This window comes from Aethalodelphis obliquidens, unplaced genomic scaffold (genome assembly GCF_003676395.1).
Source record: "Aethalodelphis obliquidens isolate GAN/ISIS:26980383/991018 unplaced genomic scaffold, ASM367639v1 scaffold145, whole genome shotgun sequence".
Lineage (NCBI taxonomy): Eukaryota > Metazoa > Chordata > Mammalia > Artiodactyla > Delphinidae > Aethalodelphis > Aethalodelphis obliquidens.
The window spans coordinates 210,207-282,295 of record NW_020838089.1 but is presented as its reverse complement, the minus strand read 5'-3'; the positions used below and the strand labels follow the sequence as shown (position 1 = coordinate 282,295).

The window sequence follows — 72,089 nt, the reverse complement described above, 5'->3', positions numbered from 1 at the left end:
AAGTGATGAAGGAGAGAAAACTACAACCAAGATTACTCTACCCAGCAAGGATCTCATTCAGATTTGATGGAGAAATTAAAACCTTTACAGAAAGCAAAAGCTGAGAGAATTCAGCACCACCAAACCAGCTTTACAACAAATGCTAAAGGAACTTCTCTAGGCAAGAAACACAAGAGAAGGAAAAGACCTACAATAACGAACCCAAAACAATTAAGAAAATGGGAATAGGAACGTACATATAGATAATTACCTTAAATGTAAATGGACAAAATGCTCCCACCAAAGGACACAGACTGGCTGAATGGATAAAAAACAAGACTCAATATATGCTGTCGAGAAGAGACCCACTTCAGACCCAGAGACACATACAGACTGAGAGTAAGGGGATGGAAACAGATATTCCATGCAAATGGAAACCAAAAGAAAGCTGGAGTAGCAATTCTCATATCAGACAAAATAGACTTTAAAACAAAGACTATTACAAGAGACAAAGAAGGACACTACATTATGATCAAGGGATCAATCCAAGAAGAAGATATAACAATTGTAAATATTTATGCACCCAACGTAGGAGCACCTCAATACATAAGGCAAATACTAACAGCCATAACAGGAGAAATCGACAGTAATACATTCATAGTAGGGGACTTTAACACCCCACTTTCACCCATGGACAGATCATCCAAAATGAAAATAAATAAGGAAACACAAGCTTTTAATGATACATTAAACAAGATGGACTTAATTGATACTTATAGGATACTCCATCCAAAAACAATAGAATACACATTTTTCTCAAGTGCTTATGGAACATTTTCCATGATAGATCATATCTTGGGTAACAAATCAAGCCTTGGTAAATTTAAGAAAATTGATATCATATCAAGTATCTTTTCCGACAACAACGCCAAGAGACTAGATATCAATTGCAGGAAAAGATCTTTAAAAATACAAACACATGGAGGCTAAACAATACATTACTTAATAACGAAGTGATCACTGAAGAAATCAAAGAGGAAATAAAAAAATACCTAGAAACAAATGACAATGGAGACACGATGACCCAAAACCTATGGGATGCAGCAAAAGCAGTTCTAAGAGGGAAGTCTATAGCAATACATTCCTACCTTAAGAAACAGGAAACATCTCAAATAAACAACCTAACCTTGCACCTAAAGCAATTAGAGAAAGAAAAACAGAAAAAGCCCAAAGTTAGGAGAAAGGAAGAAATCATAAAGATCAGATCGGAAATAAATGAAAAAGTAATGAAGGAAATGATAGCAAAGATCAATAAAATTAAAAGCTGGTTCTTTGAGAAGATAAACAAAATTGATGAACCATTAGCCACACTCATCAAGAAAAAAAGGGACAAGACTCAAATCAATAGAATTAGAAATGAAAAAGGAGAAGTAACAACTGACACTGCAGAAATACAAAAGATCATGAGAGATTACTACAAGCAACTCTATGCCAATAAAATGGACAACCCGGAAGAAATGGACAAATTCTTCGAAATGCACAACCTGCCAAGACTGAATCAGGAAGAAATAGAAAATATGAACAGACCAATCACAAGCACTGAAATTGAAACTGTGATTAAAAATCTTCCAACAAACAAAAGCCCAGGACCAGATGGCTTCACAGGCGAATTCTATCAAACATTTAGAGAAGAGCTAACACCTATCCTTCTCAAACTCTTCCAAAATATAGCAGAGGGAGGAACACTCCCAAACCTCATTCTACGAGGCCACCATCAGCCTGATACCAAAACCAGACAAGAATGTCACAAAGAAAGAAAACTTCAGGCCAATATCAGTTATGAACATAGATGCAAAAATCCTCAACAAAATACTACCAAACAGAATCCAACAGCACGTTAAAAGGATCATACACCATGATCAAGTGAGGTTTATTCCAGGAATGCAAGGATTCTTCAATATACGCAAATCACTCAATGTGATACTCCATATTAACCAACTGAAGGAGAAAAACCATATGGCCATCTCAATAGATGCAGAGAAAGCTTTCGACAAAATTCAACACCCATTTAAGATAACCCTCCAGAAAGTAGGCATAGAGGGAACTTTCCTCAGCATAATAAAGACCATATATGACAAACCCACAGCCAGCATCGTCTTCAATGGTGAAAAAGAAAGCATTTCCACTAAGATCAGGAACAAGACAAGGTTGCCCACTCTCACCACTCTTATTCAACATAGTTTTGGAAGTTTTAGCCACAGCAATCAGAGAAGTAAAGGAAATAAAAGGAATCCAAATCAGAAAAGAAGAAGTAAAGCTGTCACTGTTTTCAGATGACATGATACTCTACATAGAGAATCCTAAAGATGCTACCAGAAAACTGCGAGAGCTAATCAATGAATTTGGTGAGGTAGCAGGATACAAAATTAATGCACAGAAATCTCTGGCATTCCTATACACTAATGATGAAAAATCTGAAAGTGAAATCAAGAAAACACTCCCATTTACCATTGCAGCAAGAAGAATAAAATATCTAGGAATAAACCTACCTAAGGAGACAAAAGACCTGTATGCAGAAAATTATAAGACACTGACGAAAGAAATTAAAGATGATACAAAGAGATGGAGAGATATACCATGTTCTTGGATTGGAAGAATCAACATTGTGAAAATGACTCTACTACCCAAAGCAATCTACAGATTCAATGCAATCCGTATCAAACTACCACTGGCATTTTTCACAGAGCTAGAACCAAAATTTTCACAATTTGTATGGAATCACAAAAGACCCTGAAAAGCCAAAGCAATCTTGAGAACGAAAAACGGGGCTGGAGGAATCAGGCTCCCTGATTTCACACTATACTACAGAGCTACAGTAATCAAGACAGTATGGTACTGGCACAAAAACAGAAATAGAGATCAATGAAGCAGGATAGAGAGCCCGGAGATAAACCCACGCACATATGGTCACCTTATCTTTGATAAAGGAGGCAGGAATATACAGTGGCGAAAGGACAGCCTCTTCAATAAGTGGTGTTTGGAAAACTGGACAGGTACATGTAAAAGTATGAGATTAGAATCGTCCCTAACACCATACACAAAAATAAGCTCAAATGGATTAAAGACCTAAATGTAAGGCCAGAAAGTATCAAACTCTTAGAGGAAAACATAGGCAGAATACTCTATGACATAAATCACAGTAAGATCCTTTTTGACCCACCTCCTCAAGAAATGGAAATAAAAACAAAAATAAACAAATGGGACCTAATGAAACTGCAAAGCTTGTGCTCAGCAAAGGAAACCATAAACAAGACCAAAAGACAACCCTCAGAATGGGAGAAAATAATTTGTAAATGAAGCAACTGACAAAGGATTAATCTCCAAAATTTATAAGCACCTCATGCAGCTCAATAACAAAAAAACAAACAACCCAATCCAAAAATGGGCAGGGGACCTAAATAGACATTTCTCCAAAGAAGATATACAGACTGCCAACAAACACATGAAAGAATGCTCAACATCATTAATCATTAGAGAAATGCAAATCAAAAGTAGAATGAGATATCATCTCACACTGGTCAGAATGGCCATCATCAAAAAATCTAGAAACAATAAATGCTGGAGAGGGTGTGGAGAAAAGGGAACACTCTTGCACTGTTGGTGGGAATGTGAATTGGTACAGCCACTGTGGAGAACAGTATGGAGGTTCCTTAGAAAACTACAAATAGAACTACCATATGACCCAGCAATCCCACTACCGGGCATATACCCTGAGAAAACCATAATTCAAAAAGAGTCATGTACCAAAATGTTAATTGCAGCTCTATCTACAATAGCCCGGAGATGGAAACAACCTAAGTGTCCATCATCAGATGAATGGATAAAGAAGATGTGGCACATATATACAGTGGAATATTACACAGCCATAAAAGGAAACGAAATTGGGTTATTTGTAGTGAGGTGGATGGACCTAGAGTCTGTCATACAGAGTGAAGTAAGTCAGAAAGAGAGAGACAAATACCGTATGCTAACACATACATATGGAATATAGGGGAAAAAATGCCATGAAGAACCTAGGGGTAAGACGGGAATAAAGACACAGACCTACTAGAGAATGGAGTTGAGGATATGGGGAGGGGGAACGGTAAGCTGTGACAAAGTGAGAGACTGTCGTAGACATATATATACTACCGAACGTAAAATAGATAGCTAGTGGGAAGCAGCCACATAGCATAGGGAAATCAGCTCGGTTTTTTGTGACCGCCTGGATGGGTGCGATAGGGAGGGTGGAAGGGAGGGAGACGCAAGAGGGAGGAGATATGGGAACATATGCATATGTATAACTGATTCACTTTGTTATAGAGCAGAAACTAAGGCACTGTTTTAAAGCAATTATACTCCAATAGAGATGTAAAAAAAAAAAAACTCTAAATAAAAATTAAAGTTTTAAAAATTGTTCAAGCAACCTATTTAAATTTAGGAAAAATAAAACTAATAATCAAAAACCAGAGAGAGCAAACAGAAAACAAATAATAAAGTGGCTGACTTAAAATGTAACATATCGATAATTACATTAAATGTAATCTGAAGTAAATGTGAATGGTCTAAATACACCAATTAAAACACCAAGATTGGCATAGTGGATTGAAAAACATGATCCAACTATATGCTTCTTTTAAGAAGTTAACTTCAAATATAATAACAAATGCAGGTTGAAAGTAAGTGATGGAAAAAGATACATCATATGAACACTAATCAAAGGAAAGCAGAAGTGGCTAAATTAACATCAGATAAAGTTGACTTCAGAGGGGAGAAAATTCTGAGACATAAAGGGATATTGCATTATTATAAGAGGCTAAATCTACCAAAAGACATAGCCATCCTAAATGTGTGCACACCAAACAACAGATAGACAAAATATTTGAAGTGAAAGCTGATAGAACTGAAAGGAGAAATAGACAAATCCACAATTAAAGTTGGAGACCTCAACAACCCTCTCTTGAGAATTGATAGAATAATGAGACAGAAAATTGGGGAGGATATAGAAGAACTCAACAACACTAACAAGCAACAGGGTCTAATTGAATTTTATAGAACACTTCACCTAACAATAGCAGAATACACATTCTTTTCAGGTGCCTATGGAATATTTAACAAGATATATCATAAATCAAACCTCAACAAATTTCAAGAAATTCAAATTATACAGAGTGTGTTCGCTGGCCATAATGGAATCAAACTAGAAATAAATGATAGAAAAAAATAACAGTATGGTCTCCAAACACTTGAAAACTACAAAACACACTTCTAAATAACCAGTGGGTCAAAGTTGAAGTCTCAGGGGCAATTTTAAAATTTTTAGCTGAATGAAAATGAAAACTCAACATATCAAAATTTGTGGGCCTCAGCTAAAGCAGCACCAAGAAGGAATTTATAGTACTAAATGCATAAGTTAGAAAAAACAAAAATGTCTCAAATTAATAGTCCAAGCTCTTACTTCAAGAATCTAGAAAAAAGAATAGCAAAATAAACCAAAATCAGAATAAGGAAGAAAATAATAAAGAGCAGAAATTAAAGAAATTGAAGTGAGAATAATAAAGTGAATGAAACAAACACCTGATTCTTTGAAAAGATGAAATTGACAAACCTCCAGCAAGACTGTTAAAGAAAAAAAAAGAAAAGACACAAGTTACCAGAATCATGGATAAAAGAAGATGTTACCATAGACCGTACAGGCTTTAAAAAAAAAAAGAGAGATAATCAGAGAATAACTACAAGCAACTCTACACACATCAGTTGACTACTTAGACAACATTGACCAATTTTTGGAGAAATACAATCTACAACTCAACCAATGTGAAATAGATAATTTAAATAGCCATCTAACTATTGAGGCAATTTAACTTGTAATTTAACAACTCTCCCAAAAGATCCAGGCCCACATGATACCACTGAAAAATTCAATGTTTAAAGAAAAATTAACATCAATTCTACAAATCTCTATCCAGAAAATAAAAGAGGAGGGAATACTTCCCAATTCATTGTGTGAAGCAAGTGACAATATTAACCTAATACCAAAACCAGACAAAGGAAAGAGAGAAAGAGAGAAAGGAAGGAAGGAAGGAAGGAAGGAGGGAAGGAAGGAAAGGAAGGGAGGGAGGTCCATATGTAAAACATCTCACACCATAGATCTTCAGAAATGAGCAAGGAGCAGTATATTTGTGGGAGTGGGCTAACGGAAGGGTTGAGAAAATGGTGATGAGGCTACTTTTTCCTTTAATTGATTCATTTATCAGGTAATTATGAAAGTATCACTGTATATTCTGTAAAAGTTTAAATAACAGACAAGCATAAATCATGAAATGTGAAAATGTCTGTAGGTGAATCTTTAATATAGATACTAAATAAATCTCTTAAACTTTTAATAGGTTGTGGAAAGCTATAACCCAAAGTAGTGTTTAGACTATATTAATTGGCTCTCTTTCAACTGAAATTTTAAAAATACAGTAGCTGATGCCAGTGGCATTAGGAGAACATCTGGATTGCCTGATATACACAGGAGCTTTTAAAAGCTCTTATTTCCTCACATATTTGTTTGTCCCAACTTCATCCTTCCTGGGCTTTTCAGTCTGTCTATTCCTTGTCCTGACTGTTGTTCTTTTTTCCAGGCTGCTGCAGTCAGTACTTTTACCTTTGAATGTTATATTATTTTGCTAGGACTTTCATAACAAAATACCACAGACTGGGTGGCTTAAAAAACAGGAATTATTTTTTTCACAGTTCTGGAAGCTAGAAGTCTAAGATCAAGGTGTTGGCAGGCTTGATTTCTCCTGAGGCCTCTCTTCTTGGCTTGCAGATGGCTGTCTCCTCATTCTGTCCTCACATGATCTTTACTCTGTGTGCACATATCTTTGGTGTCTCTTTGTGTGTCCAAATTTTGTCTTCTCATAATGACGCCAGTCAGATTGGTTTAGGGCCCATCCTAAATGCCACATTTTAACTTACTCACCTCTTTAAAGACCCTATTTCCAAATACAGTCACATTCTGAAGTAGGGGTTGTTAGGACTTTGAACATATGAATTTTGAGGTGACACAATTCAGTTCATAGCACTCCACCCTCTAGATACCCAAATTTCATGTCCTTCTCACATGCAAATTACATTTACCCCTATCTCAACAGACTAAAAGTCTTAATCCATCTCAGTTTCAACTCTAAGTCCCACATCTCATCTAAATATCATCTAAATCAAGTGTAGGGGAGACTCGAGAGATGATTGATCTTGAAGCAAAATTCCTTTCCAGCTGTGAAACTGTGAAACCAGATTAAGTAATCTGCTTCCAAAATATAATAGTGAGATAGGCATAGGATAGACAGTCCCATTCCAAAAAGAAGAAATTTGAAAGAGGAAAGGGGTCATGGTTCATAAGCGAGTCTGAAACCTAGGCAGAAAATTCCATTAGATTTTAAGGGTCAAGAATAATCCTCTTTGGCTCAATGCTCTGTCCTCCAGGCTCATAGGGTTGGAAGCTCTACTTTCTGGGCCCACTGGGGTAACAGCGCCACTCCTGAGGCTCCAGGCCTGGCTTGCTGAAACCAAGGAGACAGCCCCATCTTTGGGGTCATTTCTACCTTTTCTTGAAGGATAACACATGTTCACAGTTGAATGTATCTGTTGGCCTGTCCTGTAGAATCCCAGAGGTCCAACAGTCTTCCTTCACTTTGTCCCATCTCTGTCTTCTTCAGTCGAAGCTGGCAGTGTTTCTGCTGGTATAATCCCATCTCTGTTCCAGGCTTCTGCTGAGATGGCTGATTAGACCATGAGTCATACCCATAATCTCTTTATGGAGTGACTGTCTAATCACATACTTGGTGTTCTCTCCAGAGCATGCTTTCTCATTTTTTGCAATATGGATAGACTGAGAATTCCTCAAATATTTAAGTTCTGATGCCTTTTTGCTTAATTTCTTCTTCAATTTTTCTCTCTCTCACACATTTTGCTATAAGCAGCAAAGAGAAACTGGGCAATGCCATCAACGTTTTGCTTAAAATCTCCTCTGCTAAATATCTAAATTTGTCACTTACAATTTCTACTTTCCACAAAACACTAGAACACAATTTGGCCAAGTTCTTTGCCACTTTGTAACAAGAATCACCTTTCCTTCAGTTTCCTATAACATGTTCTTTTTTTCTTTCTAAGTTCTCATCAGAATCTCCTTTAATGTCCACTTTTCTACCAACAGTCTCTTCATGGCAAACTAGACTTTTTCTGACATACACTTCAAAACTCTTCCAGCCTCTATCCATTCTCAGATACAAAGCCACTTCCACATTTTCAGGCATTTGTTAAAGCAGTACCTCTCTTCTCAGTACCAAAATCCATATTAGTGTTCTCCAGAGAAACAGAACCAACAGGATGCTTATTTATTTTAAGGAACTGAGTCACACAATTGTGGAGGTTTGGCAAGTAAAAATATGGAAGGAATTCCCTGGCAGTCCAATGGTTAGGACTCTGAGCTTCCACTACAGGGGCCACAGGTTTGATCCCTGGTCAGGGAACTAAGATCCCACAAGCCAAGCAGCACGGCCAAAAAAAAAAAAAAAAAATCAAAGGAAGAGGTCAGTCAGTTCTTCAACTGATTGGATGAGGCCCACCCACATTATGGAGGGTTATGTGCCTTACTCAAAGTTCACTGATTTCAATGTCAAATTCATCCAAATGATGGAAGAAATTTTCACATATTGAGGTATGGGGAAGTCATTCTAGCTTATACATGGTGTAACTTAAACTTTATGCTAACCAGAACAGCCTGTTTTGTGGCCTATTAAACATACATTGTAGGGACTTCCCTGATGGTCCAGTGGTTAAGAGTTCACCTTCCCATGCAGGGGGTACAGCTTCGATCTCTGGTCAGGGAGCTAAGATCCCACATGCCTCATGGTCAAAAAAACAAAAACAAAACAGAAGCAATATTGTAACAAATTCAATATAGTCTTTTAAATAAAATGGTCCATGGACTTCCCTGGTGGTGCAGTGGTTAAGAATCCTCCTGCCAATGCAGGGGACACGGGTTCGATCCCTGGTCCAGGAAGATCCCACATGCCACGGAGCAACTAAGCCCATGCACCACAACTACTGAGCCTGCGCTCTAGCGGCCGCGAGCCACAACTACTGAGCCTGAGTGCCTGAACTACTGAAGCCCGTGCACCTAGAGCCTGTGCTCTGCAACAAGAGAAGCCACCGCAATGAGAAGCCCGTGCACCACAACAAAGACCCTGCTCACTACAACTAGAGAAAGCCCATGAGCAGCAACAAAGACCCAATGCAGCCAAAAAAAAAAAAAGTTCACATCAAAAAATCTTTAAAAAAATACATTGTACATCTGCTTTAACCATTAAAGAACAGGGTGTTTTGTCCAGAAGTAAAGAATGCCCATTTGGAAGATAGAGATAAATGCTTCCTTTTCTGGGACATCAATGTTAGTATTCCTTCAGTGATAAGGCTCCTTTCCCAGACACCAATGCCATACTGACTTACTGTGTATGTGCTCATCCGTCTTTTTTGTAATCTTGAAGAAATGTACCTCTGTCATGTTTGATGTTCTTTGTTCTGACAAGACATAAAACTGTGCTGAAAACCATGCTTCGCTGAAGCAGTTCCTCAGAGCTATCTGAGAGGCTGTCTCCTGGGCAATAGTCCTCAGTTTGGCTCGAATAAAACTCCCCTCTATTATTACAGTTTAGTTTATAGATTATTTCCATCAACACAAAAAGCACCTTCATAGAAACATCCAGAGTAATGTTTGACCAAATGTCTTAGAACCATGGCCCAGCCAAGTTGACCCATAAAATAAACCGTCACGAATGCTGTCAGCAAATGCTGCCTGGGAAGTCACTTCAGCCCTGGGAATTCTCCAAGTCAAGAAAACAAAGGGAAGCCCCTGAGGTGGTCTGTCACAGAGCTGCCATACTAGTCAAAGCATACAACCACTATTCTTTGAGAATAAGGTCTGTACTATTTTCTCTGGCACTTAGCAACCTACACCAGGAATCTTCATGGTTGCTGCTGATCTGGGGAATAGGGATGGTAAGAGAATTATTTTAAATGCCATAGCTCTCTCTTACTAAAATGTCACAGCTTCTTTCTTCATTAAACTTTCTCCTGGTTGTAAGATTTTGACTAGATTCTAGAGTTCCGTGAAAGTTGAGTCTGACAGTCTTTGCCAGCTTAGTTGCTTTTGTAGATGAACAGGGCCCTGGAGTTTGCTACTGTACCATTTTGAGTGACATCACTCCCCTAAATTAAACCACTTTCATGGACCCCTGAAAGTATCATGGGACCTAGGCATTGGTCACTGAGGTCACTGATAACTTCTCCAAGAAAGCAGTTCAACACCACACCCTTATCCCTCCCCCAACTTGCCACACCACCAATTTAAATGATTTACCCAGTATTGACTAAAATTTTAATTTTTGATGTGTGCAGCTAATTTTAATAAATAATTCATCTATTTATTTTGGAAAGATCATCGTAATTTGGTATCTTAGTGAATATTCTTACGATATATAGTTTGAATTCCTACCCTCCAGCTTTAAACGCAAAATGGACTTCTGCAAAAGAATGTACCAATTCTAAAAATGCTTACAATTCAATTGAACTCATCTTGTACTTCCTGTGGAAAAAAATGCTACTTTTTTTTTACATGTTCAGAAAAGAGAATTTGCCATTTTTGTGGCCAATTAACACTCTATTTGCTCTACTCTGGTTCTTCTTTCCCCTCTCCTTTCACCAGTACACCAGATGGGCTTTTTAAAAAGAGGGGAAGTGATATTGTAACACCAATAATGTTATACCAACAGTATTCTGGAAGAAAAGTTAATTTGAGGACCATCGAACTCCCCTTTGGACTATTCATTCAACCAGGTATGAGCCCAACAATCATATCATGCTTCAGTTAATATTTACCATTTTATTCAAATCTCAATAAAAAGCAACCATTAAATGCCTTGCCTAAGTGCAGATAAATCACCATCTAAATTTATTTGCTTTTTGATAGGATTAACACATCAAGGGAATACTATAGCCTATTTTTCCTATTCCTAATGACTCCATGTTTGGATTTTGATGGTATTTCTACAAGGTCACACAGCAACTTGATGGTACAACTGAGACCAGAATCCTGGGATTTAGATTCCCAGGCTACGACTCTTTATACTATACCATGATGATGCTCAAATGCTTACAGGAGGTGTTTACCATAAAACATAAAAAAAAGGAGCACCAGAGTAAAAAGCATAATCAAGATGAAACAAGTTAAAGGTAATGCCTGGGCTTCCCTAGCAGTACAGTGGTTAAGAATCTGCCTGCCAATGCAGGGGACACGGGTTCGAGCCCTGGTCCAGGAAGATCCCACATGCCGTGGAGCAACTAAGCCCATGCGCCACAACTACTGAGCCTGCACTCTAGAGCCCATGAGCCACAACTACTGAGCCCACGTGCCACAACTACTGAAGCCCACAGGCTTAGAGCCTGTGCTCTGCAACAAGAGAAGCCACCGCAAGGAGAAGCCTGCACACTGCAACAAAGAGTAGCCCCCACTCGCCACAACTAGAGAAAGCCGCACGCAGCAACGAAGACCCAATGCAGTCAAAAATAAATAATAAATAAATTTTAAATAAATAAATAAATAAAGGTAATGCCCCCTCCTCACAGTCCTCTCCCACTTATAAATTCTTCCTTTTTCAGTTTCAAGTATTTAGCTGGTCATATTTTTCTAACTTAAAACTGAGCTCAACTCTGAATATCAGCTTTTCCTAAGCTAGATGTAGGATAAATGAAACTATTAAAACTTTACAGTGTGATCTCCCCAGAGGTGCAAACTGTTTAATTATTTCCCCTCTCACTCCCAAAGTAAGATAATATCCAGCTGGGAAATGATCATTTACATAAAACAATACGTAGAAATTAAAACACTTTAATATAATATAAACATTTCCAGAATATAGACTGATTTTTATCAGTACTTTTTTAGAGCTCTTTAAAACCATATATCATCTTAGTTTACTATAGACTGTTTCATTTTCCACTTTCAGAAATAGAAAATACAAAAATACACTGCAAATTAGATTTAACAAACAAACAAAAAATCAGTCTAAATCGCTTCACATGTTTTCCTTGGAGAAAACCAAGAAACATAAACAAACACACAATAACAACAATAAAATACCACCAACACTAACACAAACCCAAAGAAGGGATGGATTCTGTAATGCCTGGTGATTCATTTAAAATAAATTATCTCCCACAGGTAAGTAATTCACTATCACAGCAATTTGTAGAAGCAGAGACAGCCTCATTAAGGGAAATTACTTTATACATAGGAAACATGTAATTTTTCTTTCAATTTAATAAATGAGGAAAAATAACTTGAGGAAAAGGCATATTGAATACTCTTATTTCACTTGGCTTTTGTTAGCAGTTAAAGTAACTGTCCACTTAGGAAAATTCAATAACATGAATTTAACAAAACCAAACTCTTCAACTTATTTCTTCAATTCAACCTAAGTGAACAAAACTGAAAAGTTCAAAATCCAAGAGAAGACTCATCCTAAAGCACTGACACCTTTGTCTTTTCTTCAACAGGCTTCCTTTTCTCTTATGTTCTTAGGTTCTTCTTAGGTTCTTCTTTCTCAGAGACTAGGTTTAGGCTTGTCTTTTCTTTCAATTCAATTTCAATTTTTACACACAAAAAACTAAGCTTTCCTGAACTGACACTGACTGTATTCACCTCTCCTTTTCTTCATTGGATGTTCCTGTCTTTGTCTAAATTCCCCTATTCTTAACCGATTTCTCATTGGGTAAACAAAGCTAAAAGTTCAAAATCCAAGAATAGACTCATCCCAAAGCATTTCCTCTTCTGTCTTTTCTTCAACAGATTTCTTTTTCTCTTTCTTGTGCTTATGTTCTTCCTTCTCAGAGGGAACACCATGTCTTTTTTTCTTTTTTCGATGCTTAAGCTTTCCTGAACTGACTTTATCTCCCTCTCTTTTCCTTTTCTGGATGCTCTTGTCCTTGTCTAGATCTGTATCCCCATAACTCTTTTTCCTTTTATGCTTCGACTGCTCCTTCTCTGGCTTTTCTTCACCTTCCTCCAGGTGCCTTCTCTTCTGATGTTTCCGTGTATGACTTGCTTCATGGTCACTGGTATTGTTTTCTGAGGAGAGGTGCTTGTAAACTTCAGATTCTACACTGTATGGGCCAGAATTATTTTCCTGTTGACTAAGGCTCAGGGGTACTGGTTTTTCTGGGAAATAGTCTCTGGTGGGTTGACAGTAGGTCATAGAGTCTAATCTCTGTTTGCTGTCATGAGTTGGTAAGCAATGAGGTAACTGCTTTTCCGCTGCCTGTGAAATACTATATGATACTGGGTAATTCTGGAAAGTCTCAAATGGGAGCCTCTGCTCAAACATTCTATGTCTGGGTCTGGAATCAACCATTTCTCTGTATTTATGGGTTTCCACAGAGCTCTTGCTTATATTTCTGAAACAAGTCTTTGGCTCTAGTCCTCTGGCTTTCTGCACTTTGATATAATCCTCAAGTTCATCTTGGAAAGAGTCATATGACCTCTTTGAATGAGCTGGTAACGAGTGATGTAATTGGCTTCCCACTGGTGAAGTACCGTATGGTCGCTGGGAGTTCTGAGAAGTCTCAAATGAAAATCTTTGCTCACACATTCTTGGTCTGGGTCCAGAATCAACTTCTCTGTACCCATGGGTTTCCACAGAGCTGTTGCTTATCTTTCTGAAACAAGTCTTTGGATCTAGTCCTCTGGCTTTCTGCACTTTGATATAATCTTCCAGTTCATCTTGGAAAGAGTCATATGTGTTCTTTGAGTGAGCTGGTAAGCAATGAGGTAACTGGTTTTCCACTGTTTGTGAAATATTGTATGGTCCTGGGTATGTCCAGAAAGTCTCACATGGGAGTATTTGTTCAAACATTCTATGTCTGGATCTGGAATCAACTGCTTCTCTGTACCTGCAGGCTTCCAAAGAAGTCTCTTCCATCTTTCTGAAATAAGTCTTTGGTTCTGGTCCTCTGGTTTTCTGTACTTTGATGTAATCTGTACTTTCATCTTGGTAAGAGTCTGGTGGCTTCTTCGGATTCTTCACTAGATTGGTAACAATGGATTCTCTGCAAACAAGAGAGTAGAAAGTTCTTGTTACTAGATTATTTTATTTGGAATGTTTGCTTTGCTTTCAAAAATATTAGTTTGAAAAAACAAATACAACAGAGGCCCAAACAAAATTTTAAAACCTACCTCAATATAAAAGCTAAAAATTGTGAATTTTGTATGTCAAAGAGAAGCAGCAGGGATAGTCAGATATCTCCTAAGCACCTCACAATGTTTTACACATAAAAAAATTTTCAGGCCTGGGATGAATGGAAATATGGGTACAAAGAAGCAGACATATTTGACACTGCTATAGTACTTAAAAATATAAGGCATGTTGGGATGTGTGGGAAAGGACCAATAATATTTAATGCCCTAAAGATGGTCTGATCTGAATGTCACATTGCTTTAAAAAATTTTTGATTATTAGTTCCCTGTACAGATCTATAAATGTGACAGCTATTTATTCTGGAACCCTGAGAACGGACTTGAGGTTATGGGGAGGGGGAAGGGTGAGCTGTGACAGGGCGAGAGAGAGTCATGGACATATACACACTAACAAACGTAGTAAGGTAGATAGCTAGTGGGAAGCAGCCGCATGGCACAGGGATATTGGCTTGGTGCTTTGTGACAGCCTGGAGGGGTGGGATAGGGAGGGTGGGAGGGAGGGAGACGCAAGAGGGAAGACATATGGGAACATATGTTTATGTATGACTGATTCACTTTGTTATAAAGCAGAAACTAACACACCATTGTAAAGCAATTATACCCCAATAAAGATGTTAAAAAAAAAAAAGAGTCTAAATGAAGGTTAATTTGGTCAGTGAGACAACTTAGCTACTTAGTATTCAGACTCAATAATATAAATATTTTCCACTAAAATAATGTAACCGAAATAGTATGCTTTGATTTTAAAAGCAACAACAAAAAATATACAATAGTTAAGTGCCCCACTGTCCCACTACCTGACTTATCCGATCCCCAATTGTCCACTCAATCCTCTCCTCCTTAAAATAACAAAACAGATTGGAATAAATGTGTATTGAGCTCCTACTATGTGCCAGTCAGGCACCTTGCACATATTTTTATATTTCATTATAACCACTTTATGTCAGAGCTGTCCAAAGTTACATATGTGGCAGAAAGATAGATCTGGTATTCCAATTCAGTTCTGTCTAACAACAAGACCTTCTTTCTTAACCACTATACCTCATTGGAAGGATGATGACTGGATCACTGAATCTCTGGAACTAGCCAACCTTCCAGGGATTACAGGGATTATTTGAATTTATATGGTTAGCCTGAGAATGATCCTTTAGCATCTTTCCAAAGAAGGACAATGCTGTCTGGTCAGGAGGAGTGCCAGTTAGCCAGCTCTGTCAGTTACTATCATGGCTAGAGAACTCCCTGGGAGATGGAACTAACATACAATATGTTACAAATATCACCAACCATACCCAGGATCAACTCTTAGGGAAATAAATGCCTAGAAAGTTTGTAAAGTACATGCAAAGGTACTTGACAGAAGCCCTGGTCTTTGGTATCACAGGAGCATTTTGGCAAGAAATACTTACTTAATTTGATGTTCACTTCCTTGCATATGGGACCGGAACATTTCTAAAGATGTAAAGGTGATATTACAAATATGACAAACATAGGTTTTCATACTAAATGCTGAAAAAACAGAGAGTTCAAGTTAATAAGGTCAATAGGAATACACTTCGAATCACATAGCTGGACAGGAATTTACTAGAGATCATCTACTTGAGCCTTCCCAGTTTAAAGCTAAGGCCCAGAGAGGTCAAATGACTTGGTCAAAGTCACACAGCATTAGTAACAAAGATAGCCTCTCAGAGCCCATGTCTCTTAATTTAAAGTCCAAAATTTTTCACACTACACCACACTGCCTCTCTAGCCTTGGCCTCTTTCCTAAGAAACTGCTATCTGCCTGTTTATTGTTGCTACATGAAAGTACAACAGACACTTCAAATCTAGCATGCCCAATCAATCTTTGCCTCTTAATCCCTCAACCAACCTCTTTTTTGTTTGCCCCTAATTCTCTTTCTACCCAACTAAAACTTGAAACATCCCAAAATATTAAAAACAAATAAAAGAAAATTCTTACTCTCTTACCTGAAATCACTGTAGTGCATTACTTTACCAAAAGTTATTTCTACAGACAGATTTTAGAAATGAGAGAGGTTCAGTGAGCCCCACTCTCAGGATAAATTCTGAAAGCAAAATTCTAAAACAAAACTGCTAGTTACCACTTCATAAGAGTCAAGAACTATAGAATAGATATACTAGCTACCTCTCTATTCTGATTCATAGGTAGAACAGGAAGCAGGTGACAGATTAAGTTTTATTTTCTTAATCTTATCACCTTCCACTTTCTCTTTGGTCTGAAGAAGCAAATTAATAAATTTCATAAGCTAAATATAAAAACAATCCCACCCTAAGGAAGAGGCAATAAACTGATGGCTGCAGAGATTTTTAGGGTCAGGGAAGACCATCTTCTTTTAAATCAAACAGCAACTTAATCATTTAAAGGCCACTAAATTAATTATTACTAAGTGTATTGGCCTTGTCTAAGCAAAGATTATTCACAGAAACAGGAGATTATTGTCAAGTAGAAAGAAAGAAATTGACTTTAAAGAACATGAGGACTACGTTCACTATTGACATATACTCTGTGGTGGGCCCAGGAGAGCTCAGCCAGTTATGTCAAAGTCTAAATAAATAATTCTTCAAAACTATCCTCTCTTCCTGTGCTCTGATTTTGTGCTTGCCAAGTCACTTCTGATTATAATTTGGTTTCCCATATTACTGATACAAAAAAGAGGATACCCTAGATGATAGATATTTTTTTAAAAAACCTCAGAACTGGAAATATATATTTCTCCTCCTACCATAAATCAATACCAGAATGACAGTGTATTAAACTACAATGTTTCCCAGCCTTCTCTGGCAAGAATCACCTGGAGGTCTCGAGAGGAAGGCCTCCCACTAGCAGCCGTGAGGCTGTTCTTGAGGAAGGCTGATTCCAGCACAGTCATGGCTGCAGCTAGAAGGATTCCTGGACCAAGCCACCATGGTGTAGCAGCATTCTTTGAAAAACAACGACTGAGCCAGTGACCGTGTGGATGAAAGGCTCTTGGTGCTGCAGCAAGGAGTCAGTGCTGTGCCTCTGAGGCGGGAGAGCCAACTTCAGGAAACTGGTCAACAAGAGACCTCCCAACTCCATATAATATCAAACGGCAAAAATCTCCCAGAGATCTCCATCTCAATGCCAGCACCCAGCTTCACTCAACGACCAGCAAGCTACAGTGCTGGACACCCTATGCCAAACAACTAGCAAAACAGGAACACAACCCCACCCATTAGCAGAGAGGCTGCCTAAAATCATAGTAAGTCCACAGACACCCCAAAACACACCACCAGACGTGGACCTGCCCACCAGAGAGACAAGATCCAGCCTCATCCACCAGAACACAGGCACTAGTCCCCTCCACCAGGAAGCCAACACAACCCACTGAACCAATCTTAGCCACTGGGGACAGACACCAAAAACAATGGTAATTACGAACCTGCAGCCTGCAAAAAGGAGACCCCAAACACAGTAAGATAAGCAAAATGAGAAGACAGATACAATAATATATATTAATATATATAATATTTGTATTATATTTGAGAACAGTATGGAGGTTCCTTAAAATACTACAAATAGAACTACCATATGACCCAGCAATCCCAGTACTGGGCATATACCCTGAGAAAACCATAATTCAAAAAGAGTCATGTACCAAAATGTTCATTGTAGCTCTATTTACAATAGCCCGGAGATGGAAACAACCTAAGTGCCCATCATCGGATGAATGGATAAAGAAGATGTGGCACTTATATACAATGGAATATTATTCAGCCATAAAAAGAAATGAAATTGAGCTATTTGTAATGAGGTGGATAGACCTAGAGTCTGTCATACAGAGTGAAGTAAGTCAGAAAGAGAAAGACAAATACCATATGCTAACACATATATATGGAATTTAAGAAAAAAATGTCATGAAGAACCTAGGGGTAAGACAGGAATAAAGACACAGACCTACTAGAGTACGGACTTGAGGATATGGGGAGGTGGAAGGGTGATCTGTGACAAAGCGAGAGAGAGGCATGGACATATATACACTACCAAACGTAAGGTAGATAGCTAGTGGGAAGCAGTCGCATAGCACAGGGAGATCAGCTTGGTGCTTTGTGACCGCCTGGAGGGGTGGGATAGGGAGGGTGGGAGGGAGGGAGACGCAAGAGGGAAGAGATATGGGAACATAAGTATATGTGTAACTGATTCACTTTGTTATAAAGCAGAAACTAAGACACCACTGCAAAGCAATTACACTCCAATAAAGATGTTAAAAAAAAAAAGAATCACCTGGAGTGTGAGTTTAAAATACAGATCCCTAGACTCCCTCCTCTGGAGAATATGATTCACTGGGACAGGGATTGTGTATTTTAACAGTACCCCAGCTAGTTATTGTCAGAGGATGTGTGGAGAAAACCACTAAGGGAATACCTTTCCAGTTCCTTGGTTATTTTTCTGCATCTTCCAATTTTGTTTTTGGTTTGCGGAGTCCCTGATTTGGGGCTGATCACCTCTGAAGACTCTGGACTTCCTGCAAAGCTGAGGACTAAATCCAGGACTCTGCATGCTCATAACAACCCTTTTCAGGAAATTATTACTAACCTTATTTCACAGGTGGGAAAATTAAGGCTCATATTCACTTGGCCAATACCATGTATTTTGAGGGCACCCAAGTTATGCAAGATAAGCAGGAATCCTGGTTTCCTCTAGACTAGTGGTTCTTAAGGTTAGTTACACATTGGAACCTTGTGGAGAACTCTAAAAATATTCATGTTACAGCTCCACATAAGACTAATTTAATCAGAATCTCTAGGGGTAGAACCAGGCTTTCTTACTTTTTGAAAGCACTCTAGATGATTTTTCTGTGCAGACACTGTTGAGCACCACTGCCTAGATTATCAAGTCAATGATCTTCAGTATGATTATAAACTCAGATTATATTTCAGAGGTTTTACATATTTGTTTAGTGCTTATAGAGTATATTGTATATAATGTTCTCCTCAGTTCCTCCTTGGTTTCTTCACAAGTTATACCAGAAGATTATAATATAGGCAATATAGTAGTTTAGAGCAGCTGCAGGTCACATATGAAAGATCCAGAGGCAGTTCTGGAACTATGGTCTGCTTTCTATTACCTTAGCCTTTGTCTTTTTCACACACTGATATTCTTTATCTTTTTCTAGGATATAGACATCTCAGAAAATAATATATAAAAATGGTGTAAACCCTTTCTGTGAAGACATGAAGTCTATTTATTGGCCCCAAGATCAAAATTCCTGGTCTGATCCTACTGAAACCTGCCTCTACTATGCTCCTTACACTGTCCATTCTCCTATCTGAGTCTGCTCCTTGGGCCTGTCAAACTTTGCTCCCCTCAGCCCTGCTAGGATTCCGTTTCTGACTTCACCCAGAAACTCAAGCTTCTTTGCAACCTGTAACTTTCAGAATCATCCATAAGCTAACACTTGTGGAGCCCACTTTTCTCCTAATCACAGCCGTATCTCATAACTCCCTGGACTAAGGTCTTTGTTTTCAAAGGATAGATTGAGGAACTGCATATCTTTATAGTCTAACATTTTGGTTCTCAATCTTGGCTCTGTATCATAACCTCTTGGGGAGTTAAAAAAGAGAAAACAAAACACTAATGTGTGGGTCCCAGGGATTCTAATTTAATTGATTTTAGCGATGGCCTGTGCATTGGGATTTCTAAAAGCTGCCTGCATGATTCTAGTATGTAGTCAAGAATGAGAACCATTGATCTAGTATCTTAAATGGGGAAAATCAACTGAGAGCTACATGCAAGCAAAAATGCAACTTAATGTGGCATTTAGCTTATGAAGAAAAACAGAAAATGTCCAGTTTACATGTTTTTAAATTACAGCAGGAAAACAAAATATTTCAAGAAAACTAACATTTGTTGATGACCTATTCTGTGATGGGTACTGTATATACTGCTTCATTTCATCCTCTTTCAATCCTGTGAAGTAGTCTTATTTTCATTTTATACCTGAGGAATCTGAGGTGCAACTGGGCAACTGACTTCAAACATTTCTCCAAATCTATGTTTATCCCACTACACAACACTGCCTTTCAATAAACAATTATCAAATATTGAGAAAAACCATATACTCATTCCCATATAAAGCACTGAGAAGGATATTGCAGAATAAAATACAATCCCTTGTCTCAAGGGGGCCAATTCAGTTAAGGGACTATAATTAATGCAACTGTCAATGAACAGTAATACCTATGAAAAATCAGAGGAAGGGGAGAATATCAAGAGCTAGAGAAGCGAGGGAAGTTGTGATGGACTTTGGAGGAAAAGAAGGATTTGAATTGTAAGGAAAGCAGTTAGGGAATTCCAGGGGATGAAAACAATATCAGGTATGGAAGAGACAGAAATGAGCATGATGTGCTGAATTCAAATAATCTGTTCAACCAACACTAAACACCTCTGTGGCACCAAGCATCATGCTAGATGCTAGAGGTACAAGATTAATAAATTGGGCAGGTTGCTCACAAATCCAAGTGAGAAACAGACACATGAACAGAGGATTTCAATCTCATTTGGTAAAAGGTAAGACAAGTATGCTTAAGAGGTATGGGAATTCAATGAAGCAGAGGCACTTAGTACAATATGGGAGCCTGAAGAGGGCTACTGGAAGAGATGATGCCTTAGTTAAACTTGGAAAAATGAAAAATAGTTAACGGTTAAAAGAGTTGAGAAGAGTACTGTAGGCAGAGGAAATAGCATGAAAAGAACACAGAAGTGTTTACAGTAACTAGTTAAAATTTGGAATTGTTGCAGAATAAAATATAAGGGGATGAGATGGGAGAGGCAAAAGTACATCACATCAAAGAGACTTTTATATTATGCTAAGGAGCCTAGATTTTTATTCTGTGGGCTGGGAAACCTTGAAGTGGTTTAAGTAGTAAGTAACATGGTCAGCTGTGTGTTTTAGAGAAATCTCTCCTCTAACTGCAATATGGAGGGTAATTTTAAGAGGAGCAAGCCTGGAAGTAAGGAGACCACAGTTACATAAAGCAAGAGATGAGGAGGGCATGGGCTAGAAAGGTCACAGTAGGGGTAGAGAGAAGCAGGGATATTGGTGAAATACTTACCATTAAAACAGACAAAATTTAATGACTGAGTGAATGTGGGAGATAAGGGAGAAGGAGGAATCTAGAGAAGTCTAAAATACCTCTCAGCATAGTTTGGTGACTGAGTGGGTGGTGATCCTAACTGAAATTGGAACTTCATAAGGAAGCACTATTTTAGGAGGTGGGAGAATAAGCATTGGTGAGTTTGAATTTGGACACACAGAGTCTGATATATCTGTGAGATTTTCATGTAAAGGTGTCCAATAGGCAGTTAGATATGGGAATTTGAAAGGCAGAAGATAGGTTAATTTTGGAGAAGTCAGGGGATGGGGGTTAGTTAAGACAATCAGAGTGGGTGAGATGTCCTGAGGATAATGTATGGGTGGGCATAGCAACACCAACATAATGATAAAAACCCTGGAGAGCACCACTCTTTAAACTAGATGGTAGAGGAGGAGGGGGACCATGAAAAATCAAGAAGTAAAGGACAAAGTTGTAAGGATGAACAGGAGAGACTGATGTCAAAGGAGGAAAGTTTAGTGAATGGAGTAAAGATGGCCATTGGATTTAGAAATTTAGAAGTCACAATAACCCCGTGAGGGACAGTTTCAGTGGAACGGTACAGTGGTGGTGTGGAGGGCTGGGGGAATGTGTGTCAACAAATGGTAATGAGTTGAGGAGTGAATATCAGTAAAGACAGTTAAGAGTATATTTGAAAAACAAAAACAACAACACAACCAAAAAAAACCTGGCAAAGAAGAGAAGGGGAAAGTGTAGTAGTTAAAGGGAAACTCAAGGTTAAGGGATTATTTGGTTAAGGCAAGATACTTGGTATGCACATTTGATGGCCACATTTTTCTTGATGAAATAAGGAATAAGCTTGCCTGAATGTTGTGAGGAGGGGGAGTGTTGAACAGTAGAAGAGAGTCCTGGAGAGTGGTGTAGGCTTAAAAATCACTGCTGAAAGGAAAGTGAAGGAAAAGGAAAAGTATTAAGTAGGACTAAAAGGCCACAGAGATTGGATACTAAGACTCTGTAGAGGCACCCAATCTCTAGCCTTATATAATTCTCCATAGCATCACTCAGTGTTCTGAATGTAAAAGTAGAACAAGTGGACTGTGGAATTGATCCTGGGTTGAAATCTTGCTACTAGGTAGTGAGAGAATAACAATGAGGTATAAGTAAAGCCTTCCAGAAGGTGGTTACAGCATTAAACTGTGAGATGATGGTAGTGAAAATGCAATGGAAGGATAAAGGAAGAAGAAACAGTTCTAAAAAGACCTGATAAGACTGTGGACAGATAGGAGATAGGGAAATTTAGTCAAAGATGCCCTCAAAGATTCAAGTGTGGGTGACTAATAAATAGTGGTACTACTGGTAAAGAAAGAAAACTTGGTAAATTTAAGGTGGTTTTAGGGAAGATTATTAATTCAGTTTTAGATATGCTGAGTTACAGGTGAAGGTGAGACATCTAAGTGCAATAATGGGGCTAGAAATTAGTAAAATAAACAAAACAAATACAGTAAATTAAAAATACATACATATTTTATTTCCATATTGTTATGGTAGCCATTCCTGTGCTAATAAGATCTGGACTGAATGAGGGACATGAAGAGAGCAGTAAGAATGATGAAGAAAAAGGGAAAGAGATTAGATATAGTAGAAACATATATAAACCATAGCAGACAGAAAAGAAGGCAGAGACAGAAAGAAGGGAGAAAATGGGTGAAGAGTGAATATAGTTAAAGTGGCACAGGTTAAGCTGTTTTTGTCTTACCGCTTGCTCACTTATAATATGGGCTTCTGCTGTAGCTGTTCTTTGCAATTCTCATTTGCTACTTTAAATTCTCCAGCTATTTTTTTAATCCTCAAATGTTTACTGTTATCAAAATGAAATAGTCAAGGCAGGGTTGAAAATCTGTTCTTTGAGCTTCATCTTCAGAGGCTAGTATAAAATGACTTCAAAGACTGGATTAAATTATGCTGATGATCAGCACTCGCCTCCCCAGCCAGATAAAAATTTCACCAAAATCCTTCTCTCAATCTAATAACCTTGAAACTTCAGAGTGCTAAAATGACCCTCCTTTCAGAAGTGACCAAAGTGCACACATTTCTCATGGCTGACACACTTCTCAGTTCCAATTTACCTAATGCCACAAACTAGAAGCCGCTTATTTCAGATCACCCTCAGCGTAGCGATGGGAAAAATACCCTAACAAGTGGAAGTCTGTCATTTCTCCAAACATCTACGACTTTCAGAAGCCCTACCACTTCTATTTCTACACTTGCCTAAATCAACGTTCTTTAAAATCCTAGATAAAAATACAGATCTCTATGTAACTTTTGGGGACATGTTGAATCACATTAAGCAGAAAACTTAATAGTACAAACACAGGGTTAGCACTCAATAAATAAAGGTTAATAGTTCACTGATTCATATATTAAACTAATCTCTATTGAGGTAGGCCTACTCTGTGCCAGTTTCTATCTCTAGTACTGGAAATACAGATGAGTTAGATGAAGTCCCTTCCCTCAAAGACCTTACATTCTAGTGGGAGATAAAGACACAGGGAGAGATAATTAGATATTCAGGTTAAGGAAGCACAGAATATAAGCCTTGAAGGAAGTGAAAAGGCTTGAAAGAAGTGAAATGAGTAGTAGTTGGTCAAGAGAAGAGGGACATGAAGATGTTCTAGGCAAAATGGCAGCATGAAGGGCACAGAGACAAGAAATGGGGTAATGGTTTCTGGAAACCATAAGCAGTTTGTAGATTCTGACCCACATAAATCATAGCAGGAAGTAGCAGGGAATAAGCCTGGAGAAGGAGATAGGGACAAGAGGGTAGAGAGCTATGAAGCTTAGATTTTTATCCTTAGAAAATAGAGAAATAAGGACTTTTAAGCAGGGGAATGACATGAAAAGACGTACACTTTAGATGAAACACTCTAGTGGTTAAACTGAGGGTAGATCTGGGGAGACAAAACTGATGGCAAGGAGAGTAGTTAGAGGTTGTGGCAATATTCTAGAACAATGCTTCTCAAAATTTATTGTGAGTACAAATCACCTAAGCATCTTGTTAAAATGCAGATTCTGATTCAGTAGGTCTGCAGTGAGGCCTGAGATTCTTTTTTCTAACAAGCTCCCAAGTGATGTTTATAATGCTGGCCACAAACCACACTTTGAGTAGCAAAACTCTAGAAAAGATGTTGAGGGCCTGAACTAGTATGGGAAAAGCATGGCTGGAGAAAAGGTAACAGTAAGATTCAGGAGGTAAAACAGTCATGGCTTGGTGCCTCATTAGATATAGGAAGTGAAGTAGATGGTGCTGAGGGATTTACAATTAACTACAGGTTTCTACTTTGAATGACTGAGTGGATTTGAAATGGCTATGAGGTATACAGGTGAAGAGGTAGCTGCTCTTTGAATATATGAATCTAAAGCTTTGCAGAAAGGTCATAAGCATACAGATGACAGATGAAATCAGAGGAACGGATTAGATCATGTTATAGATTAAGGTCAAGAATGGAACCATGGGAACGTCTACATTTAGACAATGAATTTAAAAAAGAGCCCCCAAAGAAAACAGAAAATAAATAGAAACACGGGAAAAGAACAATAGCATAAGGAGTTACTAATGACAAAGAATAGAGCTTCAAGGAGGGAGTAATGAACATTTTCACATTAAGCAAAAAGGTCTAGTAAGGAAAGAATTGAAAAATAATGGTGAGTAGAGGAAAAGTGGGTGGAGAAGAGAATATGAAAAGGGAATAAAAATACTAGTAGTGAGATGGTGCCTGTGGGGGAAAAATGAAAAAACATATGGTTAGAAGAGCAAGTGGATCACTCCAGTCAGGATCAGAATCTTTATTGCACCTGAATTCTTGCCACTCTTTCTCAGCTCTTTTGTTCATCCTCTCTCCTTCCCACTGCTATCAATCTAAATCATATACTTCCTCTATAAAGATTTTCTGAACCATAATGTTTGGCTTCTCTGGTTACCAAAAATATGTACACAAAAATCCATGTCTGCAGCCTCTTGCAATGAAGTATTATTAACCCAATTAGTTATACACTTGCCCCTTCAGGGAAAATAGTATATCTTCATTTGTATTCCCAAGAATAACTAGCCTAGCAACTAAGAGACACTTAAGTCATACTTAGTGACCGAATGATATAACTACATGATACTAATTTAAAATACTTCCTTATGTACCTATGATATAACATGAAACCGTGGTAATACCTATATTTTATTAGTAAGTGTCATCTAAACCTTTCTGGGTCTCATTTTCTAGAAAACCAACAGACAGACCTATATGGACTCAAAAGTCCTTATCGAAAATTCTATGATCCCATGAGTATTATAAACCTTGTATTCAGTAAAAGCAAAATAGTATATACATAAGCCAGATATGTTTAATAAAATATAAACTTTCTAAGAAAGAGATTTGGGATAATTTTACTATTTACCATTTGCATCTGATTTTACTGGAAGAGGTTTCTCTCTTATCTTGTCTACAAACTTCTTCTTAGCTTCATTTCTTTTGTGTTTTTTCCCAACATAATGTTGTTGGGCCATTAATGGACCATTAAAGGAAGCAGGACAGAGCTTACAATACTTGTTTGGATTATTCAAATCCAAAGCACTGCTGGAAGAGGAAGGCGTAGTCTCGTCTTTAATCCCACCTGGAGGAGGCTTGACAACAAGGGGCTTCAGAAAAGTTGACTCAGCAGAAGTAGTAATAGGCATACCTGCTGAAATAGTCATAATGAAAAGTGATCAACATGTGTCCAGCTATTAGAGCTGCATTCATTATAAAGTATTAGGGAAAGTTAGAGTTTTTTTAAAACCTACTATCTCTGGACTTTTTCCATATAGGGCTGTTGGATAAAGGTACTCAGGCTAAAACGAATTTCCTTCTGTGAGAATAGAAATTTGAATACAAGTCTGTCACCAAGTTTCTCCAACAAAGATACAGGAAAGAATATTCAGCATTAGGCATGTATTTCAAATGAATTTTATTCATCTGAAAAATCAATAAAGGCATAAGAGATGTCTTAGGATGGTTCTTGAAATTAGTGAGGGTAAAAGAGATGGTACCAACTTCTAAGTTGGTGTCTTTCTTGAGTAGCAAAGTAAATCACCTATTCAGTCCAGATTTGTGGTGTCTGTATCAAAATAAAATTTATGCAGTTGTTTAAGGCTATAAAATTATGTTTCCACATTTACAGTTATTTCAGATCTCTTTCATTTAGTCTCCTCTCTGAGCCCAAATTTATGAATTTTGGGGACTAAAGATAAGGCTTTACAAGATGCTTTCTCTTGTAGGGCACACTGATTCTGTCCCTCTTGACTGACAGGCAGAAAAACAAATATACAAAAATTAGAGAGACTAGAATAAATTTAAAAATAATTCTGGTTTCATTTATTAAGAAAACTATATGTTTTAATGCTGATGAGGCCTACACTATGAGTTGGAAATTAATGTTGGTAAAATTTCCATGCTAGACATGCTTTATTCCTAAAGTGTTGAAGCTAGTGAGAATGTGGTAAATTATTTATTCCAGAGAATTGATCATCTTATTTTTTGTTCTGGCACACATTTTCAAAATACAGGCACATTTTCAAAATACAGGCTGGGTTTTCCAGGGTGTACTCTGCCACTTCAGGCCAGAAGTGAGATCTGTGGGTCAGTTCTCTCATGCGCTGGCGGCCCAACATCACTGGAAGGAGGAAACAGCAATGTTTTACAGTTCTCTGTATCTTTGGCATCTAACATAAAATAAGTACTCAATAACTGCTGATTGATAATGCTAGTAGTACCTTTTCTTTATATTCATAGGAAGAAAGAAATGAGCAATCCGGTAGAAGAAGATTCCATACCTTTTTTTTTTTGGCTATAGTTATAGTCAGAAAATGCTGCAACATAACTATATTATGGTGAAGACATTGGTCTGAACACACACTATGAGGTAATGTTTTGGAAAGTACTAAAGCAAAAAAAGAAGAATGAGATAGATGCCAAGGGGAAGAAGTAAGAAGGAGCTAAGACTTTATAATTTGATTAGAAACTGGAGAGTTCAGGTTGCTTATTGTTCTTTCTGTATAGCAACATAGCAAATAACTTGCTTTTATTTGGATTTAATAAACTGAAAAGGAGAGGTCACAACATTTCTTAAAATTCAGCTAGCAATTATGATCTCTATATTAAATTACAAGGATACAGAAAGAGATTAACCAGGTAGAAGAAGAACCAAGTTACTGTGGCAGAGTAAAAGTCTCTCCAATAAAAAATGGATGGCAGAGATGGGAAAAAATTATAGAGAGACCCTGTATTGAAGTTAAAGAGTGAATGTCATCTTACCCATCTCTGGCTGAAATCCTGATGGAGATACCTGATCATGCTCCTCCATTAATTGCTTCAGTTTTTTAGCATGGAATTTCCCCACATAGTGAGACTGAGCAACAACTGGGGAGCTAAAAATCATGTTGCAGAGATCACAAAATTTGTTTCTGTCCACTACTTCACTCCTATGCATCTGAAATAAGCACAATCTTGTTAGAAAGATTCAATAACTCAAACTTTCGAATTACAACATCAACAAAGGACACTCACCTGAAAATTCCTAACATCCATCTTCATTTTCTTACCAGGCACTTCATTTTGTTCCCCATGCATTTGAAAATAAAACCTAACATTTTGATCATGTTTTTCACTCTAAAAAATATATATATATAATATGACTTTGTTTATTCAATAACAGAGGTACCCCAAATTTACACCTCTTCAAATTTGAGGACAGTACCCGTGAATTGAAATATATTTAATGTGTACCAAGTTTACGAAAAGGCTTCACATGCTTTCAAATCTCTAAATCTCAATTAAAATGAAAATAATGCTGTAATTTAGAGTCCAATAACTTCTAGGTTTTTGTTTTTGACAGAGACTCCTAGATTTTTTTGCCTAATATCAAACTTATTCTTCTTCCTTAGTTACACATCTTAGGCAATATACCCAGCTAAAAGACTGCATGTTCCAGCCTCCCTTTCAGCAAGACGTAATCTTGTGACTCTATTCTGGCCAATAAGATGTAATCTGAAATGCTGGGTAGAACTTCTGGGAAGCCTCCTAAAAGGATGGAGGATGAACCCTTCTTCTAACCTTCTTCCCTCCTGCTTCTGGAATTAAGATTTAAAGGTCATCTGGGACTATGGGGGATCTTGAGGACAGAGGCTAGTTCATCAGAGTAGAAAGAGAGAAAATGCCTAGATCTCTGATAATGTTATGGAGCTGTCACATCAGCCCTGTACTGCTTACCTCTAAAATTCTTTTATGTGAGGAAATTAACTCTTCTAGGTTAGGCACATTAGAAAAATCTCTGAACAAATGTAGAACAAAATACATAATAACGAAAATGTTGGTGTAAATAGAAGGGAAACTAACATTCCTGAACATATACTGTGAGGCAACTACTTACCCTCTCTCTACAGCATTTTAAATTGTGAAATATATATATATAGAAAAGCACAGGAAATAATATAGCTGAAGTACATACCCACTGCCCAGTTTTAACAGATATTATTAACATTTTTCTATATTTGTTTCAGATCTCCTTTTCAAAAGAGGTGAAATTTTACACATACAGTCCTATCTCCTCATGCCAACAATCCCTCCCCTCCTCCCGATAGGTAACCACTATCTTAAAGTTGGTCTATATCATTTCCTCTATGCCTCTCTTCTTTTACTAGATATGCATGTACCCATAAACAGTATTATGTACTACTGTCATTTTTTTAATTTTATGAAAATGAAATCAGTCTATTCATATCCTTTTCAACTTTTTATAACTCAATATTATGTAAGATTTGCCCATATTGATACATATAGCTCTAGTTCATTCATATTACATGCTGCATAATATTCCACTCTATATGCTACCCATCAAGTTACCTACTGAAGGCAGTTATGTTTCTGTTTATTTTGCTATCACAAGCATTTCTGCACTGAACATATGTAAATATATCTCCTAATATAATGTCCAAGAGTTTCTTTAAAGTAGACACCTAGATATGGACTATTTGGCTTATAAGGTATGAGGGTTTTCAGCTTTAATAGGTATTATAAAATTTCTCTCCAAAGATGTTGAAGCAAGCAACTATATTCCAATAAAAAATAATTTAAAAAAAGATGTTGAAGCAGTTTACAACTCCAAATGTAGCATATATGAGTGATTTGTCTTCCTATATTCTCCTGAAGTGTTAAGTGCTATTAGATTTCAATTTTTGCGAACATGATGGTTTTGATAAGATAGTTCATTATCACTTTAACTTGCATTTCCCATATGATCACTTCTGAAGTTAAGTATCTCTTCTATAGCCTGTTTATAACACTTTCCCATTTTTCTATTGGGTTGTTTCTTGTTCTAATTGATATATAGTTCTTTATATATTCTAGATACTAATCCTTTGTTAGTTATATCGGTTATAAATAGCACTCAATCTGTGGCTTGTCTTTTAACTTTATAATGAGTTTTTTGTCATATAAATTTTCCCTACCAGGTATCATGGCATATTTTAAAGCTATACTAATAAGGTGAAATTATTATAGAGACAGGCAAACAAAGCAATACAATAGAACATAATAACATTATAAATATATATATAAATTAACTTATGATAGAGATGCCACTACAAATCAGTGAGGCAAGGATGGACTGTTTAAATAAATATTGCTGGGATACCTGTTTATCTGTATGGAAAATAATGTTACCACCCTCCATATGTGAAAATCAATACCAGATGGATCAAACACTTTAACCTAAAAAATAAAGCTTTTAAAAGTATTAGAAGAAAATAGAAATATCTATATGACAAAAGAACAAAGAATGGTTTCTTAAACATGTAAGTATAAATACAAAAGGAAATATTAATAAGTGCAACCTCATTAAAATTCAAATCTTCTGCAGTACTGTCCTATTTTACATGAACAATAAATACTATGCTGAGATAGTCTGACGCTATTAACCAAGCTGTATACTAAAGAGAAAAAAAATCCCCTTTTCAAGTAGGATATTTGCACAGAAGTGCTTTCAAATATATGGAAAGTCATGTATAGTTTTGATTTGATTATTTAACAAGCTTAAGTACCAAACTTACAGATGGCACTGAAATTTAAATTTAAAAATATGCTACAACATTACATAACATAATGCCTTATAGCCATTAAACTATTACAGAAAAGTAAAACGATGTAATGATAAGACAAAGTGTTCAGAATATGTTCTTATATGAAAAAGCAAGTGCAAAACAACATACAATTCTCTTTTGTAAAAATATGTCTGTGTGTTTAGAAAGCATACTGGAATCATATAAACAGAAGTTAATTAAATGATGCTTACTTACAAGCAACAGAATTATGATTGATTCATATTTTCTTATATTTTTGTATATTTTCTACACTGAATAGTACTTCATAAGCCCATAAAAGTGATTTTTCAAATTTAAATTCAAATGGCTCCAACCACAGTTATCACAGAGCCCCTTTATTATATGTCTCTCTTTATTAACTCTAAATCTTTGAGCTTTGGGGTCCCAGGATATGCTAGGCACAATCACATATCTAATTTCACTTAATTCTCACAAGTATAGTAAGAGAGATCTTACGCCCCCATTTTGCAGGCTCAAGAAACATGCTCAGAGAGGTAAAGTGATTTGCCCAGGGTTTCACAACAATGGTGGAGTTAAGACTTGAATCTACGTCCTCTCAATCCACAGCCAACACAATTTCGCTATCTGTAATTACAGTAATTGAATCCCAATCAACATAAGGACTGAAATATAGTTGCCAATAAGATTAGCAATGGGCAAAACAAGATGAGGTGTTTAAAAAAGTAGAACTGGCATTATATTTCTTTTAAGTAAATGTATCTAGTACTTTTGTTAACACGGATACCAGATATGAAAATAAATCCAATAGTTCATAATATGATGTAGAAATGGGAGACAACACTAAAAGAAAGGAAAGAACACTGGATATGAAATTAGAAGAAATCATTTTTAAGCTTAGTCATGCCAAGATTAGCTATGCAGAATCACTATCCCTCTGGGTTTCAGTTTTCTAATCAATAAACTAAAGAAGTAAGAACATTATACATTCCTCTTTTAACTCTAGAATTCTATGGTACTGTGCTTAAAAACATGTAGCTAAATTAAGTGCAAGACGAGTTCATTTTGTTTTTATCCTTCATTTACTGTAAAGGAAAACTCTGGAGTTCAATAATATCCCTTGATTCACATTAACTGTTTCCTACACAAGCTTTATAAAACTTCCCTTATATTTACTACAAGGACACGAAGGATATAGTGGCTTGATAGATACAAATGGAGGCAGAATGATGTGAAGAAAAGAAAACATGCTTTGGAGTCAAAAAGGCTAAGTTTAAACCCAAATTCTCCAAACTTAAGCTAGTAAGTTACTGTCCCTCTCTGAGCCAGGCTCCTCGTCCATCAAAGGGAAATAATACACAGGATTCTCATAAGAATCAAAAACAGATAATATATGAAGTTTATCTGTTATATTTAAAAACCTATTTTAGATTCTATTCCCAGTATTTTTAACCTACCTCATAATGTGAAATTCTTTGTGATTCAAACTGCAGCACCACTCCACATATATTACAAAAATTATCTGTAAAAAGTTCAGTCTTTTCCTGTTCTTTCCAAGTCATATCTATGAATAAAATAAAGGGTAATGAGACTATATATCACATAAATGAATATTTAGAAGTATCATTTTCATTCTTCAACTACATATTGTTTCATATACCACCTCAAACCTGAGTGCTTGTGAGGCTACAGTAAAAGCTTTTTGCTTATTGAGTATGCAATTTAATATGAGCATAATAAATATGCCTCTAATGTAGGATATAGCAAGTGTTATTTATTTAACATGATAAGCCTAGGCAATACCATTCCAAATTAAAAGTTATGGGGGTACCAGTAACTTCATGAGCTTCGTAGACTGATTTGGGGCACCAATAATGAGCAGCAGGATTAAAAAACCAAGCCTTGGAATTTGTGTTTTATAGTAGACAATCCTTAAAAAGGCATTGTTATAAGACTGTCACTTATCTGGAGCTATGGTTCCAATGTTATCTAAAAATCACACGGAACCACAAAAAAATTTTGCCCATAGTAGGCAAACATTTTCCATTGTTGTACGAACATTAGCACATTCATCTGGCCAAACAAGTCTCACAGAAGCCGCCAAAGATATAAAGTAATGTTCATATAATAACATCTAGAAGTGTTATTTCTAAATGTTTCTCACTGTAATAAATAACACATGCCAAAATTTTCTGAATTTACACTTGAGGTCCACACTTCTATCTAAACTTCTTAACAGCTCAATGTATTCCCCCCAAATTTATTAGTGCATCTATAAGGTATAAATCACAAAACATCAAAATTTTGTTTGCTATTTGGCTATTTAAATGAATAAGCTGATACCACACATACTTTCACAGAGAAAGGCCAATGATATATTAAATGGATAAAAAGTTGTAGAACAATAAATACAATACATCCATTTCCAACACTAACAAAAATTAAATATACATCACATATAAAAAATATGGAAAGATATAAATTAAATTTAAAAGTGATTAACTTTGGGAAGCGGGGCTAGAAAAGGAAGAAAGGGAGAAAATTTAACATTTTATTTTCTGTACAACTGTTTTCTTTCAATTTTTGCAAGAATTATGTAGGACTTTCTATTTAAAAACCTTTAGAGGTATTTATTTTAAAAGTTATGTTGGATATCTACAACTAAGCTTTGTTTTCAGTACCACTGTATGGATTAAAATGCTTACTTAAATTGCATGCTCAAGATAATAATAACTGTAACCAGGAACATGTCAAAAACAAGTTGATGAACACTTAAAAATTTATCCCTATAATATATTGTATCCTCTCTGAATTATTTTTAGGTTGTTTTAAAATATATGATTTCTCTAACTTTGACTCTTAAAGTCAGCAAGGTAGAGAGTTTAACTAAAATGTATTTCAGGACTTGCCTTGTTTCAGAATTAACTACTATATGCAATCTGAGCATAGTGATAAGATATTGAGCTTCCTATTGAATTCTTTAATAATAAGTAAATATTATCATTTGGTGGCAATATAACTTGTTACAGAGGAAAAGTTTCCATTAAGAAGACAAAAGGAAACTACTAATTTAGAGGTTCAACAATTCCTAAAATTTAACACTCATTTCTTTCCTAGATCAACCTTTAATTCCAGATTTCCCCACTTCTAATAGTCAAAGTTTGACACTGACACTCAAGTTGGGAAATATGAAGGCTAAATATTTTAACCTAGCCTTTCATTACTGGTGACCCAGATACATTTCCATGAAGTCCATGAAGTTACTGGTACCCCTACAACTTTTCCTTTAGAATGGTATTGCCTAGACTTATTGCCTTTGACTCATTTTCTCAAACAAGATCTTGGTCTGTTTTTCTTTATTAAATGGCATAATATTCCAGACTCAAAATCTCAGCCATTCTGCTCCCCAGAAAATCACTGTTTCATGTCAATTCTAGCTTATAACATTATCTGATATCCATCTCTTCCTTTTAATTCCCCATAACACTACCCAAGTTCAGGCCCTCAATGTCTTGCACATCATTTAGCTTTATTGGTATTTACTGAGGTTAGTTTCAAAGTACTATGGTACACATTTTGGAAAGAGATAAGAAAAAATAAAGAGCACTTATTGAAGGCCCTCTATGTGTAAACAAGATAATAGCTTACCCCTTTAGTTCTTTAAATAAGTCTGCAAGGTAAGTGATATTTGCCACATTCTGAAGGTTAGGAAATTAGGATTCACTGAAATCGAAATAACTTGTCACATGTGTTATTTGGTGGAGCGGAACTTTGTTTTACCTTGACTTTTTTCCATTATAAATACATGACTGTTCCACATGTTGGAAATGACACAGCAAGTGAATAACTCCTAATCTCAAGGAATTTATAATTTAGTAAGGAAGATGTGTATAGAAAGAACCATGGGGACTTCACTGGTGGTCCAGTGGTGAGGACTCTACACTCCCAATGCAGGGGCCTGGGTTCAATCCCTGGTGGGGGAACTGGATCCCACATTCCGCAACTAAGAGTTCGCATACCACAACTGAAAAATCCTGCATGCCACAAAGATGATCCTGCAGGCCGCAACTAAAGATTCTGCGTGCAGCAACGAAGATCCCGCAGGCCACAACTAAAGATCCCCGTGCCGCAACTAAGACCCGGTGCAGTTAAATTAATTAATTAATTATTTTTAAAAAGAACTATGATTCCAAGATCAAAATGTCATAAGTGATATAAGACATAAGGTACAGTGGGTTCCTGCTGAGGAGTTTGGGAAAAGCTTTCTAGAGGTAAACAGGTATTGAACTAAGCTTTAAAAGATGAATAAAATTCAGATAAAAAGAGTGGAGAAAAGGTACCTGGGGATACACAAGAATATGAAAGACAATAATTGAAAGCTTGGAATGAGGCCAAATCATAATTGGCTTCATCAGGGCATTTGGACTTAATTCTGCATTCAACAAAGGAAAAGAAGTGATTAAAAAGGGATATGAGAGGAGCTTCAAGATGACGGAAGAGTAAGATGCGGAGATCACCTTCCTCCCCACAAATACATCAGAAATACATCTACATGTGGAACAACTCCTACAGAACACCTACTGAACGCTGGCAGAACACCTCAGACCTCCCAAAAGGCAAGAAACTGCCCACGTACCTGGGTAGGGCAAGAGAAAAAAGAAAAAACAGAGATAAAAGAATAGGCACGGGACCTGCACCACTGGGAGGGAGCTGTGAAGGAGGAAAGTTTTCCAAACACTAGAAAGGTCCTTCCCGGACAGAGACTGCAGGTGGTGAAGGGGGGGGCAGCTTCGGAGCCACGGAGGAGAGTGCATCAACAGGGGTGCGGAGATGAGCATGAGACGCTAAGGCTGCTACTGCAGCAACCAAGAAGCCTGTATGCAAGCACAGGTCACTATCACCTCCCCTACCTGGAGCCTGTGCAGCCCGCCACTGCCAGGGTCCCGTGATCCAGGGACAACTTCCCCAGGAGAACGCACGGCACGCCTCAGGCTGGTGCAAGGTCACGGGGGTCTCTGCCGCCACAGGCTCACCCCACATCTGTACCCCTACCTCCCCCCCGGCCTGAGTGAGCCAGAGCCCCGAATCAGCTGCTCCTTTAACCCTGTCCTGTCTGAGTGAAGAACAGAAGCCTTCAGGAGACCTACACACAGATGCGGGGCCAAATCCAAACCTGAACCCCAGGAGCTGTGCGAACAAAGAAGAGAAAGGGAAATCTCTCCCAGCAGCCTCAGGAGCAGCGCATTAAATCTCCACAATCAACTTGATGTACCCTGCATCTGTGGAATACCTGAATAGACAACAAATCATCCCAAATTGAGGAGGTGGACTTTGGGAGCAATGATATGTATATTTTTCTCCCTTTTTCTCTTTTTGTGAGTGTTAATGTGTATGCTTCTGTGTGTGATTATTGTCTGTACAGCTTTGCTTTTTCCATTTACCCTAGGGTTCTGTCTGTCCGTCTTTTTTTTTTTATTACTTAAAATTTTTTTTCTTAATAATTATTTTTTTAATTTATTTTATTTCAGGTTTTAATTTTTTATTTATTTTACTTTATTTTATTATATCTTCTTCTTTCTCTCTTTTTTTTCTCCCTTTTATTCTGAGCTGCGTGGAGGACAGGCTCTTGGTGCTCCAGCCAGGCATCAGCGCTGGGCCACTGAGGTGGGAGAGCCAAGTTCAAGACACTGGTCCAAAAGAGACCTCCCAGCTTCACATAATATCAAACGGCAAAAATCTCCCAGAGATCTCCATCTCAACGAAAAAACCCAGCTCCATTCAATGACTAGCAAGCTACAGTGCTGGACAACCTGTGCCAAACAACTAGCAAGACACGAACACAACCCCATCCATTAGCACAGAAGCTGCCTAAAATCATAATAAGGCCACAGACACCCCAAAACACACCACCAGATGTGGAACTGCCCACCAGACAGAGAAGATCCAGCCTCATCCACCAGAACACAGGCACGAGTCCCCTCCACCAGGAAGCCTACACAACCCACTGAGTCAACATTAGCCACTGGGGACAGATACCAAAAACAATGGAAACTACGACCTGCAGCCTACGAAAAGGACACCCCAAACACAGTAAGTTAAGCAAAATGAAAAGACAGAGAAACACACAGCAGATGAAGGAGCAAGGTAAAAACCCACCAGACCTAACAAATGAAGAGGAAATAGGCAGTCTACCTGAAAAGGAATTCAGAAAAATGATAGCAAAGATGATCCAAAATATCGGAAATAGAATGGAGAATATAAAAGAAACATTTAACAAGGACCTAGAAGAACTAAAGAGCAAACAAACAGTGATGAACAACAAAATAAATGAAATTAAAAATTCTCTAGAAGGGATCAATAGCAGAATAACTGAGGCAGAAGCACGGATAAGTGACCTGGAAGATAAAATAGTGGAAATAACTACTGCAGAGCAGAATAAAGAAAAAAAAATGAAAAGAATTGAGGACAGTCTCAGAGATCTCTGGGACAACATTAAGGGCACCAACATTCGAATTATATGGGTCCCAGAAGAAGAAGAGGAAAACAAAGGTACTGAGAAAATATTTGAAGAGATTATAGTTGAAAACTTCCCTATTATGGGAAAGGAAATAGATAATTAAGTCCAGGAAGCACAGAGAATCACATACAGGATAAACCCAAGGAGTAGTAACACACCAGGACACATATTAATCAAACTATCAGAAATTGAATACAAAGAACAAATATAAAAAGCAGCAAGGGAAAAACAACAAATAACACATAAGGGAATCCCCAAAAAGTTAAAAGCTGATCTTTCAGCAGAAACTCTGCAAGGCAGAAGGGAGAGTCAGGACATATACAAAGTGATGAAGGAGAAAAACCTACAACCAAGATTACTCTACCCAGCAAGGATCTCATCAGAATGACTGAGAAATTAAAACCTTTACAGACAAGCAAAAGCTAACAGAATTCAGCACCACCAAACCAGCTTTACAACAAATGCTAAAGGAACTCCTCTAGGCAGGAAACAAAACAGAAGGAAAAGACCTACAATAATAAACACAAAACAATTAAGAAGGTGGTAATAGGAACTTACATATCACTAATTACCTTAAATGTAAATAGATTAAATGCTGCCACCAAAAGACATAGATTGGCTGAATGGATACAAAAACAAGACCCATATATATGCTGTCTAAAAGTGACCCACTTCAGACCTAGGGACACATACAGACTGAAAGTGAGGGGATGGAAAAGGATATTCCATGCAAATGGAAATCAAAAGAAATCTGGAGTAGCAATTCTCAAATTAGACAAAATAGACTTTAAAACAAAGACTATTACAAGAGACAAAGAAGTACACTACATTATGATCAAGGGATCAATCTAAGAAGAAGATATAACAATTGTAAATATTTATGCACCCTACATAGGAGCACCTCAAAACATAAGGCAAATACTAACAGCTGTAAAAGGGGAAATCGACAGTAACACAATCATAATAGGGGACTTTAACACCCCTCTTTCACCAATGGACAGATCATCCAAAATGAAAATAAATAAGGAAACACAAGCTTTAAATGATACATTAAACAAGATGGACTTAATTGATATTTATAGGACATTCCATCCCAAAACAACAGAATACACATTCTTCTCAAGTGCTCATGGAACATTCTACAGGACAGGTCATATCTTGGGTCACAAAGCAAGCCTTGATAAATTTAGGAAAATTGAAATTGTATCAAGTACCTTTTCCAACCACAACGGTATGAAACTAGATATCAATTTCAGGAAAAAATCTGTAAGAAAAACAAACACATGGAGGCTAAACAACACACTACTTAATAAACAAGAGATCACTGAAGATATCAAAGAGGAAATCAAACAATACCTAGAAACAAATGACAATGAAAACACGACGACCCAAAACCTATGGGATGCAGCAAAAGCAGTTCTAAGAGGGAAGTTTATAGCAATACAATCCTACTTTAAGAAACAAGAAACATCTCAAATAAAAAACCTAACCTTACACCTAAAGCAATTAGAGAAAGTAGAACAAAAAAACCCCAAAGTTACCAGAAGGAAAGAAATCATAAAGATCAGATCAGAAATAGATTAAAAAAGAAATGAAGGAAACGATAGCAAAGATCAATAAAACTAAAAGCCAGTTCTTTGAGGAGATAAAAAAGTGGATAAACCATCAGCCACACTTATCAAGAGAAAAAGGGAGAAGACTCAAATCAATAGAATTAGAAATGAAAAAGGAGAAGTAACAACTGACACTGCAGAAATACAAAGGATCATGCGAGATTACTACAAGCAACTATATGCCAATAAAATGGACATCCTGGAAGAAATGGATAAATTCTTTGAAATGCACAACCTTCCGAGACTGAACGAGGAAGAAATAGAAAATATGAACAGACCAATCACAAGCACTGAAATTGAAACTGTGATTAAAAATCTTCCAACAGGGGCTTCCCTGGTGGCACAGTGGTTGAGAGTCCGCCTGCCGATGCAGGGGACATGGGTTCGTGCCCCAGTCCAGGAAAATCCCACATGCCGCGAAGTGGCTAGGCCCATGAGCCACGGCCACTAAGCCTGCGCGTCCGGAGCCTGTGCTCCGCAACGGGAGAGGCCACAAGAGTGAGAGGCCCACATACTGCAAAAAAAAAAAAAAAAAAAAAAATCTTCCAACAAAAAAAGCCCAAGACCAGATGGCTTCACAGGCAAATTCTATCAAACATTTAGAAAAGAGCTAACACCTATCCTTCTCAAACTCTTCCAAAATATAGCAGAGGGAGGAACACTCCCAAACTCATTCTATGAGGCCACCATCACTGTGATACCAAAACCAGACAAAGATGTCAAAAAGAAAGAAAACCATAGGCCAATATCACTGATGAACATAGATGCAAAAATCCTCAACAGAATACTAGCAAACAGAATCCAACAGCACATTAAAAGGATCATACACCATGATCAACTGGGGTTTATCTCAAGAATGCAAGGATTCGTCAATATACGCAAATCAATCAACGTGATACACCATATTAACAAATTGAAGGAGAAAAACCATATGATCCTCTCAATCGATGCAGAGAAAACTTTTGACATAATTCAACACCCATTTATGATAAAAACCCTCCAGAAAGTTGGCATAGTGGGAACATTTCTCAACATAATAAAGGCCATATATGACAAACCCACAGCCAACATCGTCCTCAGTGCTGAAAAACTGAAAGCATTTCCACTAAGATCAGCAACAAGAAAAGGTTGCCCACTCTCACCACTCTTATTCAACATAGTTTTGGAAGTTTTAGCCACAGCAATCAGAGAAGAAAAGGAAATAAAAGGAATCCAAATTGCAAAAGAAGTAAAGCTGTCACTGTTTGCAGATGACATGATACTATAAATAGAGAATCCTAAAGATGCTACCAGAAAACTCTGAGAGCTAATCAATTAATTTGGTTAAGTACTAGGATAGAAAATTAATGCACAGAAATCTCTGCATTCCTATACACTAATGATGAAAAATCTTAAAGAGAAATTAAGAAAACACTCCCATTTACCACTGCAACAGAAAGAATAAAATATCTAGGAATAAAGCTACCTAAGGAGACAAAAGACCTGTATGCAGAAAATTATAAGACACTGATGAAAAAAATTAAAGTTGATATAAATAGATGGAGAGATATACCATGTTCTTGGATTGGAAAAATCAACATTATGAAAATGACTCTACTACCCAAAGAAATCTACAGATTCAATGCAATCCCTATCAAACTATCACTGGCATTTTTCACAGAACTAGAACAAAAAATTTCACAATTTGTATGGAAACATAAAAGACCCAGAATAGCCAAAGCAATCTTGAGAAAGAAAAACCAGGCTGGAGGAATCAGGCTCCCTGACTTCAGACTATTCTACAAAGCTACAGTAATCAAGACAGTATGGTACTGGCACAGAAACAGAAATATAGATCAAAGGAACAGGATAGAAAGCCCAGAGGTAAACCCACGCACATATGGTCACCTTATCTTTGATAAAGGAGGCAAGAATATACAGTGGAGAAAAGACAGCCTCTTCCACAAGTGGGGCTGGGAAAACTGGGCAGCTACATGTAAAAGAATGAAATTAGAACACTCCCTAACACCATACACAAAAATAAACTCAAAATGGATTAAAGATCTAAATGTAAGGCCAGAGACTATCAAACTCTTAGAGGAAAACATAGGCAGAACACTCTATGACATAAATCACAGCAAGATCCTTTTTGACCCACGTCCTAGAGAAATGAAAATAAAAACAAAAATAAACAAATTGGAGCTAATGAAACTTAAAAGCTTTTGCACAGCAAAGGAAACCATTAAGAAGATGAAAAGACAACTGTCAGAATGAGAGAAAATATTTGCAAATGAAGCAACTGACAAAGGATTAATCTCCAAAATTTACAAGCAGCTCATGCAGCTCAATATCAAAAAATCAAACAACCCAGTCCAAAAATGGGCAGAAGACCTAAATAGACATTTCTTCAAAGAAGATATACAGATTGCCAACAAACACATGAAAGAATGCTCATCATCATTAATCATTAGAGAAATGCAAATCAAAACTACAATGAGATATCATCTCAGACTGGTCAGAATGTCCATCATTAAAAAATGTACAAACAATAAATGCTGGAGAGGGTGTGGAGAAAAGGGAACCCTCTTGCACTTTGGTGGGAGTGTAAATTCATACAGCCACTATGGAGAACAGTATGGAGGTTCCTTAAAAAACTAAAAATATAACTACCATACGACCCAGGAATCCTACTACTGAGCATATACCCTGAGAAAACCATAATTCAAAAAGAGTCATGTACCAAAATGTTCACTGCAGCACTATTTACAATAGCCAGGTCATGGAAGCAACCTAAATGCCCATCGACAGACGAACAGATAAAGAAGTTGTGGTACATATATACAATGGAATATTTCTCAGCCATAAAAAAGAACGAAACTGAGTCATTTGTTGAGATGTGGATGGACCTAGCGACTGTCATACAGAGTGAAGTAAGTCAGAAAAACAAATATTGTATATTAACGCATGTATGTGAAAATGGTACAGATGAACCAGTTTGCAGGGCAGAAGTTCAGACACAGATGTAGAGAACAGACGTGTGGACACCAAGGGGGGAAAACCATGGTGGGGTGGGGATGGTTGTGTGAATTGGGTGATTGTGATTGACATGTATACACTGATGTGTATAAAATTGATGACTAATAAGAACCTGCAGTATAAAAAAAACAAAGAAAAACAACTAATACTAAACTTCCTTTGGGTTATTTGTATGGAAATACATTAATATAAATGTTTCAGACTACATGAAATTTCTAAAAATCTTATATGTTCTGGTATAATGTTATATGTCATAATTCTAGTTATTACTTTAAAATGTATATTTCAGAAATAACTAAATATCCTTGTCAATTGCATTAATATGAACTTTCATCAAATCTTTAACCGTGGTCATTTTTACGTCTTTTGTCATTTACAGACAGTTCTGGGTGTACTCTGATGCTTTCACAAAAATGTTCCTATAAAAGTGTTTCATCTTCAAGGTGTTCATGGAAAAGACTCTGACAAGTACAGGTTTCTGGTAACTGAGTATACTGCTGAACTGAATGAATAAGCATTTTCAAAACTCTAATGGAAAACTGGTGAATTCATAAAAGTGCTAACAAAAGATCAAGATAAAAAAAATTAATTACATGGGACTCAGTGAACTGATGAGGATGATTATAATTTTTGTGACCTTTTGTTTGAATAAAAGAAAAATCCCACAGGGACTCAGAGGCAAAAAATATAGAAATCAATTTTCACTGCAAAGTAAGGAGCTGTTACAGTGGAGGATTACTGGACTGAATGGCAATATTATGAAATAGTATGAGTATGTTTCGTGTTTGGTAATTGCAATCATTGTTGCTTTTGTTGTGGTTATCCATTTACAATGCTTGGTGTCAGTTTATCTCTTGTAAAAATAAAATACAATGAAAAATAAAACCTATGATTTTGATTTTAAAATTTTAATTATTTTGCCCTTTTTATAAAATCTTCAGTTTATGAGCGAATGAATGTATGTTTCATAGTAGTTTAAAATACTTTATGTGACACTGGAAGATTGTCTCAATTTGGAAAGCAAAGCAATTATGCCAGTAGGTACTCAATCAATGACAAATGTTGTTTATTAGATAACTGCTAAGAATATATTTTATAAATTAACCCATATAATGCTTTATCAGTATTACACTCTGATGATTGTTAAATATGCCAACAACTTCAAGTGTTAAATAAATTGCTTCAGTCTGGAAAAAAAAGTAATTCTAACAGTTGGTTAATTATTCTTCCTTAGTACTAACATTAGATATATAATATAATGTGTTTTAGTGTGCCTATAGTATTTGAAACACCATGGGCAAAGTACAGATTTACAATAAATGATGGTGGAGCCTTGATAGTTTAGGAGTCTGGCTAGTTACCCTTAAAACTGCTTTTTCCCCAATTATTTTTTTATTTTATAATTTTACTATCAAGCACTACTATTGGGCTCTATAATATAGCTGTGTCTAGTGCGCCTGTATATTCTGGGCACTGAACCAAGTGCCTGGCACAGGTGCATGTGAGCCTGTGCACGCGCACACACACACAGGTGTTCAATAAATGATTCCTGAACAAATGAAGGAAAGGCTATTAACTAGGTTTTCTTATGCTGCACTTGAACTTACTGAATAACATCAAGACAAAGGAAAGTCTTGTTAGGTAATGGCTGTGCAAACAGATCATTAACTAAATTAAATGCCAGCATGTCCTCCAATCTAAAAGAGAATCCATTTAATAATTTCTTTTTCTTAAAAGGAAGAGGAAAATAAACAAGAGGGTTTTTGTTTATTTTTGTTTTGATTTTTACTATGATCACATGGCAACATCAATACTGGATGAAAATTCAGTTTTGAGCCATTAAACATTTTTGAAAAACTTCACTGAATGAAATATGAAGGGTCCCTCAAACTCTCATGACTCCACTTGCCATGAATTTGGGGTAGGTATGTGCTTTTTTCATGTGTGTTCACTTGGCATTTCTTTTATTTGTTGATTGTTTTTATGTTGATTGCCCAATTTCCCACTTGTAACCTTTCAGAGTTTCTAATCTTCCCTGCTTGGCAATCTCTAATCTCCACTGATATTTGCTCATTACCAACCCCAAGACAGATGAAATCCTCCGGAATGCTGACTACAGTTGAAAATGGATCAGCAAATGCTTTATCAAACAACTTTTAATGGTCCTATCTGGAGTGGATTTGTAATAATCTGAATCTTGACAATTCTTTGCCACCTGTTAGAGCCATCTCCTAACTAGGACTTAAAAAAATAAACAAGCAAAAGACATTGGCACACCACCAAGAAACATTTTTCTCTCTTCTCTTTTAGCCACTATCATAATTGGTAACCATTTATGGCATTTATAAATATCTAAACAAAAATATTTTGAGACCTAATAGTGTTTTGGACAGTGTACTATATCAAATATGCATAATTTGTTAGATGAAAATTTAAGAGTTTTGGTTTGGACTGAACAGTTAATGAAGGATATTTACCCAAAATGAAATGGTAAGAGATAATTTTTAGGTAGCAATTATATTTGGTTTCTCATATCCTAGTAAATTGTCTCAACACTTACAACACAGATTTCATTACTCACTGAATGTCAGGTCATAACTCTCGATGAAGGTTTCTATGGCTTATGAATCACTGTTCCAGTGCACAGCCATGGAAATGCCATCGAAAGATTATCAATGCAGCACTGCAGAATCATGGTTCATGCTTTCAGGTCTGAAATCAACCTCGAGTTTGGCTACTCCATTACCTCTATTTCAAAAATGTCAAGACCCAAATCCAGGAAGCTTGGAATCTGTCAGGGTCAGAAAAATCTAGCGGATAAACTAACAACAGAAGCTAGATTCACTACACCAGACCCCTATTCAAGGGCTCTCCTCATTTTTACCAGCTAGCAGTAGTACACACAGGGTATTGCTGCTACTTTCTGAATTTATATCTATTAAAGCCATTAATACTTGCATATCAAAGATAATGCAACTAAGCCAGTCACAGAGCCAGGCAAAAAGGCATTTTTCCATAAGATGCTGGTCCTAAACCTTACTGTGAAAAGGCCATGAGAGCCAAACTGAATTGTGATCTTCACCCCTGAAAAACTGTTCTCTCCTTCCTGTTGGTTACAGAAACTTTGGTATAAAAACAAAAAATCCAGGAGATTTCATACTTTCATCCCAGAACAACTGTACAAATGCAGCCTGACTGAATGCACTAAATAGTCTTTCAAAAGTTGCTTTCAGTAAGAGAGTTAATAAATTAAAAAAAATCATGTTACAGTGTATTTCTAACTTCCATATTTAGTAAGTGCCATTTATGTAATGTGCATATGACAAATATTGTAAGGGATTTTTTTTTACTGCTTTGCCATTCCTCCAAAGTGAAAGGAGTCAAAGGTTATGGGATATATAATTTAAGAATGTGAAGAGAAAATTATTTTTATGGGATAATTTTAATGCAGTGTCCTCCTAAGAAAAAGTAACTTACATTATTTTACTCTATTTTGGCGTCCACGGTCTTTCACTTTGGAGGCAAATTAGCAGCATACAGTGACACAGAATATACTGGAAATTAATTATGAACTTTACTATGGCAAAATGCTTTACTGAGATCTTCTGCGGTGGACTTGGTCTCAACCACCTAAGAAGCATTTCCAATACTGCTTTAAAACACATTTCAATGGCAAATTTTACAGTTTGCTGTTAGTAGGCTGTTTACAAGTATATAATATACTTTGTGTGAACTAAATACCACTTCTACTGAAATAGTCAAGAAATATCTTTTTATGTTAGGAGTAATACCTGTTGGTAGGTACAAAAGCACTTATTAAAACCAAAACCACCTAAAAGATGGGCATGAAAACCTTGCTTTATAAGGTCACACCCTCAAATAGCCAAAGAAAATTCTGAAATCTGTGCTTCTCCCTCTCTTCTTTCCTCAGTACAACCCCCTCCACCAGACCCTACGATCCTAAAATCCAACCGATCCTACCTTAAAGCTCAATATACACTCTAACCTCCCCAAATGTCTAATGTTGTCTCTCCTCACGTATACTACTGCAAGTTTCTACACTGCGAGATGCTGAATTTCCCTAAAGGGAGATTTCCTCCCTCTCGTTTCTTTGGCCTTTGCTCTCTCATCTCTGCCCCTTCTCTCCGTCAGTCCCCCTTCCCTTACCCTGACCTTCTAGTTCCACTGCACTTTTCTACCTTGCCTCCTCTGCTTTCATCAAATCACACCTCAGCTTCCTACAGAGAATACTAAAGCGCCCTGACTGGGAGAGAAATTATGTGGTATTTTTTTCCCTTCGAACTCCTGCCTTGTGAATACCTGCAGTTCCTTTTCCTGGGGGCCATCCCTCTCGGGGCAGGGGGAGGTAGGGAAGCCCTTCTCTGCTACGTCCGTCTGGCACATTCGGGGCTACAACGGCGGGGCGGGGCGGGACGGGGTGAGGTTGGCCTTTACTGCGCCACAGCAGGTGGGGGGTGGGGCGCTAACGAACCGCGCCCAGTCCGATCTCGGACTGACTGAACTGAGGCAGCGAAGGAGACGGGGCCGCCCCCACACCCCGGGACGGGAACTCACCTTCTCTGAGGCAAGGGCGGGTGTCTACTTTAAAACTACTGTCCCCCCTCCCCGCCGCCGCCATAGTGGAGCCGCCAAAGCCGCCGCCGCCGTCGCCGCAGCCACCGGCAGGCGAGCAGGCAGGGGTGGAGGTGGCGGAGGAGACAGTCACAACCGCTGCCGCCGCCGCCGCCGCCGCCGCCGCCGCCGCCGCGCAGGCGGTGTAGGAGGAGGAGGAGGCGGCAGAGACGGTAGCTTCCTGAGGGGAAGACTCCGCCGCCAGCGGTGTGGCTGTGCTTCGCGCCGCCGCCATCGCAGCGAGGCGCGGACAATTGCACTTCGTCTCTTTCCAGTTAAGTTCCTTTGTCTCCGCCTCCTTCTTAGCCCCGCCCCTTGCCCCTCTTCTCTCTCTGGCTCAAGCCTCGTTCTCACTCCTTCTCTCCACCAATAGGAACGCTTCAGATCCGCGGGCCACCCCTCCCCTCCCCCCACGGCTCGGCGTCACCCGCCTCCCTTTGGAGGGGAAGCAACGGTGACCAAGGGCAAAGGGCAAAAAGCGCGGGATGTAAAGGCACGTGGGCCTCACACAATGAAGCTTCTTCCGTTGGAGGAGCTAATCTAAATCCAATTTAAGGTAAAAAAATGTCTGGAAACCAATTTATTTCACCCCCAAAATATCTCTAAAATATATGTTCTCCTGCCTTTCTTACAGCCCTCAGTGAACAGAAATAAGCAGAAGCCTTGGTCATGAAGCATTTCATCATGGGCCCTAAGGTCCTGCTTAACTATGGATCTACCCATCTAAATTACAATAAAAACCTGGGAATCCAGTACCCAACCAAAAAACTAGAATATTACTTATAATTTGAATCTCCTCACCATCTTTTTCCTCAACTTCCAAAGAAACCAATATCTTGATTTATGTTATTATTTCCATACCCCTTTTACATACATTCTAGCCATAGATGTGTGCCTAAACCATGTTGTCTTGTTTTCAAATTTAACAAAAATTTATATATTTTTCTAGGTAGCATTTTGGGGCTTGTTTCTTTCACTAAAATTTTGTTTCTGAGATTCATCCATATAGCTGTAGTTCACTCACTGTCAATGCTGTACAATATCCAACCATTTCTCTGTTGATGGGTGTGTGTCATGGTGCATCTGTGCAAAAGTTTCTCTTGGGTATGCTCTCCTTTCCAGTCTCACTTCCATTGCCCTATTTCAAGTACTCATCATCTCTTGCCAGAACTATGACATCTGTCCCACTGGTCTCCTTTTCTCTGATCTCAAACCCTCCAATCTATTTCCATTTTGCTGCCATTTATCAATAGCTCACCTTTGCTTGTTAGACAGTCAAAGGACACACCTTTGCACTATTAGTCTTCCCTCTTACTTCCTTATCTCATCCCCTTCCACTGCCTCCACCTCCCCACACTTCTTTTACTTTATTATTTAGCTGTATTAAATCTTCTTACAGATTCCTATAAAAACTGTTATTTCATGATGTAATGCTATTGTATATATTGCTCCTTCTTCCTGAAATGACCCTTTCCCCACATTAGGCACCTTCCTACTGAATCCTTATACACCCCTGGAAACACAAATAATACATCACTTCTTCCAGGTAACATGTCTTGTCCCTGCTTAGACTTAATTCCACCCTCCTCTGTGCTACACCTATATCTTGTGCACATTTTTATTGTGTGCCTCTCTTGTCCATAGCCTGGGACCATTTTGAGACAAAAGACAGTTTGTTTTATTTCTGACTTCTCATGGTCCAGCACAGTAAAGTCCTAGGGCGAAGGTCAAAAACCAGTGGTCCCCAAGCCTAGGTCCCTAAGTCCTTAGGTCTGGCCCACAGATATGTTTTAACTGCACAATTATTTATTTACTTGCCTGTCAACATTTGAAAGGGGCATTTCATACAAAAGAAAAAAGTCTCTTAAAAGCATTTGAAGATTTGGCAGTATTGGTTGTGTATTCCTGACTGGCAACAACTGGCTGGAGCTGAATAGCAACTTCAGAGACTTGGGGTGCTAGGCTCTTAAGGACATTTTCTATGTTGTTTTTGTGGTTCAGTAATTTACCCAAGATTACCTGAGTCATTAGGTGGTTTCTCTAATGTTCTTTCCTGTCCTTCTCTAAGTTAGTGCAGCATTCACTCATCAAAGAAACTACTGGAAAGATCATGCACAAGAAATATTCCACTGAAATAGCCAGTAGGACAAGGTAAGCATAAAAAGGAGTGTTACTCCAATATGCGAGGGGGAATCCCTCAAAACCATTGTTTCTGAAAATACGAATCACAGTCTGCTGTATAAGAACTATTCAGTCAGAATCTCCTGGGAGTGTGCATCACACAGGATTCAGTCAGCAAAAGAAAAACTGCACTAGGTATTTCGAACAGAAATGATTTAATATAGGGAATCAGGTATTTTTTTAAAATTAGAAAGGTTAGAGGACTAAAACTCAGAGGACTTTTTCGAATACTGTCAGCTAGTATTGGATAGCCTTTCCATCCCCTTCTATGCTCTCCCCTGTGTTGCAGAAGCTGGAAGCCTATGAATTACATTTCCCAGACTTTTTGGCCAGCAGGATTCTGAATATGGTTTAGGTCTCACCAATGGTAAACATTTTAGAATAGAATGGAGATAAAAGCCATTCTTTAAATGCACTCCAACAGATACAAAACATGAGTTTTTGTGGTGGCCTTAACATTCTTCTGCAAGGTTTGCACCCAAAGGCTTTGGAGGACCTGTAAGATTAGCAATGGTTTTCTGGAGCCCGCTGACCTCTGTGTGACAGTTACAATTTCCTGTCTTTGGACTATAGCAGTCAACAAATATTTATTAAATTATAGAGTTACTTCTTCCTTCTTAGGCACTATGGAAAATTCTGTGTCTGCTGTTCAATCAAACAGTAAAAAGAGGGGAGAGGATAATGCATGAAGTAAAAGAAAGTAGTTAATTTTCTGCACGTTCCCCAACTCCATTTGGTGACATGCCATAAAACAAAAATGCCACCAAATCTGAGTTATACACTGTGACAATATGTACCTACTTTCCTGTCTTCCTCTTATACTTCTCATTGCTCTCTATGACAGTAATGCTATTAAGTGAATGCCAAAGTAATTTCTTTCACAAGAGAGAGGAGGTGGAATGGGGCAGAGAGTAACAATTGATGAAAGCCTGCTATGGGCTAGTCTTTTCCCATAATTTCCCAGTCATCTCACAACAGTGATATTACACTGGGCTCATTAACCCCGTTTAAAGAATGCACTCAGCCTCATGGATGTAACTAACTTTTCCATGATTTTCAATTTAGTGATTGAAATGGTTTGTTTATATCACTGGACCAGAGGGAGGAGGACAGTATTGGTTGAAATGAGTTTTAACTACCAACTCCCCAAATCATAGAGAGAAGACAGGGGTGGGGGGTTGTGGAAGTGGGTCTAAGGTGGAGGTCAAAAATAAATAAAGGAGTATATCTTTGAATATTTGAGAAATCAATAAGAAAAAGCATACCAATTGCTATTTTGCTATTTCTACAGTGAAACATAATATGCATTGTTTGGAATAATGTGGGGAAATTAAAAATTCATTATTACCAAATACGATACACTTAAAGATATCAGAAAATGGAAAAAATAATTAGAACATAATTTAGTGGCATATAGCTAGTGTGATTGACATAATAGGGAGGGTGGGAGGGAGGGAGATGCAAGAGGGAAGAGATATGGGGATATATGTATATGTAGAGCTGATTCACTTTGTTAAAAAGCAGAAACTAACACACCATTGTAAAGCAATTATACTCCAATAAAGATGTTAAAAAAAAGAATCTAAGTAGAACAGTGATGTTCAAATTTTATCAACAAATAAATCAAAGCTGAAAAACAATGGCAATCAAATATCCGGTTGTTCAACAACAGTAAAATTAAAGAAAAGCAAATAGGCACATTGATATGTACAAATAAGAAAGACATAAAATAGCATGTATAATGTGACAAAGTTTTAAACAAAAAATATATACATATGAACATACAGATATAACAACTGAATTGTGTACAAACACATAAAATGTATCTGCAGAATACTAAGAGTATTTCATATTTCTCCATTGTTGAAGCAGTAATAGTTATATAGATAAAATTATGACCGCATAAGATGTATCTCATTAGGAATTGATGTTGTAGAAGTATATTTTTATTAATATGAAAGTTGTCAAATATCTATACAGTTAAATGAAAAGGAAGTTATACAGAGACTTCACAGAAAATATATCTGTGTATGCCTAATGTCTTGGCCTCATGGTATACACTTAAGTATATTCTCATTCTTGTTCTCTGCTCCCCACCCCCATCACACAGACACACAGACACATAGACAGGCAGACAGACACACCACACACACACACACACACACACACACACACACACACACAGAGAACTCTCTTGTCAGTCTAGAGAGGGTCTGAGGGGAATATCCTACCATGTGATTTAGCATCCAGATCTCTACCAGAATCACTCTTAATGCTCCATATGCTCCATAAACATACAGAAAATTCTCACTGGTTGGGAACTATAGGGAAGTGTTTTCCTAAACCTAAGTTTATCGTCTATGATGGGTTAAGGGAAGAACAGTTTAGGTATTGTTCACTTTATCACCCAGTGGAGTTTGGAGTCAGGGACAAATTTCAGCACCCCACCTTCACTTGTTTCATGTGCTTTCCTGACTTCTGACTTTTACATTTTATGTTATCCATCCTCTTTACATCGCCATGCAGCTCTTGCTTTAAGAGACATCAACTGCCCTCTTAGGTCCTATTTAGAGTTGTTCTTTCAGCTAGAGACTACTCAGCATTAAAGTGACAATGAAGTTAAATAAAAGTAATTGCCTAAGTAATAGTATGAGCTAGAAATTTTTTTTAATTTAGAACTAATCTTACTACCCAGCCAATAATTATTTTCTGTATGTAAATAATGTCAGAATAAATGTCACTGTAGCCATTTTTTGTTGTTGCAAAAGGTTGTATTTCACGTGAGCATTTAAAAAATATTTAGCTCTATTATAGAGAGATTTTATGATACAGGAAGTGTCTGAGAATTTAGTTTGCTGATATCTGGTGTGCGTGCGTGTGTGTGTGTGTGTGTGTGTGTGTGTGTACTGAACAGACCAGATCCACGTCTTTGAAATTCTCTTCAACAGAGCCACTCACAAGTCTTTTCTTCAAGAAAGATTTTCTTTTAAAATAGCTCCATTCTAGAAGTGTTTGGGTGAGGGTCTGAATATTTTTACAGGGTCTTTTAAAACTACTCAAAAGCACCACAGGACATTTACTTCACTATAATAATGAGTTGGCATTTATTGGGTGCTGAACATGATGACAGAGAATGTGACCTACTTCAGGTCCTACAAAGACTGATGGGTCTGACTATGGGATACACACCGGCTGACTCTCACTTTAGCACTCAATCTAACAGACCTACTCCCTTCAGTATTTTGTCTTATCAGCCTCCAGGGACAGCATAGATGTGAGGTCCGCGGAAGTAAGGATCTTGCAACTCTATAGCAAGTTTATATGGTGATAGTTCACAGAGTCCTTCCCCAAAGACACCTATAGCCTTTTACTTAACTAATTGTACATTGGGGAACAATTACCCAGGCATATTTAGGCTCTTGGACATGGAGTTCTAGTTGACATTGATGCCTGAAGACCTAAAGCATATTCATGGCTCTCTGTTTGAGAGGGAGCATATGAATTATCCCATGTCTGACTCACTGTGGTTCTAATAAGTCTATGAAACAATCTGCTTGGCATCTCCCTGATCCACAAATATATAATTAGAGTAAATGTACATGGCAGGTGGCAGAACCTCCACATCGTTTCCTTAGCCTGTGAGGAAAAAGCTATTATTCTGGGGAAATCCAAGTGGAAGCCTCTGAAATTGCTACTACTCTGGCCAAGACAGTAAATTTTTAAAAAATCTTGTGGGGAGTGGCAGAAATTTGTCCCACTCTTAAAGACTTAGAGGATGCAGTGGTAATAATGCCCATCATTTTCCCACTTAATTTATCAGTCTGGACCATAAAAAGTCCAGAGGGACCATGGAGGAGGAGAGTAAGCCACCACAAACTGAAACAAGTATTAGCCTCAATTGCAGCTGCCATATTGGTTGTGGTATCTTTGCTAGAGCAGATTAACATGGCTTTAAGTACACAGGACATGGCCACTAATCTAACAAATGAGTTCTTTCCCATCTTTACCATGAAGAACGTCCAGGCACAGTTCACATTCACATGATTTGGACAACCTAATTAATGTAAGCCTTTGTCCCAGAGATATATTAACATTCCAATTCTATTATAACATAGTTTGAAGAGATATGGAACATGTAGATATTCTGCAGAATATTGCTTTGGTCCACTATATAGATGATATCATGTTAATTGGATCAGATAAGAAAGAACTGGTAGGTACATTTGAGTCCTTAGTAAAACAGATAATGTTCCAGAGGGTGGGAGATAAAACCATCACAGCTTCACATCAGTGAAGTTTTTAGGGGTCTAGTGGTGTTGGGCACACAGGGACAATCTTATGAACGTACAGGATGTATTATAGCATTTTTAGCCATCCACCATCAAGTAGGATAGATAAGACACCTGATAGACCTCTTCAGATTTTGGAGGCAGCATATTCCAACTTGGAAGTACTGTTCTGACACATTTACTTAGTGGTATGCAAGAATACCAACTTTGAGTTGGGCTTAATTGAGAAAAGGCTCTGTAGTAGGTCCAAGTTGGGGTGTATGCAGCCTTGCTGCTTGGGCCATATGACCCAACAGATCCTATGATATTAAAGGTAGGTACATATAGAGGGAATAGATGATGTGTACTTTATGGAAAGCCTCAGCAGGATATTTACAACATAATCTCTGATGTCCTGGAGAAAGGGCATGCCATGTGCAATGAAGAATTAGATACCATTCAAAAAAGACCCCCCAGCACATTATTCGGCCTTGGTAGAGACAAAGCACCTGATCCTTTGACACTAAGTGAATATACAGCTAGAATTTCCCATCATGAACTGAATACTGTCAGACCCACAAAATCATAAACTTGAGTGGGTCCAGCAATGATTCATTGTAAATTGGAAGTGATATGGCTGGGATTGGGCATGGGCACGTCCCCAAAGCACAATTAAACTACTGATGTGGGTGGCCCAGCCTCCCAAGTTAGCAAAACTGTTGCATCAGAGACTCAAGTCTCAAGTCACACTTGTGGCCACGGGAGATTCCTTATGACTCGCTTGGAGAAAGAAACATTCATGTATGGGTTGGCCCAGTATGCAGGTACAAGCTGAACATGGAATGCTGCTGCACTAAGCTTCGCTCAGAGGTAGCCTTGAAAGACATACCTTTTAAGGGTAAAGTTTCCCAATGTGCAGCGCTATAGGGAGAGCATCTGGTCATTCACCTTGGTTCAAAGAGAACTGGCCCAAGGTAAGAATATATATGAATTCACAGGCAGTGGAGAATGACTTGTCAAGTTGATCAGGGTCCTGGAAGGAGAAAGATAGAATATCCAGTACAAGAAAATCTGGAGAGGAGTTATGTGGATGGACTAATGGGAGTAGGCAAAAAGTGAACATCTTTGTATTGCATATTAATACCCACTAAAGAGCACCTACCACAGAAGAGGTACTAAACAATCAAGCAGACAGAATAAGCTAGCCAGTTGACCTTAGACAGTTCCTGTTAGAAGCCTACTATAGTGCTAGCAAAATGATTACTTGAAGGGAGTATTAATATAATTAATGAATTATATTAATCAATTAATATAATTAATGTTCATTAATGAAAATGATGTAGGTTATGTATGGGCCCAACAGTATGTATCTCCTGAATCCATTTCTCTGTTTAGCAGTCCCACTATTATGCTCTGTCACTCTGTCCATCTTTTCCTTTTGGAGATCAGTGGAAAATTTTCTCCTATATCATACTATACAATAATTTCAGGAGTTAGGAAAACACATGAAAGAAAAGAAAATGATAAAAAATATTCTTTTCTTTACCAATTCCATTAGGTAATTTATCCTATAACCACTGAATGTTGAAAACAATGTGAACTGGGACTCGAATGCATAACTGTCTGACTCCAAATAAATATTTAATACCACTAAATTCTATGACAGTTTGTTACACAGCAATAGATAACTGGAACAGTAGGTATTAAAGTGACTTCTTTATGTGAGGGAGAAAGCAGAGTGAGGCCAGTTTCTGAATGTGCCCAATGTGACAAACCTTCTTAGGTTTTCTCATTTTCTCCTCCCAGTGATCATGCAAGGAAGGTTCCATTGCTCCCATTTTGAAGATGGGCAATGCCTGAGTTACAGGAGGTAAATTACATTTTCTGGGATAGGTGCGCACGCGCGCGTACACACACACACACACACACACACACACACACACACACACACACCTGGAGACTATACATCCAAATATTGCTATTGGTTTATTTTGTGATGTGGCAAGATGAGAGGCAACAACATAAAAATTTCCTCTTATATTGATATATTTTCCAATGCTTGCCTCAAATATATTAATTTGGTCATCAGGAAAAGAACTTGATATACATTTTTAAAATGTAAGAAATGGAGTTTTAAATTGAATCAAAAAATTATTTTGTGTAAATGTATTTCTCTTACATTCAAAGGTGTTAAATATGTATCATTGACAGAAAAAAATGAGGTTATAAACACCTTTTACCTGCATCTTTTGTTCAGTCATATATCACAGTATATTTATAGTGTTAATATATAGTATATATTTTTTTCAATAATATATAATACTATATATTCTCTTAGTATGTCATTAGCTTCTGAACACTCCTTACACCTTTCTCTTCCTCTCCCTCTCTCTCTCTGTCTCTCTCTCTTTCCCCAGGGTCTCACACAAACACACACATACACAAACACACACACCTTTCTTGTTAGCTGAGAAAAGATCTAAAGAATACTTTTTGTCATGTGATTTAGTGTTTGAGTGCTCTGCCTGATTTCCTGTACCACATATAACCCCTTCATGCCCCTTCAACTCCTTGTTACCTGTTACATGATGTCCAAGCTATAATATTGGGCGTCTTCACCAGATGGCACTGACCTGTGACTAAAAACAATATATATAGCAATCTATTTTAAATATAGATTGTGAAAAAGTATAGAAAAAACCCTAATAGCCATATTCAGTGTTAACCTTTTTCTTCACTCTTAAATTATTATTATGAATGCAAATAATACAATTTTGCATTTATATTATCACATGGTGCTTTTAGGGTCGGTGGATGTAAAAGGCCTTCAGACAGAGTCCCCAGTGTGCAGGGACTTAGGGACCTTAGCAAAGTGGCCTGGATACAGACTGAAGCAGCAGATGCCAGGATGTCAACTACCCATAACCAGAGCTAACCAGTTTCACTTTAGCCACCGAGAAACTTCTCAGACCATCCATTTCCCAGCAGAGGGTCTATGTGGGTCTGTTCATATAACAGTGCCAGAAGGAGGGTACTGGATTGGACAAAATGCAATAAACTTCCCCAGTCTCCAACCACTAAGCTTTATTCTTTTTCTGGTTGGCTGGGAGGAATACAAGTAATGATATATTCAGCAAACATATATTGAGAATATGTTAAATGCCAGGATCAATACTGCTTAAGTTATGTGCATTCTCTCTTTTACTCTTCACTACACTTTTATATGGTATGTACTTCCACTTCTAGTTCACAGATGGGGAAATAAATGTTTAGGGAAAATACATAACTCTGGTCAATTATCATGCAACCAGCAAGAAGTTTGAAGTCAGGTTTTTATTAAATATGTCTGTATATTGGATCTCTTTTTGAACAGGCCATTTTATTCCTGAACAATTTGTCATCCCCCTTCTAGCCATAAATGGGCACTTCTCACTTATAGGTCTAGGTATACAATATCCAAATGTAACAGCACCTTCAAATTAATGACATATCCCCATTCTATTACCCCATTTCTATCCTGGCACAAATCATGCTGAATTGGTGCCTGGATGAAGGGCAAGTAATAGAATGAGACTCACCAAAAATTTAGTCTGCCTCCACCCCAAAAGGTTATTCTGTATGCCACAAGGAAGCTTTCCACAAAAGTCTGCTGTCCTATCCCAATATGATGGTTTTAAAGTTTGGTCAACTAGAAGTTCCTCTTTCCAAGGAATAGAAGTCTCCACACCTGATACTACTTACAACTGTGTGGCTCTTCCAGTGAAGAAAGATCTTAACTTAGTTCTCTGGGCCAGTATTGCTACATAGCATACCAGCTGTGGATCCACCTCATTACAGTGATACCAAATGAGGAGCCACTACAGGATGTGGGATGACAATGCCTATGACTCTCAACATAATAAACAGGCAGCCCCAGCACACCAGGGACTATATGCCAAAGGCCCAAAGTTGTGGAACATTCTAGTTCTGCTTGTTCTTGCTGTGCCTTATTTGGCTCATGGTTTGGATGTGGGATTCCACCACTTCAGCTCAATGCCAAACTGCTTGGGCTCCTTTTTCTCCTACTTGTTTGAAGTGTTCAGTCAGTTCACTGTTTCCCCATAAGAAGTTACTCCGTAACACCTGGTGGGCAAAAGGCAACTATTCAGCCACTTTTGTAATATTTTTCCAAATGTAAAACTTTGCTTTAAAGTCTTAAAGGTAGCTCAGGATTCATGTCAGGAGCTCCTGGTCCCCCTGCCCCACTAGGCTCCTTACAGGTATCACCCACAAGCCAGTAATGGACAAGGACACAGACAACAAACCATCACCTCAGAAATGATGCCCTCAGCCCAGCAGCCCAGCACTTTCAAGATGATAACCTCTGCCCAGTAGATGAACACATCTCAAATGATGATCTCAGCACAACTTGGCAGTCCTAGCCTTGACACTGACACTGCAAGATGTCCTGCCAACACAGTCCAATGCCAAAACCCACCAAATAAAGTTTCTGACCAGGCTCACCTTCTCTGTCTCCAGACTCAACCCTTGGCTCTTCCACCCCACCTATATACCCACCTGGATCCCCTATAATTTCCCTAACTGCCCTCTCTTCTCTCTCCTCCTACCTTATCCCTCAATTTCAATCTATTCAGGCCTCTGTTCCCTACCTAGATGATGCCAGTGCCACCATGGTTATTGTCAAATGCTTAAATGAAGATCCTACCCATCCTGCTTACCTACATCTCTATGATTTCATATCCTCTCTTATAACATGTAAGAATACCTTGCAAGGAACTAAAGCCTATTGGCAGGCCCCATTATCTATCCTGCTGCATCAAAGAACTCCTTGCAGATTATTTAGATTTGTTCTTGGCCCACTCTTTTCCATCTCCATGCACTGCCTTCTTGGTGTAAACTAGCACACTCTAAGTTAGCTGATTTATTCCTACTGGTGCCACAACATTCTCCTCTTGGGTACCTAAAACCTGAATTGGGATCCTCACCTCCACTATCTCTTCACAAAGGCCTAAAACTCTACCTACTACTATACATAGCAGTTGGGACCTGGCCGTGATTACTGTACCTATAATTGTTCCCACATCATTTTCCATTGTGACCCCCACAACTGCAGTAGCTATGATTTTCCCTTGTCCAACAACCCACACTTCACTCTCCACTATCTCGCAGTCATCATTCCCACTTCCTCCTTTCTTTGACTTGCTGGAAAATATTTATGCAACATGTTACCTAAGAGCTAAACCTCTAATAATGCTGGACCTGCTACCTGGTGCTCCAGCCTGGACAACCACTTATACAACTAACCCCTGTTCCCTTGGAGGTGTTTGATGTCCATATTGACTACTCATCATTTTCTCCTCATCTGGCACCCCTGCATTTCTTCCCAGCATTCCCTTGCCCTCATTAAATTTCCCTTCATTGGGCTTCCCTGGTGGCTCAGTGGTTGGGGGTCCACCTGCTGGTGCATGGGATGCAGGTTCGTGCCCCGGTCCGGGAGGATCCCGCATGCCGTGGAGTGGCTGGGCCCGTGAGCCATGGCGGCTTAGCCTGTGCGTCCGGAGCCTGTGCTCTGCAGCGCGAGGGGCCACAACAGTGAGAGGCCCGTGTACCGAAAAAAAAAATTCCTTCATGGACCGTATATCCTTCCTGTCTCCCACCATCAATCAATATTATACACAGCCATGTCCCTCCATTAAGACTATTTGATCCTCACATGTCTGCACTGATCTAAATTTTCCCATCAGAAATCCCACTCTCCAAGCCCCCTTGGGCTACTGGTTCTCCTGTGGTACCACTCCTGTTCAGTAGGGTAGCATATTCTACTCCTCCATTCCTCCCCCTTCTGCCTTATGCACCTTGACCTTTGTTTTATGCATATTTAGTCTCTGGTCTCATTATATCTAATTAGAAAATCAACTTCTCTTATCTAGCCTTCCCACAAAAAGTAGCAGCAAATTATCTTTTTACCTATTATATTGGGCCTCTTCAAAACCTTTGGTATAACAGGCACAAATTTAGGTATTTTCAATTTATTAACACAAACTCAATCCATATAGGCCACCCAGACAATGGCATCACTCCTAGAAGACCATGTATATCAAGCAGCTCAAGCCTTAGAAGCCCTTAATGTGGCATAAATCTCTCTAGCTCCTATGGTAACTGATTAAAAGTTAGCATTGGACTACTTACTGCCATATCAAGGTGAAGTTTGTGCCTTAAATATGGGCCAATAGTACAGGAAAGATCTTTGGAATATTCCAACAGATAGAGAAAACCAAGTAATAAATATTACAAAAGTACTCTAAGATTTTTCAGCACAGGGAGATCAGCTCGGTGCTTTGTGACCGCCTGGAGGGGTGGGATAGGGAGGGTGGGAGGGAGGCAGACGCAAGCGGGAAGAGATATGGGAATATATGTATATATATAACTGATTCATTTTGTTGTGAAGCTGAAACTAACATACCATTGTAAAGCAATTATACTCCAATAAAGATGTTAAAAAAATATATAATCCATCACATCAACAGAATATAGAAAAAATTGTATGATCATATCAATAGATACAGAAAAAGCATTTGACAAAATCCAACACCAATTCATGATAAAAGTACTCAGCAAACTAGGAATTAGGGAAACTTCCTGGAAAAAAAAAAAAAAGTACTCTAAGAGATTCCCTGGGCCCTGGTTGATTTCTTCTCCTGAATTTCTCCTTCTGCCTGCAGTGAAGGTGCTGGCTGTACTATCTTTCAGGGAGTTATAATAATTGCTGATCTGATTATTTTGAGTTGGTTTTGCAAATTTGATCTCTCTCAAGCATACGTTTATCTACAGGAAATGTAGTAGGTTGCTGTGCTAACTCAGACCTCAGGAAAAAATTTGTATCCTAACTGATGTTTGATTTAGTACCAGCGACCTCTAGGCCACATTTCCTATTTGTGTCTGTTGCCTCCTTCAGCATCCTAATAAGGCTCACCCTGCCCACACACATACTCCACAAGCTCTTGCACCCTCTTGATGCCTCTTTTAAACTTTATGCTAATAGCTGTCTCTTAAATTTCATGCCAGTTGGGATTCCATATTTTTTAATTGAAGTATAGTTGATTTACAATATTATATTAGTTTTTAGCTGTACAACATAGTGAGTGATTTGGTATTTTTACAGATTATACACCATTTAAAGTTATTATGAAATATTGCTATATTCCCTGTGCTGTACATTATATCCCTGTATCTTATTTATTTTATACCTAGTAGTTTGTACTTCTTAATCTCCTTCCCCTATCTTGCCCTTCCCTCCATCCTTCTCCCCTCTGGTAATGACTAGTTATAAAATGCCCATGCACTTGCCTCTCTCTCTCTCTCTCTCCCTCTCTCCCCCCAGACTTTTTCCCAAAACAACCATCTTCCCAGCATCTTGCCTCAGAATTTCCCCACTTGTGTGAGTAACACATCTTTCTTTGATAGTACCAAATAATTACTGTCTTGATTTTCAGTATCTGAACCTAATATTTGCAGGCAAGGAGGTTTTATTTTTTAAATATTTATCTATTTATTTACTGAGGTAACATTGGTTTATAACATTACATAGTTTCATGTGTACAACATTATATTTCTACCTCTGTATACACTACAGTGTGCTCACCACCAAAAATTTAGTTTCCATCCATCAGCATATAGTTGATCCCCTATACTCATTTTGCCCTCCCCACCCCTTCCCCTCTGGTAACCACTACTCTGTTCTCTGTATCTATGTTTTTTTTTTTTGGTTTGTTCATTTATTTTTTTTGTTTGTTTTTTATAGATGTCACAGTCGAGATGGTATAACAAGATGGTTTATTTACCCTCCACAACAGCCAAAACAATCAGGATAGGCTGTTCTTCCTCCAACTTGTTTGAGTCTGCCTAGGCAAGCAGGTACACATGCCCAGTTGAATCCTACACGAGGCCTCTGCTCCCACCCACTGTCCCCAGGCTTCATTCTATATCATTCAATGCAACATATCTGAAAAGGGAGACCACCACCATTTCACATGCACATCTATTTAAGCAATAGGGCAGAGGATGAAGAAATGGAGATGGGAACTCTGAGAAACAATGAATACATTATAATCTGAAAAATCTGTCTTTCTTGGAGAGGAAAACCAAATTGGGGGGGAATTCTGTCCTTTTGGAGAGAAAAGACAAAAACAGGGGAAAGACTTTTGCTGTGATATAAGCAAATTCATCCATTTAATTCAACACACACTTACTAAATATCCTCTATGTTCCAGGAATTGTACTAGATGTTTGAGAAAGAAAGGTGAATAAGAGAGCATACTCCTTGACCTTAGGGAGTTTATAGTCTGATGGAGTAGGCAGACAAGTAATCAGGCTTAAGATACATGTAAAGAGTGATACGAGGATATTCCAGGATGAAAGGAGAGAGATCCCTGTTGGGTAATTAAATGAATATAGGGGATTCAGTGAGGCTTCACAGAGAAGTGACTTCTAAACTGGGGTTTAAGGATGAAAAAGAGTGGAACAGTTTGAGGGTATTTTAGACATAATATTTCAGAATTCAAAACAGATGAGCATGCATGATGTCAGGGAGACATGGGAAATTATAGTCCATTCAAAGGTCAGTGGGTGATTGGATTCAGCTGAAGTATAGGGTGTACATAGAGAAGAAGCTAAAGAAGGAAATGTCAGGAGACAAATCATTAAGAGTCTTGGGTGGTATGCCAAGGGGTCTGGATTTTATTCTTTGGTTGGTGTGAGTTACTGAAGAGTTTAAAGCAGGGAAGTGATAGAATCAGGTTTGTTTTTGAGATATAGCATTTTGATAGCACTGTGGAGGACAATTTAATTAGGAGACGGGAAAGGCTGGTTAAAAGAATTTACCAGTGATCTGTATCCAGTGATACAGTTTTATTGATGCAAAAATAGCTAAAATTAAGGCACTGACAATAGGAATAAGGAAGAGTGAACAAATCCAAGTGATAATTAGGAGGTAGGAATTGGCAGCCAAGTGGATGAAGGAGAATGATAAGAAGTGATCAAAAATGACTTCCAACTTTCTGACTTGGACCACGTGGCTGTTTGTTAAGGTAGAAAATACCAGAGGGAAAGAAAGAGAGAGAAAGAGAAAGAAACAGTTTTGGTGGAAGAAGAGGAAAGAAAAAAAGGGGAAGACTTTACTTTTGTATGTCCAGTTTGATGAGCTCTGAAGAATGTCTTAGAAGCAACTGAGTGTGTGGGTCTACAATTTAGGAACAAGATCAGGAGGCTGAGATTTGTGAATCATCAGCCTATAGGTGGCCATTAAGGCTAAGGGCCCGACTGGGCTCATGTAACAAGCTTGCATAAAGTGAAATGAGAATGAGCTAACAATAAAGCCCACCACAGGAAAGGCTAATATATCAGGGGCAGTTAGAGAAATAAAGCCAACAAGGGCAATTGAGACGCACTAGGCACATTTCATGAGAATCACAAGAAAGTGGTGTCACAGAATCAAGGGTAGGAAGTATCAATTGATGAAGAGTTCAAATAAGGTAAAGACTGAAAAGTATCTGCTGGAATTAGCCTTGGTAAAGCCATTTTACTGGAGGGATGGGAGGCCTGCAGTCCACAGTAGGTTCAAGAAGGAATGGGAAGTAAAAACGTGGAGATAACTATAAGAGACAATTCTTCTTTAAAAAAATACTTGATTGTGAAAACAATGACCAAAGAATCTCCATCTTCTTTATTGACTGCAATGAAAAAGCCAGTGGATAGTAAAATGTCAAGGGAAGGAGAAAGGACAATTTAAGGAGGAAGGTCCTAATGTCACAGGAGGGCAGGAGAGTTTCAGAACACAGATGTATGATTTAGTTTTGAAAAAGGAGGTCTTTCATTCCACTAAACTTCTAGGGAAGATTGTAAGGATGAGTGGAGATACAGATATTGTCATGAGGGTAGGAGGATGAACTGTAGGGAATCACATGTTCTGGACTCTGTTTTCTCTGACAAGTAGATGATGTCATTTGATGAAAACAGAGGACTCAAGGACAGTAGTGAATGTCTGAAATAACTACTGAGTTAAAGGGGAAAGAGAGCCAATGAGGACACATAGAAGCATTTCTTTTCTTTTTTTAAAATCAATCCATTGGAAAAAAAAAAAATCAATCCATTGAAGCATTTCTGGTTAGCACTGAAGGCCAAGTTGAGACTGTAGAACTGGAGCTTGTAGAGGCACATGTGCTTGGAGATGTGCTATTAAGGAAAATAACTAAGGAAAGCTATGATTACCACCCTCAAGTGAAGTAGGGAAAAATGGACAGTTAAATAAAATTGGTTCAAATGCTGCCAAACAAGCGGGTAGAATAGTCAAGAATGATAGAGGGTTTAGTGCATTGACAAGAAAGTGGTTAAAGTTATGAACTGGCAAGATAAGGAAAGATATGCAGACGGGAGATTGCTGATAGAGAAAATAGAATGTCAAATACTTGAGGTCTCTATGAGATCATACACTAACTTTAGTGGAAAGAAAGGAAAGATAGGTGAAAAGGTAGGAAGTGGTAATCAGAAAGTAGCACTAGAGTTTAAAATGTCAGAAGTATAGAAGTTATGAATTATGACTGTGTCCAGGATGTGGCCATGAGAGGGTATGCCTGGTATGGAAGAAAGGGGAAGACAACTGGAATTGAGTAAACCAAGAATCCGTGAAGTTAGGGAGTTAGTTGACTTGTATAAGCAGATATTGAAGGCAGTGAAGATGAGATGGATAGGATAGATAGTAAGGACATGAACATAAGGAAAATGACCAAGGGCTAGCAGACAGTAATGATCAAGAAGGGTAGCTGATTATATAAAATCAGATGGCATGAGTGGAAGTTTTTATATGCGGGTATAAAAATAATGCGTTCGAAGTGGCAACTGGGTCTCAGAGACATCTCTAGGAATGTAGTATCGGGGCTTGAAAGAACTATCAACTTTCCCATAGAAGCTGCAAGAAAAGGAAATGTCCTCAAATGAGAGCCGAGTTTCAATTGCAAGAATTCTTCCAAGAGATGGAGATTACATGCAATAGACAGGGTTCAGAGGACGGGAAGTATTCTGGGTATAAAAGTATGAGAAACTGGAAAGCTAACATTACAGGCAGAGGTAACAGATATGGGGTATGCTGGGACCACCTGACTTCAAAATCAGGAACAAGTGTGGTCTCAGGGGTGTAGAATAAAAAAGCAGATAGAAGAGGGCTTTGCTGAAATTTTTGGAGATCTCAGAAGAATTTCTAGTTTAGAGTATCATACTAACTGAGTCAACTTATCCCAAGACCCTTGCTACTAGCAGAGACACAAAAGCAGTCTGCCAGAAAATGGGGAGATGTTGTCTACAATTTTAAAAATATACTTACTCAGTTGTACAGTGGACCTGAGTAGATGATTCCTTCTGGAAAAAAGACCAGCAGCTCCTTAAGGAGTGAAAAGAATTGGGGAGGGGTGCAGTGGAAGAAATTATGTAGAAGTAATACATTTTTTAAACATTTTTATTGGAGTATAATTGCTTTACAATGGTGTGTTAGTCTCTGCAGTATAACAAAGTGAATCAGCTATACATACACATATATCCCCATATCTCTTCCCTCTTGCATATCCCTCCCTCCCACCCTCCCTATCCCACGCCTCTAGGTGGTCACAAAGCACCGAGCTGATCTCCCTGTGCTATGCGGCTGCTTCCCACTAGCTATCGATTTCACATTTGGTAGTGTATATATGTCCACGCCACTCTCTCACTTTGTCCCAGCTTACCTTTCTCCCTCCCCGTTTCCTCAAGTTCATTCCCTAGTAGGTCTGGGTCTTTATTCCCGTCCTGCCCCTAGGTTCTTCATAACCATTTTTTTTTTTTAGATCCCATATATACGTGTTACGAAATTTGTTTTTCTCTTTCTAAATTAATTCACTCGTATGACAGACTGTAGGTCCATCCACCTCACTACAAATAACTCAGTTTCATTCCTTTTATGGCTGAGTAATATTCCACTGTATATATGTGCCTCATCTTCTTTATCCATTCATCTGTCGATGGACACTTTGGTTGCTTCCATGTCCTGGGTATTGTAAATAGAGCTGCAATGAACATTTTGGTACATAACACTTTTTGAATTGTGGTTTGCTCAGGGTATATGCCCAGTAGTGGGATTGCTGGGTCGTATGGTAGTTCTATTTTTAGTTTTTTAAGGAACCTCAATACTGTTCTCCATAGTGGCTGTATCAATTTACTTTCCAACCAACAGTGCAAGAGGGTTCACTTTTCTCCACAGCCCCTCCAGCATTTATTGTTTGCAGATTTTTTCATGATGGCCATTCTGACTGGTGTGAGGTGATACCTCATTGTAGTTTTTATTTGCATTTCTCAAATGATTAGTGATGTTGAACATCCTTTCATGTGTTTGTTTGCAATATGTGTAGCTTCTTTGGAGAAATGTCTGTTTAGGTCTTCTGTTCATTTTTGGATTGGGTTCTTCGGGTTTTTTGATATTGAGCTGCATGAGCAGCTTGTAAATTTTGGAGATTAATCCTTTGTCAGTTTGCTTCATTTGCAAATATTTTCTCCCATTCTGAGGGTTGTCTTTTCGTTTTGTTTGTGTTTTCCTTTGCTGTGCAAAAGCTTTTAAGTTTCGTTAGGTCCCATTTGTTTATTTTTGTTTTTAATTCCATTTCTGTAGGAGGTAGGTGAAAAAGGATCTTGCTGTGATTTATAAAATAGAGTGTTCTGCCTATGTTTTCCTCTAAGAATTTTATAGTGTCTAGCCTTACATTTAGGTCTTTAATCTATTTTGAGTTTATTTCTTTTTTTTTTTTGAGTTTATTTCTGTGTATGGTGTTGGCGAGTGTTCTAATTTCATTCTTTTACATGTAGCTGTCCAGTTTTCCCAGCACCACTTATTGAAGAGGCTGTTTTCTCCATTGTATATTCTTGCCTCCTTTATCAAATTAAAGTGACCATATGTGCATGGATTTATCTCTGGGCTTTCTCTCCTGTTCCGCTGATCTGCATTTCTGTTTTTGTGCCAATACCATACTGTCTTGTAGCTTTGTAGTATAGTCTGCACTCAGGGAGCCTGATTCCTCCAGCTCCATTTTTCTTTCTCAAGATTGCTTTGGCTATTCGGGGTCTTTTGTGTTTCCATACAAATTGTGAAATTTTTTCTTCTACTTCTGTGAAAAATGCCAGTGGTAGTTTGATAGGGATTGCATTGAATCTGTAGATTGCTTTAGGTAGTATAGTCATTTTCACAGTGTTGGTTCTTCCAATCCAAGAACGTGGTATATCTCTCCATCTGTTTGTACCATCTTTAATTGCTTTCATCAGTGTCTTATAGTTTTCTGCTACATGTCTTTTGTCTCCTTAGGAACATGTATTCCTAGGTATTTTATTCTTTTTGTTGCAATGGTAAATGGGAATGTTTTCTTAATTCCTCTTTCAGATTTTTCATGATTAGTGTAAGTGAATGCAAGAGATTTCTGTGCATTAATTTTGTATCCTGCTACTTTACCAAATTCATTGATTAGCTCTAGTAGTTTTCTGGTAGCAACTTTAAAATTCTCTATGTATAGTATCATGTCATCTGCAAACAGTGACAGTTTTACTTCTTTTCCTATTTGTATTCCTTTCATTTATTTTCTTCTCTGATTGCCGTGGCTAGGACTTCCAAAACTATGTTGAGTAACAGTGGTGAGAGTGGACATCTTGTCTTGTTCCTGATCTTAGAGGAAATGCTTTCAGTGTTTCACCATTGAGAATGATGTTTGCTGTGTTTTTGTCATATATGGCCTTTATTATGTTGAAATAGGTTCCCTCTATGCCGACTTTCTGGAGAGTTTTTATCATAAATGGGTGTTGAATTTTGTCAAAAGCTTTTCCTGCATCTATTGAGATGATCATATGTTTTTTATTCTTCAGTTTGTTAATATGGTGTATCACATTGATTGACTTATGTGTATTGAAGAATCCTTGCATTTCTGGAATAAACCCAACTTGATCATGCTGTATGATCCTTTTAATGTGCTGTTGGATTCTGTTTGCTAGTATTTTGTTAAGGATTTTTGCATCTATTTTCATCAGTGCTATTGGCCTGTAGTTTTCTTTCGTTGTGAAATCTCTGTCTGGTTTTGGTATCAGGGTGATGGTGGCCTTGTAGAATGAGTTTGGGAGTGTTCCTCCTTCTGCTATATTTTGGAGGCGTTTGAGAAGAATAGGTGTTAGCTCTTTTCTAAATGTTTGATAGAATTCACCTGTGAAGCCATCTGGCCCTGCATTTTTGTTTGTTGGAAGATTTTAAATCACAGTCTCAATTTCAGTGCTTGTGATTGGACTGTTTATATTTTATATTTCTTCCTGGTTCTCTCTTGGAAGGTTGTGCTTTTCTAAGAATTTGTCCATCTCTTCAAGGTTGTCCATTTAATTGGCATAGAGCTGCTTGTAGTAATCTCTCATGATCCTTTGTATTTCTGCCGTGTCAGTTGTTATTTCTCCTTTTCATTTCTAATCCTACTGATTTGAGTCTTCTCCCTTTTTTCCTTGATGAATTGGCTAATGGTTTATCAATTTTGTTTATCTTCTCAAAGAGCTAGCTTTTAGTTTTATTGATCTTTGCTATCATTTCCTTCATTTCTTTTTCATTTATTTCTGATCTGATCTTTATGATTTCTTTCCTTTTGCTAACTTTGGAGGTTTTTTGTTCTTCTTTCTGTAATTGCTTTAGGTGTAAGGTTAGGTTGTTTATTTTAGATGTTTCTTGTTTCTTAAGGTATGATTGTATTGCTATAAACTTCCCTCTTAGAACTGTTTTGCTGCATCCCATAGGTTTTGGTCATTGTGTTTTCATTGTCATTTGTTTCTAGGTATTTTTTGACTTCCTCTTTGATTTCTTTAGTGGTCTCTTGGTTATTAAGTAGTGTATTGTTTAGCCTCCACGTGTTTGTAGTTTTTACAGATTTTTTTCATGTAATTGATATCTAGTCTCATAGCATTGTGGTCAGAAAAGATGCCTGATACGATTTCAATTTTCTTAAATTAACCAAGGCTTGATTTGTGACCCAAGATATGATCTATCCTGGAGAATGTTCCATGAGCACTTGAGAAGAAAGTATACTCTGTTGTTTTGGATAGAATGTCCTATAAATATCAGTTAAGTCCATCTTGCTTAATGTATCCTTTAAACCTTGTGTTTCCTTATATATTTTCATTTTGAATGATCTGTACTTTGGTGAAAATGTGGTGTTAAAGTCCCCTACTATGAATGTGTTACCGTCGATTTCCCCTTTTATGGCTGTTAGCATTTACCTTAAGTATTGAGGTGTTCCTATGTTGGGTGCATAAATATTTACAATTGTTATATCTTCTTCTTGGATTGTTCCCTTGATCATTATGTAGTGTCCTTCTTTGTCCTTGTAATAGTGTTAATTTTAAAGTCTACTTTTTCTGATATAAGAATTGCTACTCCCGCTTTCTGTTGATTTCCATTTGCATGGAATGTCTTTTCCATCCCCTCACTTTCAGTCTGTATGTGTCCCTAGGTCTGAAGTGGGTTTCTTGTAGACAGTATATATACGGGTATTGTTTTTTTTATCCATTCAGCCAGTCTATATCTTTTGGTTGGAGCATTTAATCCATTTGTATTTAAGGTAGTTATCAATATGTATGTTCCTATTACCATTTTCTTAATTATTTTGGGTTTGTTATTGTAGGTCTTTTCCTTCTTTTGTGTTTCCTGCCTAGCGAAGTTCCTTTACCATTTGTTGTAAAGCTGGTTTGGTGGTGCTGAGTTCACTTAGCTTTTGCTTGTCTCTAAAGCTTTTAATTTCTCCTTCGAATCTGAATGAGATCCTTGCTGGGTAGAGTAATCTTGGTTGTAGTTTCTTCCTTTTCTTCACTTTAAATATGTCCTGCCACTCCCTTCTGGCTTGCAGAGTTTCTGCTGAAAGATCAGCTGTTAACCTTATGGGGATTCCCTTGTATGTTATTTGTTGTTTTTCCCTTGCTGTTTTTTATATTTGTATTTAATTTTTGATAGTTTGAATAATATGTGTCTTGTCACGTTTCTCCTTGGATGTATCGTGTATGGGACTCTCTGCACTTCCTGGATTGATTTGCTATTTTCTCTCCCATATTAGGGAAGTTTTCAACTATAATCTCTTCAAATTTTTTCTCATTCCCTTTCTTTTTCTCTTCTTCTTCTGGGACCCCTATAATTCGAATGTTGGTGCATTTAATATTGTCCCACAGGTCTCTGAGACTGTCCTTAATTCTTTTCACTCTTTTTTCTTTATTCTTCTCTGAAGTAGTTATTGCCACTGTTTTATCTTCCAGGTCACTTATCCATTCTTCTGCCTCAGTTATTCTGCTATTGATTCTTTCTGGAGAATTTTTAATGTCATTTATTTTGTTGTTCATCATTGTTTGTTTACTTTTTAGTCCTTCTAGGTCCTTGTTAAACATTTCTTGTATTTTCTCCATTCTATTTCCAAGATTTTGGATCATCTTTACTATCATTACTCTGAATACTTTTTCAGGTAGACTGCCTATTTCCTCTTCATTTGTTTGGTCTGGTGGGCTTTTAACTTGCTCTTTCATCTGCTCTGTGTTTCTCTGTCTTTTCATGTTGCTTAACTTACTCTGTTTGGGGTCTTCTTTTTGCAGGCTGCAGGTTCATAATTCCCCTTGTTTTTGGTGTCTTCCCCCAGTGGCTTATGTTGGTTCAGTGGGTTGTGTAGGCTTCCTGGTGGAGGGGACTAGTGCCTGTGTCCTGGTACATGGGGCTGGATCTCATCTTTCTGGTGAGCAGGTCTAAATTCGGTGGTGTGTTTTGGGGTGTGTGTCACCTTAGTATGATTTTAGGCAGCCTCTCTGCTAATGGGTGGGGTTGTGTTCCTGTCTTGCCAGTTGTTTAGCATAGCGTGTCCAGCACTGTAAATTGCTGGTCGTTGAGTGGAGTTGGGTCTTGGTGTTGAGATGGAGATCTCTGGGAGATTTTTGCCGTTTGATATTATGTGGAGCTGGGAGATCTCTGGTGGACTAACATCCTGAATTCGGCTCTCCCACCTCAGAGGCACAGGCCTGACATCCGGCCAAAGCATCAAGATCCTGTCATCCACATGGCTCAGAATAAAAGGGAGAAAAAAGATAGAAAGAAAGAAAAATAAATAAAATTAAATTAAAAGTTATTAAAATAAAAAATAATTATTAAAAATAAAAAAATTTAAAAGTAATAAAAAACAAGAAAGAAAGAAGAGAGCAACTAAACCAAAAAACTAATCCACCAATGATATGAAGTGCTAAAAACTATACTAAAAACAAAAGAGAACAAAAAAAACCGGGCAGACAGAACGCTAGGACAAATTGTAAAAGCAAAGCTATAGAGACATAATTTCATGCAGAAGCATACACATACACACTCACAAAAAAAGAAAAAGAAAACAATATATATATCGTTGCTCCCAAATCCACCACCTCAAATTGGGGTGATTTGTTGCCTATTTAGGTATTCCACAGATGCAGGGTACATCAGGTTGATTGTGGAGATTTAGTCCGCTGCCCCTGAGGCTGCTGGGAGAGATTTCCCTTTCTCTTCTTTGTTTGTACAGCTCCTGGGGTTCAGCTTTGGATTTGGACCCGCCTCTGCATGTAGGTCGCCTGAGGGCGTCTGTTCTTCGCTCAGACAGCACGAGGTTAAAGTAGCAGCTGATTCCGGGGCTCTGGCTCACTCAGGCTGGGGGAGGGAGGGGTATAGAATGCGGGGCAAGCCTGTGACAGGGGCCGGTGTGACACTGCAACAGCCTGAGGCGTGCCGTGTGTTCCCCTGGGGAAATTGTCCCTGGATCAGGGGAGCCTGGCAGTGGCGGGCTGCACAGGCTCCCGGGAGGCGAGGTGTGGAGAGTGACCTGTGCTTGCACACAGGTTTCTTGGTGGCGGCAGCAGCAGCCTCATCATTTCATGCCCCCGTCTCTGGGATCCCTGCTAATAGCCGCGGCTCCGGCCCGTCTCTGGAGCTCTTAATCCTCTCTCCTCACGCATCCCGAAACAAAGAGGCAAGAAAAAGCCTCTTGCCTCTTCGGCAGGTACAGACTTTTTCTCGGACTCCCTCCTGGCTAGCTGTGGCGCACTAGTCCCCTTCAGGCTGTGTTCACGCAGCCAACCCCAGTCTTCTCCCTGGGATCCGACCAAAGCCCGAGCCTCAGCTCCCAGCCCCCACCCACCCGGGCGGATGAGCTGACAAGCCTCTCGGGCTTGCGCGTGCTGGTCGGCACTGATCCTCTGTGCGGGGGAATCTCTCCACTTTGCCCACTGCACCCCTGTTGCTGCGCTCTCCTGTGTGGCTCCAAAGCTTCCTCCTAGAAGTAATATTTGTTCAATGGAAACACTGAACTTTGTTGGCGACCTATGATATGGGCTAAAATGATAAAGCCCACCTTGGGATATATAATCTTATAAAACCCCGGAAAGTCAACTCTGCTGCCTCAACTGGTACCCTTAATCATCATACATGTGTACTTCTAAGGTTTTCCTTCAGCTTCACCCCTGATCAGACCCATAATCATCCAAGGCAGTCTGCAGAAGAGTCTTAGATATGAAAAGTGTCCAAATAGCTCTCATATACTTTTTAAAAACCCACAAAGCTTGATGGAAAAGGTGGGTGTGGGGAGACAATATCTTGCTTCAAGTGATATTTCTGGAATTATTTTTGAGATCTAGACTTTAAAATGAATCTTCTGGAAGATTAGGATGAGCACCCACTCACTTCTGCCAAAGCCTCACTTAGAAAAGGTTTCAGTACTCTTAGCAAGACCTAAATGGCACAAAACAACCCCCTCATCATAACTCCATGTTAATCTAAGGAAATTAGACATCATCCATCCTGTTGGGCAAGGCTCTGTGACTTGCAAATCAAAACAGAGACTGGCAAAGGAAAGCGAGTAAAAGACAGGAAAGACCAGCAGTCCATTAAATACACACAAGATATGGATGAGAATCTGGACTTATCGTTACCCTGTCACTTTCAGCTCATGGATTACTACTACTTAATATCTGCCCCTCCACCCAACACAAACATTAATACACCTTCTTTTCCACACTACCTCTCTCTGATGGTTGTTTCTACTTTTCTCAAGAATTCTTGTAACAGATTAAGATACTGGGACTTATACAGAGCTTTATAACAGTAATAGCTAGTGTTTGTTAGGGGCTTCCCATACATTAATTATATCACACAACAATTTAATTCAAAAATACTAATGTTATCCCCATTTTTTTCAGATGTGGAAGCTGAGAGATCAATTTTCCCAAAGCC

At 38.1% G+C, this 72,089-nt stretch overlaps 1 protein-coding gene across 1 annotated transcript; it reads right to left on the bottom strand.

The window, feature by feature from the left end:
• Positions 1 to 11,937: 11,937 nt before the first annotated feature.
• Positions 11,938 to 46,600, bottom strand: ZMAT1 (zinc finger matrin-type 1). The gene is made up of 7 exons (XM_027099842.1): positions 46,275 to 46,600; positions 32,012 to 32,118; positions 28,006 to 28,107; positions 27,754 to 27,928; positions 25,859 to 26,143; positions 15,724 to 15,823; positions 11,938 to 14,169 (listed from the first exon to the last, which is right to left on the bottom strand). Exons 1-7 carry the CDS (start codon positions 46,564 to 46,566, stop codon positions 12,855 to 12,857), a joined length of 2,376 nt encoding a protein of 791 aa, XP_026955643.1. The 5' UTR covers positions 46,567 to 46,600; the 3' UTR covers positions 11,938 to 12,854.
• Between the last annotated feature and the right edge of the window lie 25,489 nt (positions 46,601 to 72,089).

What these genes read in the sequence shown, in the direction of transcription:
- ZMAT1 (XM_027099842.1), bottom strand. Translation starts at nt 46,566, where the DNA reads ATGGCGGCGGCGCGAAGCACAGCCACACCGCTGGCGGCGGAGTCTTCC. An exon ending in AAAGAATTTCACATTATGAG is followed by an intron (nt 28,108 to 32,011) that starts GTAGGTTAAAAA and finishes TATATTTTTTAG; the next exon opens with AGTGAAAAACATGATCAAAA. An exon ending in AGGATTTCAGCCAGAGATGG is followed by an intron (nt 26,144 to 27,753) that starts GTAAGATGACAT and finishes TGACTATTTCAG; the next exon opens with CAGGTATGCCTATTACTACT.